The following is a 72,089-nucleotide window of genomic DNA, read 5'->3' as shown; positions in this document are numbered from 1 at the left end:
TCCCAGAGGCAAATAAAAGATGGGTTTCTGGTAATTTTTCACAGTGATCACCAAAAAAGTTCCTATATTTAAGGGTCAGGAATGTGATTTTGCCCTAGACCTAGACCTAAGTCGGGGCTGACTTAGTGGGCACCTCCCAGTACACGTGCTCGGAAAAGTCCAACACTTGATTTAAAGATCTGCTGTCAAGGTCTTGAAATTCTTAATAATTTTGAACAAGGATCCTGCATTTTCATTTTGCACCAGGTCTCACAAATTATAGTGCCACTCCTGCTGATAGTAATATGATAGCTGACATTTATTGCATTCTTACTATGTACCAGGCATTGTTTTAAATTTCTCATATATATCAGCGCATTTAATATTTATAAGAACCCTCTGAGTTAGGTGTTATGGTTCCCATATCACAGAGGAGAAACTGAACCCAGAGAGGCTAAACAGGTAATATTAGTCAGCAGTGGAGCAGAGATTCTGGCCCAAATTGCCTGTGTAGAGTGGGTGCCCCTAACCACTAACCCTACTGCATCTGCTCCACATATTTTCTCTTCCAGTCCTCATAAAAATTCTCATTGCCTGTGGTGTGCTGAAACACGCAACACCGATGGAACCCTGCGTAAAGTTTGCTTGCTGGGAATGCATGTGACGGATGCAACTTTGTGACCTGAAGAAGCCAAGCATAATTTGTTAATTTCATCTGAGTGAACTAGCTGTTACTGTGGGCAGGATTCTGAGGGAACGGAAGAAAGAAGGGAAATGAGTGAGGGAAAGAAGTTTAAAAAAAAAACCAAAAAAACAGTGAGGGCATGGACTACAGACACACAGGGGCCCAGGCAGCTAGCTTAGGAGGACTTGGGCAGGCTGCTAGAGAGAGTAAAACATGAAGAAGTGCAATCTGTGTTGCGTGTTTGGCAATTTAATTATGGTGGATGTTGGAGACAAACGCATATGGTTTTAGATTGTTTTAGGGGGACTGAGTGAGAACAACGTTTTTTGCAGGTAGCTGATGGGCGAGTGGCTGGAGGTGGCTAATGGAGACCAACTGCTGGGAAATGCAGTGAGATGCCTTCTTGCAGCTGAGGCTGGGCAGGGGATTTGCAGGCTAACTGGTTTCAGGCTACCCAATGGGACCCTCTTGCTGCCCCTCAGATCACACTATCCAGGAAGTGGCACCTAGTAGGCACTCAGTTAATATGTGAGCAACGAATGATGAATCTAGCCACTACCCACTGTGCTAGTGTTTAAGGCAGGCCCAGTGTAGAACAGGTTTTCTGACTGACTGGATCTACCAAGTTAACACTTCGTCATCCTTCTCCACCCCAGCCCTAATGTAATTCTTGGTGCACCCAGCAGGGCAGGGAGCAGGACCACTTATGTCTTGTTGGGTGTTGTTTTTCCAGTGCCCAGCCTAGTGCCTGGCACACACTAGGAGCTTAAATATTTCTTGAATAAATGATTGAATGTTGTTAATGTGGGATAAAAATCAAAGTCTATCTTTGAGGTCCTTGGTTCCAAATTTCCCTCCTAGGCTAACTGTAGTGACCCAGTGCACTGCGGTTTGATATCCTGAAGCAGCCTGTTCACTACTGATAGACTCAGATGAAGGCTCCTTGCTCTGAGTTAGCTAGAATGCTAACGGCTAATAAACTGGATGGATCCATTTGCTTTGAAGGGGAGTCAGCTATGATGAGGCTCTGAAGTATTTACCTTCCAGACAATGTCCTCCTTGGAAGATTTTTTTTTCTTTAATACCATCAAATGTAGAATTCAAAGAACTGACAGCCATGTGATTGTAGTTATTTATGTTAGATGTCTGTGCCATGCCTCAAATTTCCATTTTGAAGCTGGCTCCATAATATACATCACAGCACTCCTAAATCTGCATTTATAACAAGGCAATTCTGGATATGTGCCTTCTTTCTAGAGATTTTACCATCGTCTCATCTTTTTTTTTTTTCCAACCAGACCTGAATTTTTGATTCGAGAGGTTGAGGACTATTACTCATGTCATCTTTTCTTATTTTCATAGACAATTTCAGGGATATCCCATCACTAGATTGACCTAGTAATATTCTAGTGATAGAATATCTAGTGGGCCATCCTATCTAAATATTTTATCATTAAGAATGGCTCACTACTCATTTCTGGTAAAAAGGTGTTCTTTTAGCTTTCAGATATTGATCTGAATGGCTCACAGGATACATTAAATAAAAGGAAGTAAAGTATTCTCAAATGCTAGGCATTTTTGAATCTCAGTTATGTAAAAACTGAAGAAATTGCATGAGGTTTAATTTGTTTAAACATCTGCACACTCTGAAAATTTAGATATTTGGACCATGCGCTCTGTGTGAGCAGGGACTCTGACCATTTTGTTTATAGCTCACACCTGCCATTAGCACTGTGCCTGGAATATTCTAGGAACTCAGCCTTTGTTGACTTCTTGTCAGTGTTCTGAAATCATTTTTGTGTTAAAAAGCGTTGATCTTGATTTTTGAAGATAATAAAAATTATAAATGGATAATTAATAAACTGATATATTATTATCCACTTCCTACTGTGTGTACTTGGAGTGATGGATTATTCCCCTAGGTATTGTGAGCAGGGCTGCTGGATGCATCGAAGAAAGGTGAGAGGATAGAACTGAGAGGATAAGGATTGCTCTCACCTTTGGTTACCCACCTTTTCCCTGTTGAATATGGGGCTAGTGGAAGGTCTAGGGAGACGGCATTTTCAAGGGGAACATGTAGGATGACAGGGCATGTTCCGTTTAGGTGTGGTGTGACTTGTCTACCATCTAGTTATTTATCTCCTTCTCTGCTTAAGCAGCAGGGGAGAGTTGTCTGAAAGAACATCTTAGGAATGTAACGCAAACAAAGGATGTACATCTGGTCCACATGGGGATGTTCTCTGCAGATTAGTTTGGCAGATGGGAGTGCTTTGGAAAAACAGAATCCCGAGTCCTAGGAAATCATTTTCTCTTTCTGTAAGAAACCTTGAGAGGCTGTACACTTACCTCCCTGTTATTCAGTGGTATAATTCTAGGTGTCTATTAGAGGTTTAAAACCGATCAGGTGCAAAATATCCATATGGTTTCAGGGCACCAGGGAGCAAAGCACCCACAGCTTCTATCAGTTCTAACAGTGTTGGCATCTGCTGTCTCTATAGGTAGCAGAGACTTTTACAAGCAGTCCTTCACTTCTTCAAGCATGCTAGAAAGGTAGAAATCCTTAAGAGAAATTCTAGATTTAGGGCGAGTTTGAAATTATGTTATAAATCGCTTCTGCTAACTCCTTGTTGCCCGTGAGCCAGACTTTGAAATGGAACACACTTCACAGATTGGGCTTTCCCATCATTTCTTGCAGGGTAGCAGCTGTCCTATTTCCTCTAATAAGGTAATAAGCCTGAAAATGCAACGTAAACCTTCAGGGTATGCGATTAGAGAGGCTTGCCAATGTAGACTGAATGCCTGGGAGCAATGTGACAACTCCTCCCCTCAATCATACAGCTCCTTTTCTGTGGTAAAGGGGGCTCTGGCCAATTCTGTTGTTTTTATTTGGAGGAAAGAAACCAGCAGATAGGGGTGTGAGGAATGTTGACTTCCAAGAACAGAACCAGACTACTGCGAACCATTTTAGAATCTGCAGGAATGTCATACTAAAATACTTATTTCTGACCACACAGAGCAAATTCTAGAATGGAATTATAGAAGAGTTCTATACAGTCAACTATCTGTATCTATGGGTTCCACATCTGTGGATTCAGCCAACCTTGGATTCAAACCAAACAAGGATTGAAACTATGTGGGAAAAAAAGATTTCAGAAAGTTCTGAGAAGCAAAACTTAAATTTGCCGCATGCTGGCAACTATTTGCATCATATTTACACTGTATTTACAACTATTTGCATAGTGTTTATATTCTATTAGGTATTATAAGTAATCTAGAGATGATATAAAGTATGTAGGAGAATGTGCATAGGTTAAATGCAAATACTATGCCATTTTACATAAGGGACTTGAGAATCCTTGGGTTTTGGCATCTGAACCAATCCCTCGCATTTACCAAGGGGTGAGGTACAACTGTACTTGAAAACCAGACGGACTCGCTGCTTTTGTCTACTGGGATGGGGAAGGAATTCAGCCCTGAGAGCTTCTAAAAAGAGCAAAAATAAGGGAGGAGAAATGGCTCTAAGAGGAACTTGACTTTCCTTGGGCTCCTGACTTCTTTTCACATTCAGTGGTCATGAAGAGCCAGATATTCTGCAGATTACAAGTGACTGCTGACTCTTCTCACTTGCACCCCAGCAAACTTCATAGACAACCCAGGGTAGAAGATCTTTTGTGACTATGATTGCCAGGGAGGTTTGTCTTTAGTTAATGGGTATGGTAAAAACAATTTGCACAATATGATAAGAATAGTAATATTCAGTTAGCAAGAGTTCCCTTTGTGTCAGGTAATGTACTAAGTGCTTTAAAAAGAGGCGGTACCCCTTTTATAGTTTACCCTTGCCACGTGAGGGGGTAGGTATCATCGCTTTCATTTTATTTTATTTTATTTTATTTTATTTTATTTTAACATTTTTTATTGATTCATAATAATTTTACAATGTTGTGTCAAATTCCAGTGTAGAGCACAATTTTTCAGTTATACATGAACATGTATATATTCATTGTCACATTTTTTTCTCTGTGAGCTACCATAGATCTTGTGTATATTTCCCAGTGCTATACAGTATATGCTTTCATTTTAAAAATGAAAAAGTGGAGGCTTAGGGAGGTTGAGTATCTGGTCTAGGATCAAACATCTAGTAAGCTAGTAAGTGGTAGAACTGTGGTTTAAACTTAGATCAGTCTCACTCCAGAGCTTGTGCTTCTAACCATTGCCTCCAAGATGAAAATAAAAATGGGAATGTACTACATGATATTTATACAGTATAGTGGTTTCAATCTGAGGGAAAATATTCCTCAGTGATTCCAATTTTTCCGTCTCTCTTCCCTGCCATGACCCATTGAGAACTACTGGTATTACACTTTATAGAGTTATAAAGGGCTTTCTTGTATATTTTCTCATTCACAAATTAGGACTTTTCCAGCTTTTCTATCCCTGCAGCTCTCTTACTTCTTTTAATGATTGAGTAAGTTCTAAAATACAATGTAAATTGGAAGGGCATATAGAGCAGATAAAATACAGGGCAGCCAGTTAAATTTGAATTTCAAGTAAATAATGAATAATTCAAAAAATTTTTACATATGTACTAAATATTGAATGGGATATACTTATACTAAAATACTATTGCTTGTTTTTCAAAATTCAAATTTATCTAGGCATTCTGTATTTTTATTTGCTATATCCAGCAGCCCTAAATTAAATCAAGAGACTTGTGTATCAATAATGAAACTTAGGTTTGCTGTTTCCCGCCACTTTCTCAGCAGCCAAGGGAAAACTCATATGCAATGGGTAAAAAAGAAACTTTGGGGCAGCAATACTGAGTGCTTAGATTTACTTGCCTCATATAATTAGCCTTTTCATCAAAACTTGCTAATATCAAAAATAGTGTTTTCAGTCATTGATATTTTATGTAGCATGGAAATGATTAGAAGATTTATAAGGGTCATGTTCTCTTCATCAATAGTTCAGTTGAAGCTTTACCAAGGCAAGAGCCTCAATGCAAAACTTGTTTAATATTTTCCTGTTTTTCCTTTTACCTGAATGTACTGCAGGGCTCTTGAGGTTGGGAAAGAAGTCCTTCTATCAGTAGGGACATGAACGTGTTCAATTGGAAGCTGGCATTTGGAGAGCTAAGGTTGTCCCTTTATCCCCTGATCCTCAGTGGTTGACCAGAGACAGCTCCTAATTGCTTTGACTCTGATTCAGAAAAGCTGCCTCTTTTAAATGGAATGAAACCATCAGTGCCTCCGCAATGCCTGTCTTTCTGGGCAAAGGAAGCTGCTTTGGTAATAATGTCTCAGCAGAAATCATGGTGGTAGTAGCAGTGGTGGTGATGGCAGTGGTGGTGTGTGTGTCTGGAGGGGTGAACAAAATGGGTGTGTGTTTCTTTTCTAGTGTGACTTTGACAGAAAAACTACTTGATTCTGGATGTTTACTTGAAGAATATTTTAGAAATATATCTGTTTGTTGAGCACTACATATTTTAAGCAACAAACCAACTTGTAAAATTGCACTGCAGCAACATTTATTAAAAAAAAGTTGCACATGGTATAGTGGTGAACCATTAGTGGGACTTTGTGAAATGAAAGATATAAGGGAAAGCTTTATTTTCTGACAGTATTTATAGGTTTTTAAAGCCTTGATTGCCATTGCTTTCTTTCTGAGTTGCCTTCCCTCTGATTGATGATGTGTCCCAGATTTGGTTACTTTCCCCCACATGTTAATTTCAGATGTTTTTCACTGGGTGAATATGGATTGATAATACACAGGAAAGTAAAAACACACAGGAGAATTTCAATATATAATGAAAAGAAATTCTGTTGTAAGTGATCTGAGAGCTCAGTTCTTTTACCCACTCTCTGTTTTATTTAACAACTCCCAGTCTATTAAGACTTTGCTTCACTCAACGATTTCATGTTAATCATCTTTTGTTTTATAGCCCCTTATTTTCCTGCTGCAATCAATATCCCATCAACTTCACCGGCCATCTACTCTGTGATCTATGAGATGGCGCTGGTACAGGGCTGAATTTATACCAGAGCAATTTGCTTTAAATGTTACCAGCATTTTATCCAAAACATTTCTTCCAGTTTATTCTCATTATTTTACCACTTCTCACAAAGTTGCTTCCCGGCTTTTAGAGAATAGGGAGTGATAAATAACATGTAAAATGCCTATACAGAGGATATAGAAGTCAGGCTCAGAAACACAGAAGTTAAGTCCATAAAATGATGTAGGTTAAGTGTTGGCTCTGTGTTCACACTGCATGTCTGCGGCAACACAAACTTGATGGATTCATTTCCACCTTGCTGGCAAAACTGGATCTTTTCAGTGATACTATTTTAAAGCGTTTTTGGATCCTACTGATATATTCAGATTGCCTTGACTCAAGCAAAATCAATCAATTTTGGCACCCTGTAGATGCATCGTACTGCTAATCTCAGATCCCTTTCCTTCCCTACGCTTGCCTGCATTTGGCTGGTGGCAGCTGTCCTTTACATCATTAGTATAAACCCAAGTCGCACACCACAGGGGGCTCTGAGTTCTTTGTAAAGATTAATTTAGAAATTAAAAGTGCATTATCCTCCTCTAAAAATACATTATCTAGACTGTGATGCCAGCATTTTTAATAAAATAAATGATTAAGTTACCTCACTTAATCTTATCATCAAATGTAATTTTTTCTTTATCATTGAGAAGTGGGCAATTAATTCGTTCTTGATGTCTGCTAAGATGTTTTATCTCACAAAAGAATTTTTTTTAATTTAAGTATAGTCAGTTACAATGTGTAAATTTCTGGTGTACAGCACAATGTCCCAGGCATGCATATACATACATATATTTGTTTTCATATTCTTTTTCACTGAAGATTATTATAAGATATTGAACATAGTTCCCTGTGCTATACAGAAGAAGTTTTTTTTTTTTTAAATCTGTTTTTATATATAGTGGGTAACATTTGCAAATCTCAAACTCCCAAATTTATCCCTCCCCCATTCCCTTTCCCCGGTAACCATAAGATTGTTTACTGTGTCTGCGAGTCTGTTTCTGTTTTGTAGATGAGTTCATTAGTGTCCTCTTTTTTCTTTTTTCTTTGGATTCCACATTACCATATGATGTCACCCATATGTGGAATCTAAAAAAAAAAAAGAATTTTAATGGTAGTGATGACACCTTATACTTTTCAATGATTATTATATTTGTTTTAGAAGATACTACTTTCTTCTTAAATCTCAAATCTAATTCCCAGTGTCTACATGAGGCAAATACATGTTAATTTGTTCCAAGATATCTTTTTTGCATTCTGTTTTGAGTATATCATAAAACATAGCAAAAAAGCAAATTCAGTATGTGTGTAAATTCTCTATTGCTTAGATATGGCCCTTTTAGAGGCAGTTCCAACAGCGGCTTATTTTAGAGGCCTGATTCTAATTATTAATTCTTGATCTGATATCCTCTTGGGACTGTTTGAGGAAAATGGGAAAATGATTGAAAAATAAAATGAGTGCACAAAGTCAGACTTATTTTAAAGAGAGTAAGACATATGAGGATTAAACAAGATAGAGTCCTTGTCAATATACATAATGTCCTGTTTTGTTGTTGAAAATTATTTAAGAGTATGTTAATTATACTTTTACTGATGTCTTCTAAGTTCTCTCTCTCTCTCTCTATATATATATATATATATATAATTTTTTTTCTGTAACTCTTTTTACATTTTGTCTCTATATAATAAATTCCCTTTTGTAGTTGCTGTCACCACCTTGACTCTGGAATTCTGAGATCACCTTTTACAGCTTATTGTGTCTGGTGGTCCCAAGCAGATGTTGTCTGACGTAGTAAATGACATCGAATTTTTTGTGGGGCATCTGAGCACTCGAGGTGACCAGCATGGCCATACTGAGGGATAATCCCTTTCACCAGAAGTGAAGGTTGCTTCATAAGAGGTTTTCTTTTTCCTTGGTGCATCAAATGGAGCTAGGCCAGGCCCAGTCTACAGGGTCCCTGCCACACTAATTCAGTTCTGATCTTGCGCCAACCTGTGTTCTCACAGACTTATGCTGAGAATGACTACCATCTGCAAATGAATGTATTTGCTGAGGATTCTTCCCACACGAATAAGAAATGGAGAAAGTTAGAAGCATTTATTAGGCAGCAATGACTCAAAGGCAGTGTCATGCATTTATGGGAAAACTCTTGTAAATCTAAGGAAAAGTGATTTGCTCACAGTGGGAAGAGATTTAACACGTATTTAGAAACATCTTTCCCTCCTTTTCTGCTTTGTCTTTTGTATTTTAAAGGAGGTTATTACCCGCTCTGAAGTATTATTAATGTGCTTATTTTTACCAGCAAAAAGTAATTTTAGTCATGTAATGAAATGCCACCATTTGCTAACGATGTCAGTCTTTGAAGTAATAACTCTTTCCTTGCAGGCACAAATTATGTTATGGATGTGATACTGTGCTATATACGTGTGAGTTTTTGACATGCTAATTTATATTGACTGGCAGATGAGAAAACCTTAGAGGAAAGACAAGACTGGAACTTGGACAACTAAAACATGTAGGGGTGATGGATTCAAAGATCAGTTTTCAGGAAATAATTATTTTTAAAATATGTATTTAAATGTGAGTCAGCAGACCATGGTTCTTCTTTAGAGTTTATGGATGCAGAGTGCCAGGACTGCCAAAAAAATGAGGGTAAGGATCAGGTGATTTGGGAGTTTGGACTGAACCGGATTCCACTCTGAACCCAGCAAGAAAGGACAGAGTATCCCAGGAAATGGTTATTAGCGGGGCTTCCAGGTGTCGGGCTAATTTCCGCAGGTGGTCCCCCATGTTCCTCCTTTCTCTGCATGTGCTTGCCGCTCTTCATATCAAAAGACAGAAAATCAATCCCCTCTGCTTGAATCCAAGCTGGCCTTGTGACTGCTTTGACCCACAGAATGTGGTGAAAATGGCACTCTGGTACTTCTAAGCCCAAACCTTAAGAAGCTTCCACTTTCTTCCTCTTGGTGTACTTGCCCTTGAAACCCTCACTCTTAGAAACCAGTTGCCATGCTGTGTAAAGCCCAAGCTGCATGGGGAGGCTGAGGAGAAGAGAATCAAAATGCTCTGGTATTGCTGCAGATGAACTCACAGCATCAATGCCACTCATATGAGTGAGCCATTTTGGATACTCCAACCCTGAGCCCCAGATGAACTGTAGTCCCAGCTGCTATCATATGTGACAGAAAACCCCACCCGCTGAACCCAACAACCTACAGAGTCATGAAAGACTCTGCCCCAAAGGGTACCTTCTTCTATTCCCAGAGGGGCCCTTGTATGTTGGGCATGGCCCTGAATATTGGAGTGAACCAGTCACCGGATAAGTATTCTGTATACCTGCAATTTTCCTGCCCGCAGAGAACTCATGCCTCCATAGTCTTCATCCTGTAGTAAAGTAGATTTTGCATTTTAAATGGATGGTTGGAGTGTGCTGGGCTGATGCTAGTCTAGGGGAGATATGATGCCAGGAAGGCTCTTGAGGGTGAGGTTATAAGGTTGGAGAGAGGCACTTCCCCAGTTCCTGGAGGACGATTTTGGTTGGAAAGTGACCGTGGGTAAACACTGGCTTTTATTTGAGAAAGTCTCATGAGATTTTGTCACAGACTTCTAAAGGAACCTTGATCACTTAAGCAGAGATATAGTGCTTTCATGTTCTAATCCATGTGGCAGAGAAACGTAAGCTTTGTCCAAGAGCTGTTTACATATTTATGCTTTGTGTATTTTACTTTCTATGTGTATGTTATATTTTAGCTTTTTTGACATTATGTTTTAGCTTTTTCTCCCCTGATCAAATCAAGGCTCATGCTTTTATATATAAATCTGTGGTTTGTTTTTTAAATGTTTAATTTCCCCTTTAACTTGAATTTTTTTGGCTTCTTGTTAAAGATTATGTAAAAGCATTGTGAAGTTTATCTTATTTGTCCATGGAACAGTCTGATTTTTTTTTCAGAAAGTGTAGGTCATGATAAAGACCAAAAAAAAAAAGTATACAATTTATGTAAGGAGAGAAGATTCAAAACTATTAGAAAATAGTTTCAAGCTTATAGAAATGTTTTATGAATAGTACATAGGACATCTGATACCCTTTATCCAGATTAGCCTATTGTTTACATTTTGTTCCATTGCTTTCTCATTTGTTTTCTTTTCCCCCACTCTGTGTGTGTGTGTGTGTGTTGTGTGTATTTTAAATCATTTTTTCTCTTTTTTTGTCTTACACTTTTTTGAGAGTAAATTGCATTCATCAAGGCCCTAAAATCTTTGGTGTATATTTCCAAAGAGTAAGGATAATCTCTTAAAGACAGTAGTTGTCAAATTTATTATATTTAATATTGCTACAGTGAGTTTATCTTATCTACTCTTCATATTCCAATTTTGTCCATTGACCCAATAATGTCCTTCATAGCCCCCCTTTTCCCTCAAGTACATGATCCAATTTAGGAACAGGCTGTCATGTGTCTTTAGTCATGGAACATTTCCACAGCCTATTTTTGCCTTTTATGACATTTTGAAGAATACAGTCCTTTTTTAAAGAAGAGAATATTTCTCATTTTGGGTTTGCCCAATGATTCCTCATGGTTCCATTAAGGTATGCATTCCAGGTCAGAACTGATGTGTGTCCTTCTCTAGACATGATGGCCAACTGACCCCAATGTTGATGTTAATTTTGATCACCTGGTAAAGATATTTTCCAGTTTATCCCTATAATGTTTTTCCCTCACATTTGCAACTAATAAGCTGTCTGGGGAGACCACTGCACATGGAAATTTCCCTTGAGATTTGGCATCTCTTGGTGACTCATGTCTGAATTAAAGTTTAATAAGATGGCTGCAAAATGATGATTTTCTACATTCACCACTTCTTCCACATTTACCAGTCAACACTCAGCATTCTACCAAAAAGCAGGACACCTTTTTCCTTCCCACTAATTTAAAAAAATCTATTTATTATTTGTTTGGATTCATTAACTGTGTTTTCGATGGTCTGTAATTCATTACTGTCTTTAATTATTTTAGTGTTTAAATGATCCCAGATTAAGCCCATAAAAGCATCTTCCAGCTGCCTCCTGTGTCCTTGTGATATCCCCATTTTTAAAGCACATTCTTATTTTCTGACATAGAAGATATTCTTGGCTCATTTTGTATCCACTCTACCCTAGCCCTAAAATCAGCCATTTCTTTAAGGAGCCCTGGTTTCTTTTAGTGGGGGATGGTATTAGAGGCAAAGATCTCTGGGCACTAGTATGAGAGGAGAGTAACTTTTGTTTAAACTAGACTTAGAATACCTTTAACTCCAAATTTTGTTTAAACACTATGGCCAAAATGATGTCTATCTAACTTTAAAAAAGACAAATGACTAATTTTCTGCCTTACATTGAAAATTATATATAAATTCAAGTGACTGCATCAGAATGAGGTGCATATTTGAGGACATCAACTAGATAATTAAACCCTCAAATCTATCTGCTCTTAAGGACGCATTATCATTTTCTTTTCTCTAGAATCTTTTATTATTAGCACTTAAAGTGAAAAATGTAATATAATTAATACATTTGCTCTATTCAAAGGACACAAACTATATTACTGAGTACAGATAAAATTTTGGCTGCATTCTTTCTTGATGTTTTAGAAATACTCAGGGGTTTGGTATGAATTCCTGTAATTTCATCGTGTGAAAATGATTTGTTTGTTTTTATGCTATTTGGAAAATTCTGAAATTCAGAGCATTTGGTATGTTATGAAAAAAAGTGAAGAAAGCCTTAAGGTCCAATGCTAATGAGAATGTAACAGTTCAGGATCAGAGTGTAAAAAATTAGGACCATAAGAAATCAGAATTAGAGAACGAATGTATGTATGTTCCTCTGTGACTGAAGTATTGTGCTGTACACCAGAAATTGACACAACACTGTAAACTGGCTGTACTTCAATTTAAAAAAAAGTGTGTGTGTGTGTGTGTGTGTGTGTGTGTATATATATTTTATTTTCTTTATATATATAAAGAAATCAGAATTAGAATCAAATCAAGATTGAGTGTATGCCTGGGGGACATGTCATAAAACACCATGGCACAACACACTTATCAGTGATACCACGATATTGAATGGAATATGTAATAGCATCTCCCATTTCTGAAGAGCAGTTATACAATGTGGCTGAGAGCAGCTGAGTGTGTGTTTTATGTGTTGTGTGTGTGTGTGTGTGTGTGTGTGTGTTTGTGTGTTGTTTGCATGTGTGTATCTACATGTGTGGGGGAGTTATGATAGAGAGAAGGAATTTGCCAAGTTTTCCTGTGATTGTGTGTGAGGATGAAGTGGATTTGCCATGTTTTCTTTTGTTATCTTGTACTTTCTACCTGTAGTGGGGATAATATTTGGAAATCTACCACTCTGCTTTTCTTTTTTTGTTCAGAGAAAATATTTTGCTTCAGCGTGCATTAAGATTATTACAGAAGCAATGTTTTACTTTTGATATCCAAAACAGGGTTTCTGAGTCTACCATAAGCCCTCCAAACCAGGGATTGGAGAGATAGAATGGGTTTTCTAAATTTATTTTAAGATTCCATTAAGATTTCCATGATTTGACTTGATCAAAAGTTTTACTATAAGCTGTGGGGCAGAGAGAATCAGAATATCACGTCAGAGAAGTTCCTGCTGTAGAAAAAGTGAACCTTTGCCTCATAGCCTGGGGATCACAGCAGGGGAGGGAGAAGGAGGCAGGACAAACAGGAAGTGAGGCACAGGTGTTATGGCTCCCGGCCTGGGGTGAAATGTCACAGAAGAGCCATTAGCTAGTTGGAGGGGAAAGCTAAAGGCAGAGGGCTTTTCTCTTGCTTGCTATTTGAACTTTGATAGGGAGATCGAAGTGCAGGGCAACCCCCTAATAACATGGGGCTGCCACCACAGAGTCAAAGCAGCATGGTTGGGCAGAGGGAGCTGGAGCCAGCACTCTGGGTCCCTGTTTGCCATAAGGGGAAAGTAGATGGCCACTGGCTCTGTTGATAGCCAGGGCCTTGCTTCCAGGGGTCACCAATGTAAGTGGAGTAACCCTACTGCAAAGGCCATTAACAGTCCTTCAGGAGACAGATGGTGGCCACGGATGAGACTGAGGGGGTGGGAGAAGAATCAGAAGCCCTACCAGGCACTGACCAAAAGAGAACAAACCACAACCTCTCCAGGCGTATCTTAGCAGAAGCCATGTCAAGGGACCAGGGAACATGTCAGGCTGGTGGCTTTACAGCAGAAATCGGCAAAGATCCAAAGGGCCCGTGTGGACCCAAAGCCGCTTCCTTAAACTGCACATTCCCATCTCTACCAGCCACCACTGTGGATACTTGGAAGAATGAATATGTACTCCCAAAAGACAGACTCAGTTGCTGAGAGCTGTTACTTGAACTGTAAGAGACTGAGACACCACAAAATGGCACGTTGAAAGCATTTCTCTGCAACTCCCCCTTGGTAACCCAGGATGATGGAGGTTTGAGAGAAAGATTCAATTAATCATAGAAAATGAAAATTCTGCATTTTCTTTGCTTGAGTAGAAATGTATATGACTCTTGATTCCATGACACACTCTTTGTCTGAGGGAGGGCAGAGATCATTCCAGAATCCTGGCAGGCGGTTTTTCTGACTGGACAAACCCTCTCCACTTACTCTTATGGCTGCTCCCACTAATTTCACAAGCCTGCAAATTGAACTGCTATGCCTGTTGCCCACGCTGTGTTATGAGACTCCATAGAGAGTCCTGTGTATATATTTTGAGTTTTCCTGGGTAAGTTGTCCATAGTATTCAGTTATGTGTGAAATAGATTTGGTCCCAAGCCATTTGAACTCAGGAGAATTAACTGTAATTGATTCTGGGAGATAAACTATGTTTCCCCAGGAGTTGATGATTTTGAAAGGGTAGTTTTTCTTTGGGGCCAGATAGACATGAATCATCAAATAGGTGTACAATGCAGTATCTTTGTTTCTGACCACAGAATCCAGATGTAAGGCTCTGGCTAGTGGCTCCAGGTTTCTGGTCAGTCTCACTGGGTTAATAGTAATTACTAACATTTGGCTGGAGCTTTAAAGTGTTCACAGTGCCTTCATGTGCATATTTCACGTTACATGGTGCTGCTGCTGGTGCTTGATTTGTGTCTTTACTTTCTGACCCGCATACCCTGCTACAGGGTTTTGTCTCTTTTTAAGAGTTTCTTCATGAAGTTGATTCAGTTACTCAAAGCTGTTTTAGAATAAGATGAAAATAAATAAGTAGAGAAACCCTTAGCCTTCCCTGCTCTCAGGGATCCAAGTTCCCTGTTTGTGGTTATAGAAAATAAACTTTTGTTGGTACGGGGAGGTGTTTTTCCTCTAGTTTGACCAGTTGTGTTCTTTTCTGTGACATGAAAATGAAGGCAAATATTATTGTTCTGATTAAAGATGTAAATATCCATAAGCACAGAAGAGAGTAAATGACATATTTGAGGTCACTTTTCAAGAACGAGCAGTTAAGACTCTGGGGTTCACCTTACTTTTTCAAATTGCCGGGAAGGATGTCTTTGAAAGCCTTGTAATCCATAGACATTCTAAAAAGGGCTCAGTCTTAGTTGCTAGCCTTTATTTCCATAGGTAGCTAAAAATGATCAGAATTGGAAAGAGTCACAGTAATCAAATCTATTTTAGAAGCACATTAGCATGTGGTTTTGCAAACTTCCATTTCATTCCTATAAAAACTGGCAAGCGCTGTCATAAAAATACTGTCAAGATAGACTGCTTCTTCATGAGACCCAGAACTAAGCCAGAGGGACACCAGGCACCCTAGACCTACTTATAGCTGCTGCCTCGGAAACCCTACTCTGTAATTTGGTAAGTGTTTTAAAAAATTCAGCTAAATGGCTACCACATGGTGGAAAATTAGCAATCTGGGACTGAAACTTTTGTGTGGTATTAAATCCACATATGGAAAAAATTAAATATCATCCTCAATGCCCTCCATGTGTTCAGTTGTATTAAATTAAATGCTTAAAAAGTGTGACATTGTTTAACTTTTATAAGGTTTGTCACATCTAGTAAAATTATTACTGTTCCTTTGAAAAGCTTCGTGCAGGTACCTTCTGAGCCGACATCAGTCTGGCTGTCTGTAATATACAAGTAAGTTGTGACTGGATATAGCACGAGGCAGTCCACTGAACTCCAGCCAGGGCGACTTGTACAGCACAGAATGCAGTCACTGGCGACAGGCAATGCTGCGGGAGGTTAGCCCATGGTAATCTTCTTTTCTATAGAAAGGATTTTATAAAACATACACGGTGAAGTATTTACCATAAATTGTTTCAAGAAAGTTTGACACTTTAAAATAATGACTCCAGGTATCTTACATTTCTGTAGAGTTAAACGGTTGTGCCGTGTGACATTTTTAGTCTGCATCTGCTAATGTGCCTAGGTTGCTCAATAAACGCCATAATCCTATTCATAACACTGATAATAGGGATTTTTTTCAGGAAATTTGTCACCTTAACTCCATTTACTGTGGTGCAAGAAGATATTTCCTGAGCTTAAGGGCTAGCTGCTCTGTTTACTAGAGACTGACTAGTATGTTGGACGCTTAGAAACCCAGGTGTTCCCAGGAAACTACAGCTCTGTTTTGGCAGGTGTGGTTTACAGCCCATCAGTGTCAGAATCGCCTGGAGGATTTGTTCAGCACATGAGATCTGGCTTCATTCTAGGGATCTGCCACAACTGCATGCGTGTCAAGCTCTCCAGGTGATTCTTATTCATTCTAAAGTTGGAGACTGACAGTCCAAAGCCCTTTGGTTGTAGAGAGAAGACCACAGCTGAGAAGTTTATCAAATGTCCCAACCATATACAGCCGGTGTATGCAGCATATAATGGTGCATGATTATCTAGCAATCCTTGAGGTTTACAAATGTGCAGACGTGGTCCACATAGAATTGGTTCTCTGGGATAAGGTGAGTTGCTAAGGTGTACTGACTGACCTACCGCAAAGGCAGTCCATGTTGGAAGGAGCCTCAGTGCATTCAGATTCTTAACTTGGTGGACAGTGAACAGGGGAACTGTTTTTGCTGAAACTTGACACCTAGAGGCCTCAAACTCTCTATACAATTTATGCAGTGTCCTTATATTTCCTACATTTAGATTTTAGTCCTGGAGAGTTAAAAAGAGTTTTTTTTAAACCATGGGCCAAAAAAGTTTAACCTGCTCGAATTTGTAATACATTAAACTCCCAGACAGTTTAAAAGGTGTACTTGGTTTCAAATAAAGCATAGCAAAATTTATCAAATCCAGTTCCTCCTTGGAAAGAACAGGACTGAAGTCCGTTTTATGGCTTCATACTGTGAGGCAGCCTCTGCTGGGCGAACGCTCCAGGTTCTGGTTAAACAATCTTGCGTCCTAAGAAATACCTGGGCTCAAGTCGCATCTTAAGACAAGTCGGAGTCTATGACTATGTCTAAAGAAAAACAAATGAGGCGTTTTCAAAAGAGGATTTTGAGTTTTTCAGGCAAGATTATTCCTACCACCCCATGTTGCTGCTGTTCTCAGTGATAATGTCATCATGGCTTATGTTAACAATACCTTTGGCTGCCTGGCTCTAGATTTCCCCACGGAGCAGCAAACTGCTTGAGGCAGCTGGCATATGATCAAATGCTCAAAGAGCCGCTAAAAATGTAACTACCTGTAAATGTCAATGTTTTTCAAATAAGTGTTTTTTTCCTTTTATTCCAAATTCTGTGCTGTACATTAATGTCACTTGGGAGCCTGCATGATGGTGTCTGATGAGAGCACTCCTGCAGTTGCTTGTTCTCTGTTTCTATAGGGCTTCTTTACACAGCAATGGTGGAAGGCCATGCACTGTGTGGTTTCATCCCTTAAGTGTCCCCTTTTTTGTTGTTGTCCGGAATATTCCTTCCTCTTGGGTCATCTATGAGGAGTGATTGTTAACTTCTCATGTTTAACTGCCTTTGAAGTTCCAACAGAATCATCAGAATTGAGAGATGATCCTTTTCTTTCAGGCTGTTCAGTTCAGGCTGAGTCCTGTGGTACAAAAATATTGTCATTTTTTTTTGCCACTATTGACAAAAAATGAGCATTTACCCACCAGCAGCCAAGAGTCAATAGTTTTCAAAGAGATTAGTAAAATACATGATTCCTTTGTTTATTTATATTTCTGGTTGAGAGTGCAGATGGATAACTCATGGATTTTGGAGTCAACTGCACTTTCTAATGAAATACATGGTTGCGATTGCCAGGAATAGGAGAGTCAACCATCATCCAGTTTTGAATGTGACAGTCGGCCTCTCATTGCTTTGAGTCAATGAAGGGGAGATTATGGGGCTTGGGTCCTGTTGGAAAAGGGCTATGACTTCCTTCCCTTAACCAGGACTCTGGCATGATTGGGTCTTGGTTTTCACTTGCCAGGGCAGTGTGTGTATTGAGCAGAGGGGAGCTGTTGTATTAAATGAAGCTTCGCCCCATGGCAGGGCTGCCTTCTGTCTGGCTTAGGGCCCCACAGAAAGTCTCCCTGCCATCTGGCTCCAGTGAGGGCTGAAGAGCGGAGTGCTTCTGCTGCCTGAAACCCTAACTCCATAGCCCGGATGAGATCTGCATGGACCACTGATAGTTTGTGACACTTGAATGGAAGGGAAATCAAAAAACACAGACCTGCTTCTCCACCAATTTGAAGAGTATTGGTTAGGAGAACAATAAAATATTTCAGAAGTTATATGACAAGATTAAGATGGATCATTTGTTGATTAATTAATACAGTCAAAGTCAATTGACATGTAAAGTGTATGTGGTTGTGTGTGTATATATCTGTCTATATACATATGCATATTTATATTATAAATACATGTTATACACACATGTTATTTTAACTTAAAAAGTGCACTCATGTATTTGTCAATCTTTTGATATAGGTCTAAGGCCTTTTTGTTACTTGTTGGTTGGCTGATTGGAATCCTGATTGTCTTTCTTCTAGAAAGCACCACAAGTCATTTTCCATTTCTTTAAAATGGAGTGGGAACGTGCAGAGCAACCCGAAGGCAGAATCCTGATGGAGTTTTACCTAATTTGATGACTCTTTTAAAAAGATGACTCATCTCTATTAAGCTATTCCAAAACAATCATCTCCATTTTTTTTTAGGAACAATAATTCTCTTTTTGTACTTTTTGGCAATTTCAATAATAGTTCTTTAATTTAGGTAGTTAAAAATGTAACTAGTATAAAGGGTTTGGGTACAAACTATAGTCACCAAATAGCCCCTGGGGTGGGAGGAGAAGGAAGCAAGCACATTAGAGTGTCTGTAGCTAGAAGTGGCATCATTCAGCATGTTTTCCAGAGGACATGGAGAGTATTGATTAATAGATGGATTGTATTAAAGAAAAGTCATTTAAAAGAAATTCTATTGTATTTAAGTGGAGGAGGTGGATACTTTTCACCTATCTCTGTGATGGAGCCAAAACTTCGAAAAGTGGTGAGCTAAGGACCTTTCTTAGGAATACATAGCCATGCTTCTAATTCTAACTTAGAACTAACTGTAAGCCCTGAGTGTACACAAGCTGTTGTAACTTCTTTGGCCGACATAAGCTGTCCAGGTAGGAGAGCACTAGTGGGTGGACTGGGTCAGGCTTCCCTTCTTGGATTTTGTTTTGTCCAAGTCTTACTGGGAAAGTAGACCATAGAGTGCCATTGCCTTTCTACATATGAAAAAAATTGAGACTTGACAGCCACATTATAAAAGGATATTAGTTGAATAACAGAGCTGGGGAGAACAACATCTGGTTTTGGTAAAGTGTGGCCTTTGTGCCCAATTTTACAGCTAAGCTTACTGAAGTACCACAAGGACATGACTCGTCTAGGGTCAGTTCGTCGGTCAATAGCTCAGTTGCCATCTGATCCCCAAACTCTCATAACTTTCAGCCCCATATTTTAACTATTAAGCCACGTGGCCTGCTACAGAATATGCCACAAAACATCCCAGATGTGTGCTGAGAGAAATCCTTCCGTGACCCAGCTAACATCAAGTACCCTCAGGACTTTCTGGTTATTGAATGTTCTTGGAGACCTCTCCTGCAGTATTAAGCGCATTAACCTGAATGTTATGAGGATTTCCCCACATGACAGTGTTATAAGATTTTCTTATGAGGTCACTTCCTAGGAAGGCAGGGATTTAAAAGCTGCCACAACCGGCGGTGAAGCGAGCAACATGTGGTTTGGCTTTCTGTCTGTCGTTTTGAGCAAAGAAGAATTTATATAGATAAGATTTCTAAGACAGCTGATGTAGCTTTTTTTATTTGTTTAGAGGCTTTGGTTTCACCTTGAAAACATCCTTCCTGAACATCAGAAGTGCATTTTATCCCTGAACGGTATATTAACTTCTAACATTTCTGGCTTCCAGTCATGAGGATTTCAAAACCAATTGCATATAGCACTGAGGCTTTTCACTTTTAATGGTGCATTGAGAAGACCACCTTTTTCCATTTTCTATGCTATCTTCATCCCATTAACTACTATCAGCTCTGATAGAAACCATCCCTTCTCCTTGAAAAAAATGAACCGCATACTAAGTTACCTCTTGTCTCTTAAAGAAAATATTCAGATCATGTAGATAAACCATACTGAGACAGAATATGTTGACTGCGGGTGTGTATTTCCCCCCAAACCATCACTCAAACCAGTTTTTTAAAATTTCCATCAAGGTTGGCTGATGGATTTTAGCTTGGGCCCAAACAGTGAGACATAATACAGGGCATTTCTTCAGAAACATCATGAAACTTTTATGGGACATTCTATTGTTATAAAAAAAATTCCCACCTAATTTGTTAATTTTTTCAAAAAAATTTATGAACTTGCTGAGATTTTTTTAAAAAACACAGACTCACTTCCCTACACCTTCCAACCCTGTATGTGATTGTCTGAAACATATTTCACAGAGTTTATTTAACAAAGAACTGCCTAAACCAAACTCTGTCATACTTCTTTTTTTGTTTTCCACATGTATTTGCTAAATCTGTGTAATTTGGTAGTTTATTTCTCTAGAAGACTACCGATCTTGTGTAACCAGTAATCAGCAGCTGCAGGCCAAGTGGCACACAGAGACGAGGAACATGGCAGGAGGAATGTAGGAAGCCAGGCTGTAGGATGGAGTGGGCCAGCCCAGCAGGAGACCTCAGAACTAACAGCTTAAGCACATTCTTGCTCATGTGCTTCCCTTTTCCTGGGGTGGTTCTGAGAAAAGTCAGGGTGTCATGAACAGCCTCCATCTCCACATCTAACACAGGCTTCTTCATGGAGACCTAGTGGAGCCAAGGTGTGTCTGAGATTCCGTCTATAAACCTCGTTTGTCACTGCTTCACTCTGAGGCTTTGGAAAACCAGTTTCTGTTTCTGTTTTATCCTCTGGGTCATATTCTGGAAAAAACATGACATAAGCTGAAATGATAGAAGTCAAATCTGAACCTTTCATAGAAATGGTATAAGAGGGAATTATGCCATTTTAATAAGAAACACAGCTTTTAATCCTTTCTTCCTCCCTCCCATTCTTCATTCTTTCCTTAAATACTGAGAATCTGTTATGTGCAAGGCATGGAATACAGTGGGAAACAAGACATCAAATGTCTTATTTTAAGTCATGTGGTATAAATCTGTAAAACTCAGTCATTAGCAATAATTATATTTAATTAAATAGTTAATCCAAGTATGTAATGAGTTCTTTTCAATCTCCATCAGTCGTACCTTTTTACCATATAACAGTTTTACCATATAACAGTTAATATGGTAAAAGAACACATCCAAGCAGTAGCGCAACTTAATCCTCAAAACATGTTTATTGAGTTGAATGACGGCCATGGGATTCAGAAGGATTTATTCGGAGAGTTTTAAAAGAAAAATATCATTTGTGATTTTCCTGATTTCCAGAGTATTTTATTATAGAAAATTTGGAAAATTCCAGAAGACATGAGGAAGAAAATAAAAATCATTAATAATTCTGCTACCCAGAGCTAGCTAATACCATTGATATTTTAATATATTTCTTCTGGCTTTTGTATATGTGTGTTTATACACAAAGAAAAAATGTTGTTACATATTTATGTAAAATAAAGTTGAGATCATATGGTCTATATTGATTTTAAACTTGTTTTAAAAATTTGGTATATCAAGCATTTCCCTTGGTTAATAAAGTTTTATAAAATAGGACTTTTAATAGACTACAGAATATGGCATCATATGAAAATGAGTAAATTAGACTTTAAGATTATTTTAAAATTTTAGCTAGTATAAATAAATGGTGATTAAGTATCTTTATATGTAAATCTTAGTGTATGTCTTCAATCATTTCTAGGATAAATTCCTAGAAGAATTATGGAAGTTGCTAAGCAAAAGAGATAATTACTTTTTAAGACTCCAGGTTTCCTTCCACTGTATTTCAATTAGCAATGACTGAGAATAATTATATCCTACATATTCTTAAATATATATCAAAATTTTAAATTATTGTTTTTTGGAAATATTTACATAGAAACTGTATTTAGATTATGGAATTTTCAATAGATATAGTCTGAGAGAATGAATCTTGAAATATTTTTCAGTTAAATTTACGTGTTTTTCACTTTATTAGTTGTAGTGTGCAATTACACAGACTGATGAAACCAGCTAAGTCATTGAGTCATAGAGACTGACTCTGAAAGCCTTAAAGATTACGTAGGCCAATCTTCTACCAAAATAGGACTCTCTCCTGTAATATTTCTTGTAGAGGGTTATTTAGTTTCTGCTTGAACACTTCCAGGGACTAGGAGTTCACAATTTCACTAGGTAACTCTCACCTCACAGTCGTTTATGTAGATCAGGCTTGTGTGCACACATCCGCCTTTGGGTCCTTGGAGGTGATCCAGACAGACTTTACAGCCAGAGACCCATGTTGTTGGCTTACATTTCACAGAAGTTTTGTGTGGTACATATTATCTTCATCCCATATTTAAAAATTTACCATGAAGTAGGGACTGTCCTAAAGAACCTAGCAAAATAATGGCACTAGACATAGGTCAGTTTCAAGTTACCTAATTATGATGGTGTACATGGCTGTATTGGACTCTGTGCCTCTACCTCCTAGAATGATGAATTTGCTCGTAAGGGGAATGTGTTAGACCATACACATTCCCTGCAATATAACCCTGCAATATAGACACAGGGGATTGTACCATGGAAAGTTTCCTGGATTGTAGAATTCTTGGAGGAAACAGTACATTTGTGTGGTTGGCAAACATAATGACTTCTTATTTATTATTTAGTGTTACCATAATAACAGTAACATTTATAGATTACTTTTTATTTACACATTTACATATTTTGCACATTATTTTTTTCTTTGAATTCCCAAATAATCCTGTGAGGTAAATATAATAGTTATGTTATTGCCATTACTATTATTAGGTATAATTATATTTTCTTCATCCATTTATGGATGAAGTCAATGTTTTGCCAAAAGTCACGTGGGCTAGTTAACTTGAACTGAAATCAGTGCTCAAATTTAGGAACAGAATTTCTGATTCCATATCTTGAGCTCCCTTCACCTCTTAATTGACTAAGTACTTGGATGGTTTGTTCGTTCTTTCTTTCTTTCTTTCTTTCTTTCTTTCTTTCTTTCTTTCTTATCTCTCAGCTGAAGTATAGTCAGTTCACAATGTGTCAGTTTCTGGTGTACAGCATAATGTTTCAGTCATATATATACATACATATTCATTTTCATATTCTTTTCCACTGTAAGTTACTGCGTGGGTTCATTGTTTCTTAACGCTTATTGATTTTCGTGATTTTACTATGAAGTAAACACCTAAGAGTTCTCTGTGGGTCTTAGGATATCTTTAATTCAAGGATTATATTCAAAGCACCCTGTGGACTTGGGTCAGATAGAATATATATTTTTTATTTTTAATTTTTTTTAGAGAAGTTTGCCTTTCTGTACCATGACCACATGGCCAAAACTATCTTTTTTTTTTTTCGGATTAGTACAAATTTTATCAGAAAGGGTGAATAAAGGTCAAAATCTTTCTTGTTGGATTCGATTGCCTGTCACACTTATCGGAGAGGAAGTGAAAAACTAGAGAAGCCTGTGACTGGCAAGTGGTGAGTGTCTGGCTGATGTTGAGGAACAAAGAGTGGGTCAAGTTGAAGAGGGCAAAGATGACCTCTTTTGTGTCTAATTAGTATTTATTTATATCCATTTGCTGTACATTTATAAATATTGGCCTCTAGAAGATAGAAGAGAGAATTTAGACTTCCTGAGCCAGTTATGACCTTTTGCTCCTTGAATGAGAAGCACCGGAATGAAGATAAAGGTCATGCTGGAAGTGAAGTATCAAGACTTTCATCAGTCCATGAATCAGAATTTTATTTCAAACTAACTCTTCATGCTGGCACCCTCGGGTATAGTAAAACAGAGTTCTAATCAAAACAGCATAATGAAATATAATCTAAAAAGGAATAAGTTTATAGGTGAGCTTTCAAAACAGACAGGTGTTTTGTTACTTTAATAATAAAATTCTTTAACCGACAAGCTTCTTTTGCAGGTGAATTTGATCTGCAAGATGCACTTTTCTTCAGAGCTTCAAGCAATCCCATAATAAATAAGGCACTTAAAGGTCACATAAATAGAATGAAAATGGGGCTTTGAAAATCTTTCAGGTTGGAAGCATTGTAGGGCAGAGCTAATATTCACTTTCTTAGGCATCAGTATCAATTTTTTTCTACGTAGATGAACTGATTGAACTCAGTGAATTTGTTTATTCATTTAATCAGTAAATATTTATTGAGTGCTGGCTATGAGTCAAGAACATTATTAGATCTTGTACCTTACCTGGTCCTCTACTGCCAGAAGTGGAAAAGAATAGTTAGGGTATTTGTGAACTGAAGCAGAAATGCATCATATGATTGCATTAAGTTATCTGCATAATCCCGTGTTCTCAGCCCACTGCCTCCCAGGAAATATTTCAGCTGGGTTATAATTGTGGAGATTCAAGTCCCTAATTCAAGAATTATAAAGAAATTTGAGATTTAGATCCTATGTTTCTCAATCTTTGTTCATGTTACTCAGCTTTTGAAAGCAAAGAACTGTCAGCAGATGTAGTCACTGTATCAGTGGACATTGTCTTATGGAACTGGTGTTTTTATTTTTTAAAAATTCTGTGACACCAACATTTAAAAGATAAACTGCTTTCGTAGATTAAAAGTGCATTAAATGTTGATAATTTTAAAAACTGGCAATAACATACATTTATTTATGCAAATTTATTTTGTATCTTGCAGTTTGATTCTAAACCTTTGTCACATTCCAAGTCTAGGGTTTCTCTTGAATCATTTTTAGTATCTACAGTGATGCATAATATCCTGATGACACATGGCTTCCTATAACCCACATTCCTCGTCTGGACCTCCTTACCACTTGGAGAGTTACTGGCTACTATACCTTTGAGACACATTGAAGAATACTATGTCTAAATTTGTTGTTTCACTCTTTCCTTATGTGATTCATAAATCTCTGAAAGGTAAACAACTTGTCACTTCTGATAGGTGGGTGTTTGGAGCCTGAGAGGATCCTTCATGGATTCACAGTAACTTTTCCTAGCTCTGAAAATTCTGTCATCTTTTCTAAGAGGTTTGGTTACATTCATATAGGCAATAAAAAATTGTAACACTGGTTACAACAGTACCTTGCAGATGGCAAATTTCTTCGGACATAGATTGCAAAAGTAATCTTTATTTATGAAATGTTAAACTATGAAGGATGTATGATCTTACAAATAAGGAAATAGAGCAATTAAAATGGAGGTGGCTATGTTGCTTCCTAGGAACTTGGCTGTCTGGGCAGAAAAGCTGGTAAGTCTAGTTTGTTCCTGCATGGTATCTGATAACCTTTTAGCTACATTGATTCCTCTGAGGGTGTACTTGTGTTTGTGGTTGACTGCTTTGATATATTCCATTTTGATTTCAAAATACCACAAGCCAAGTGTGACTAAACTAATTTTAATCAATTGTTCACAAAAACACAGCAACCAAATGTGGGTCTAGCAAAAGAGTCAGATGTTTAAAGAAATTATGGTTTTCTGCTAACAATAATATTAAAATAACAGCTTTGGGGCAAAGCCAAAACACGGTTCTTTCTCTTCCTAGAGAAAATTCAGCACTCACACTCAGAAGTTTAAAAAAATATGATGTTTATTAAATTAAAAGTATATTTAACTTTTTTACAGCTAATGGTATATTTCCAAAAGATATATCTATATCTGTATCTATATCTATCTATATATATCTACCAAAATAAAAAGAAAGAAAATCAACAGTCTTAATTCTAATTCTGAGTACAAATAATGTGTACATAGAACCAAATGTGGGTGGCTGATATTTTAGCAAAGACTAATTATCAGCATCAAGGAGGAGTTTTTATATAAACACAGTTCTTATTGTTTGTACTCTAAAACTTAAAGAAAAGTTACAAGCATAATGGAAAGGATTTACCTGATCCTTTTGAGAGCAAATTACTAATATGATGCCTGATCACTTAAATACTTCATGGTATATTTCCTATAAATAAGAACATTTTTCTGCATGTCCATAATCAGAAATCATTTTCTACATGTCCAAAATCAGAAAATTAACATTGCTACATTACTACCATATAATTTGCAGACACCATTCAAATTTGTTAATGGTCCCAATAATACTATTCTTTATAACAAAAGGATCCAGTTCAGAATCTTATATTTGTCATACATTTTTTGCCTCCCTCAATTTGGGAAAGTTTCTCATTCTTGCCTTGACCTTCATTATGTTGACACTTTTGAAGATTCCAGGCCAGTTATTATGTAGAATTTCCATCAGTTTGGATTTGTCTGATATTTCCCCATGATTGCATTCAAGATATGCATTTTTGGCAGAAATATCAGACAAGTGACACTATTCTTCTCATTGCATCATATCAGGTGGTGCAAATTTCAATTTGTTCCTTATTTGGATCACTCGATTATGATAGTATCTGCCAGTCTTCACTTAAGTTGCTCATTTTTCCTTAAGAAATAACAAATACTTTGTGGGGAGGTACTTTGAGACTTTGAAAATATCACATTCCCAATCAAACTTTGATCAATGTATTTATTTATATCAGGATGGATTTATGATTTTTTAATTTTATTCAGTTGATGATCATCTGTTACTATCATTTATTTGATGTTCCATTTTCCCCCCTAGTTTTTGCTAGTGGGGAGCCCCTTTAAATTGGCGTTCTTTTAACACATCTCTGTGTGGATACCATTTTCCCCTCACTTGGGATCTGACACCTACATCAGGTTTCCCTCCTGCCCACCTCTTGGACACCTTCTTCCCCCTGCTCAGCTCCATCCCCACCCTCCTTGTCAGTGGTACAGACTTCTTTCTTGCCCAGCCCCACCTAATGACTTTTTTTTTTTTGCACACTCATTTATTCCAAATCTCTTAAAATTTCAATTGGAAATTTCAAAGAACCACAGAGTAAGAGATGGATAAATGTGATTAAGTCACAATATGTGTTCTTTGCCAAGATTCTTCCTTTTCAGCCCACACCTTGATGCTTTTCCTGTTCTTGTTGTATAGTTAGTCAATAGCTCCTATGTGACATTCGTGTTAGATTTTTCTGGGTGTGGGGAACACCCACCTCTGTGGCATCCACTTTTGGGCATTTTGACTTGGCCATTCAACAGAATCATCATATCACCCTTTTTTTAATCACCTAATGACTTTCTGATTGAATAGTTCCGGAAGGGACGAGGAAGGTGAACTTCTGTTCTTAATTTTGTCCTTCGGTGCCTCTTCTAGATCTCCATGAATTCATCTAAAAATGCCTTTTGATCAACTATATAGTGCTGGGTACTGTCTTGGGTCTATTATGGATGGAGATGACCATAGTTGTCCCATTTAGGGAGCACAGAATCTAGCAGGGAGGCTAAAACGTGAGTACAACTGTCTGAGATCCGTAGTGCTGGTGTTCCAGTAGAGGCAGGAGAGAAGAGACACAACAGGGTCCTTCTGCCCGCAGTGATGAGGGAGGCTTCAGAAAAGAGGTTGCATTCAAACTAGTTGAGGACATTCTATGCTAGTGTGAGGCAGAATAGATTGAAAACCTAATTAGCTTCTCCAGAAAAAATAAAAGTTCCGACTTGCAACATCTGCTGAATTTCTGAGGTGTAAATAAATATGCCCACATTCAAGCTCCCAACACCTCATGGCTGAACAGATTTTGGAAAAGATTAGCACAATCTGCTGTCCCTGGGCAGTGCAAGCCAGTTCTCACACAGTCCTCCGGAAGGTGAAGAGGCTTTCTCTAAGGGAAAATGAAGCTAGAGTGTCTTATTTTGTTCAGGCTGCTCTAACAAAATACCATAGACTGAGTGGCTTAGACAACCTTTATTTCTCACAGTTCTGGAAGTTGGGATGACTGAGATCGAGGCATCAGCAGATCCAGGTCTGGTGAGGGTCCGCCTCCTGATTCACGGGTAGCTCTCTTCTCGCTGTGTCCTCACGTGGCAGAAGGGGATGGGATTTCTCTAGTCTTTATAAATATAAGGGCATTAATACCATTCATGAGGGTTCTACCCTCATGACCTAATCAGCGACTAAAAGCCCCACCTCATCCTAATACTATCACTTTGGGGGGTAGGATTTTAACATATGAATTTTAGGGAGGCATAAACATTTAGTCCACTGCAGTGATACTACAGGAAATGAGTCAAAACAACTGTGATTTTTATGGAACAAATCAAACACCTACTGTGCACCAGAAGTAGCTGAGGCCACCAAGTAACGGATGGCATAGGAGAACCTGACCCAGGGAGGAGGAGGACAGAGTCCTGGTTCTGGTTACCTGGAGAGGAGATGGCATGAATGATAAGTTGTGCCCTTGAGGGAGGGCTTCCCTGAGAGCAGGTGGACAAAAATCAGGAGCATGCAGTATTGCCCCGGAGGTATTTAGGGCAGCTGTGCTGAGCAAGGGTAGAGCCCTGGTCAGGAGCTGCTACTGGGACAGGTTCACAGGTTCAGATCCACCAGCAAGCTAAGCACACAGAGCCTCGCCGCTGGAGTGCTGAGCTTTTGATCGCCTAAGGCCCTCAGAGAGATTTTTTTTTTAAACATTTATACTTGTTTCTCTGAGGTAAGGAAGGGCTACCAGCTTGAATTTGGGTTAAGGGAATAATAACAGCAAATCATAATGGGTAAAAATGAACCCTCATTATCTTACAGACTGTTCTAAATACTTGACATGTATTAACTCTTACACTGTCACTCATTCTATAGATGAGGAAATTTAAGCACAGAGAGATTAAGTAACTTGTTGAAGTCGCCTAGCTTGTGAAGGTACAGCAGCAGCCTGACTCCAGAGCCCGTGTTCTGTAGCACACCCACGATGCTACACTGGGAAGAGGGGGAAATGCAGGGAGGACAAAATACCTAATGCTCTCCCCACATGGAATCCACCTGCATAACTTAGGTCAGTTCAAAACTGGCATTTAAGTGAAAACCTCTCTCACACCACTTAATCATTTTGGAATGAGTGTTTTATAGTAGTATACTTCTGTCTTGCTTTTTAATTTTATGTATTTTAGAATTAAGATCGTCTTTGAGCAGTGTATTTTCCCAAGCAAGAATTTGAAATACCCCAGAAAAAATGCATTTCTTCATTTTGTCAAACCTTGTGCCAAATATGCTCCTGGACCAAGGAGCTCTTCTTTATCAATAGATTTAATTAGCTCAATTATTCATTTAGAATAGCTCTTTCTCTCTTGACTTATTTTGCCCTGAAGAATTTCTTATGAGGCTGGCCTGGCTATTACCATGGAGGGTTTCATGAGGCGACAGTCGGTGTTCCAAAAGTCTGCCTTGATCTATGTGCCATGTCCATATATCCTGCCTGACACAAGTGCTCTGGAATCTGTCTTTAATTTCCTCTGAGCTTATTGTATTAAAAAAGCCTCAAAAGTCTGCTTTATTGGGAGAAGTCAAGAATGTATTACCATTGATGAAGGAAATTAAAGAAGACTTTAAAAAATGGAAAGATATTCCATGCTCTTGGATTGGAAGAATCAATATTGTTAAAATGGTCACACTGCCCAAGGCAATCTACAGATTTAATGCAATCCCTATCTAATTACCCAGGACATATTTCACAGAACTAGAACAAATCATAATAAAATTTATATGGAACCATCAAAGACCTAGAATTGCTAAAGCATTACTGAAGAGAAAGAAAGAGGCTGGAGGAATAACTCTCCCAGGCTTCAGACAATACTATAGAGCTACAGTCATCAAGACAGCATGGTATTGGTACCAAAACAGACATATAGACCAATGGAACAGAATAGAGAGCCCAGAAATGAACCCACAAACTTTTGGTCAACTCATCTTCGACAAAGGAGGCAAGAATATACAATGGAATAAAGACAGTCTCTTCAGCAAATGGTGTTGGGAAAACTGGACAGCAGCATGTAAAACAATGAAGCTAGAACACACCCTTACACCATATACAAAAATCAACTCAAAATGGATTAAAGACTTAAACATAAGACAAGATACAATAAACCTCCTAGAGGAAAACATAGGCAAAACATTATCTGACATACATTTCAAAAATTTTCTCCTAGAAGAAATAAAAGCAAGAATAAACAAATGGGACCTAATGAAACTTACAAGCTTCTGCAGAGCAAAGGAAACCAGAAATAAAACAAGAAGAAAACCTACGGAATGGGAGAAAATTTTTGCAAGTGAAACCAACAAAGGCTTGATCTCCAGAATATATAAGCAGCTCATACGACTCAATAAGGAAAAAATAAACAACCCAATCCAAAAATGGGCAGAAGACCTAAACAAGCAACTCTCCAAGGAAGACATACAAATGATCAAAAAGCACATGAAAAAATGTTCAATATCACTAATTATCAGAGAAATGCAAATCAAAACTACAATGAGGTATCACCTCACACCAGTCAGAATGGCCGTCATTCAAAAATCCAAAAATGACAAATGCTGGAGAGGCTGTGGAGAAAGGGGAACCCTCCTACACTGCTGGTGGGAATGCAGTTTGGTGCAGCCACTATGGAAGACAGTGTGGAGATTCCTCAAAAGACTAGGAATAGACTTACCATATGACCCAGGAATCCCACTCCTGGGCTTGTACCCAGAAGGAAATCTACTTCAGGATGACACCTGCACCCCAATGTTCATTGCAGCACTATTTACAATAGCCAAAACATGGAAACAACCTAAATGTCCATCAACAGGTGACTGGATAAAGAAGATGTGGTATATTTATACAATGGAATACTATTCAGCCATAAAAACCGACAACATAATGCCATTTGCAGCAACATGGATGATCCTAGAGAATGTCATTCTAAGTGAAGTAAGCCAGAAAGAGAAAGAAAAATACCATATGAGATCGCTCATATGTGGAATCTAAAAAACAAAAACAAACAAAAACAAAGCATAAAAACAGGACAGAAATAGACTCATGGACAGAGAATACAGACTGTGGTTACCGGGGGGGAGTAGAGGGTGGGAAGGGATAGACTGGGATTTCAAAATTGTAGAATAGATAAACAAGATTACACTGTATAGCACAGGGAAATATACACAAAATGTTATGATAAATCACAGAGAAAAAAATGTGACAATGAGTGTGTATATGTCCATGAATGACTGAAAAATTGTGTTGAACACTGGAATTTGACACAGCACTGTAAAATGATTATGAATCAATAAAAAATGTAAAAAAAATTTTAAATCACAGGAATTTACTAATTTATATCTATGAACAGTGATAAACATTTGGTAGAAAAAATATATATAATTCTTTTAGTTCAATGCAAGGGACATAACTTTACTAACGAAAATGATTTTAATGGTGTTTAATTTTTAATGTAATTCTTATGCTATGTGTTTACATAAGTATAAATTGGTTCATCTTATTTACATTTCTTGGCCTGAAACTGCTTTTAATATGTTTACAAGACCATTAAAAAGAATTTGTCAAACCACGTAGTTTCTGCATGATTGGCATTAAAGCTTTTCCTGCTGGTTTTAATGAGAGCTTTGGATCAAATGTGTTAGAAGCACCTTCTAATTAAACAACGAAAATTAAGAGTTTGTAGCAGAATGAACTTTGTTAAGACTTAAGATTATGTTTTCTAAAGACTTATCTGAAAACGTATACAATTTAGTGACGGTAGTTCTAGTACAAAGTAGAAAGGAGCCAGAACAGAAAAGCAGCTTCTTACCTTCGCAGGCTCTCGCGTCCTCCCCGACGGGCCGTCTGAGTTTCGGCTCCTTTCGAACGTCCGGGCCTTCTCTTCCACGCTCCTCCTGCGCGGTGTTTCTTCACGGAAGGAAAGTGCATTCTCTCCCCGACTCCTTCAGGACATTTCATTAAAGCCATAATGGACTCAGTTCTCTGCTGAGACATTTTCAAAAGGGAAGAGGGCCCTGTCCGTTCCGGCCCTCCACACTGTCGGGGCGGGTTCTCCTCAATTCCGCCCGGAGTCGCTTCCTCGGCAGCTGAGAGGGAACTTGCGAGAAGCTGTGGCTGCGACTGCGCAGGCGGGATGGCGGGGGGGGGGGACGTCTGCACGCATTCGCACAGGCCACCCAAGCCGCCGCCCAAGCCGCTTCCCCCGCCGCCTCCCAAGCCGCTGCTGCCCCGAGATTGGGGCGCCAAATTCAGCGGAAAAACGGAGCCCGAAAGTAGCACAGACAAGGTAGCTGTTGGTTTACATACATAACCTGATTTAATTACACAACTGAGGAAGAAAGTATTTTCTTGTGGATCTGTGTATTCTCAAATTCTTAGGGCAATTAAAAAAAATGAAAGATTACTTCTCTAGTCTTTATCTAGTTCCGATAGTAGACTTGGATGGCCTTCTATTTACTTATTCATTCATTTAACAAAGCCCGCATCATCTCCCTAAAACCAATAATCTCCCCAAGCCCACATAATCTCCCCAAGCCTAATCACTTCCCAAGCCCAATCATCTCCCCAAGCCTGCATCATCTCCCCAAGCCCACAACATGTTCCCCAAGCCCAATCGTCTCCCCAAGACTGCATCATCTCCCTACCCCGATCATATCCCCAACCCCACATCATCTCCCCAAGTCCCCATCATCTCCCCAAGACAAATTGTCTCCCCAATCACACATCATCTCCCCAAGCCCGCATCATCTCCCTAAGCCCAGTCGTCTCCCCAAGCCCATATCATCTCCCGAAGCCCACATCATCAACCCAAGACCACATAGTCTCCCCAAGCCCACATTATCTCCCCAAGTCCGCATAGACTCCCCGAGCCCACATTATGTTTCGAGGCCCACATGTCCCCTAGCCGACCTCACCACCCTAAGCCCGCTTCATTTAATTAAGCCCACATGATCACCCCAAGTCCAATCATCTCCCCAAGCCCACATCACCTCCCGAAGCCCACATCATCTCCCCAAGTCCAATAATCTCCCGAAGCTCACATCATCTCCCGGAGCCCACATAGTCTCTGCATGCCCACATCATATCCCAAAGCCCAATCATCTCCCGAAGTCCAAGTTCCCAAAGCTCCCATTATCTACCTACCCGCATCATTTACCCAGGTTGCATCATCTCCACAAGGCAACTTGTTTTCCCCAAGCACAAATCATCTCCCCAAGGCTGCATCATCTCCGTGAGCTCACAGCATATCTGGAAGACCGCTTCATCACCACAAACCCAATTCATCTCCCACAGTCCAATCACCTCCCTAAGCCCACATCATGTCTCCAACTCACATTTCCCCAAACCCGAATCATCTCCCCAAGACAAGTCATCTCCCCAAACCCACATCATCTTCCCAAGCCCGCATCATCTCCCTAAGCCTAAATATCTCCCGAAACCCACATCATCTCACAAAGCCCGCAGCATCTCCCGAAGTCCAATCATCTCCTAAACCCACATCAACTCCCCAACCCGCATCATCTCCCCAAGTCCGCATCTACTGCCCAAGCCCACATCATCTACCCAAGAACAATCATCTCCCCGAGCCCGCATCATCTAGCCCAGGCCCTGATCATCTCCCCATGCCTGCATCATCTCCCCAAGCCTGCATCATCTCCCTAAGCCCAATCATCTCCCCTAGCCCACATCATCTCCACAAGCCCGCATCATCTCCCTAAGCCCAATCATCTCCTCAAGACCAAATCTCCCGAAAGGCACATTGTCTCCCCAAGCCTGCTTCATTTCCCAAGCCCGCATCATCTAGCCGAGCCTGTGTCATGTCCCCAAGCCGGCGTAATATCTACAAGCACACGTCATCTCCCCGACACCAAACATCTCCCAAAGCCCACACCATCTCCCCTAGCCTGCTTCATCTCTCCAAGCACAAATTATCTCCACAAACCTGCATGATCTCTCAAGCCCACGTCATCTACCAAAGCCTGCGTCATCTCCCTGAGCCCACAGCAAATCTGCAAGAACGCTTCATCACCCCAAGCATGAGTCACCTCCCACAGTCAAATCATATCCCCAAGCCTGCATCATCTCCCTAAGCCCAATCATCTCCCCAAGCACACATCATCTCCCCAACCAACGTAATCTCCCCAACCCGCATCATCTCCCCAAGTCTGCATCTACTGCCCAAGCCCACATCATCTCCCCAACACCAATCATCTCCCCAAGCCCAAATCTCCCAAAAGGCACATAGTCTCCCCAAGCCCGCATCGTTTCCCACATCAGCATCATCTAGCCGAGCCTGTGTTATGTCCCCAAGCTGGCGTACTATCTGCAAGCCCACATTATTTACACAGTCCTGCATCATCTCCCCAAGCCAACATGATCTACCCAGCACAGATCATCTCTCACAAACCACATAGTCTCCCCAAGCCCGCATCATCTCCCTACCCCGATCATATCCCCAACCCCGCACCATCTCCCCAAGTCCCCATCATCTCCCCAAGACAAATTGTCTCCCCAATCACACATCATCTCCCCAAGCCTGCATCATCTCCCTAAGCCGGGTCGTCTCCCCAAGCCCACATCATATGCCGAAGCCTACATCATCAACCCAAAACCACATAGTCTCCAGAAGCCCGCATTATCTCCCCAAGCCCAGATAGACTCCCTGAGCCCACATTGTTTCGAGGCCCACATGTCCCCTAACCGAACTCACCACCCTAACCCCGCTTCATTTCCGCAAGCCCACATGATCACCCCAAGTCCAATCATCTCCCCAAGCCCACATCACCTCCTGAAGCCCACGTCATCTCCCCAAGCCCAATCATCTCCCCAAGCTCACGTCATCTCCCCGAGCCCACATAGTCTCCGCATGCCCGCATCATATCGCTAAGCCCAATCATCTCCCGAAGTCCAAGTTACCAAAGCTCACATTATCTCCCCAAGCCCGCATCATTTACCCAGGCCTGCGTCATTTCCACAAGCCAACATGATTTCCCCAAGCACAAATCATCTCCCCAAGGCTGCATCATCTCCCTGATCTCACACCATATCTGCAAGACCACTTCATCACCCCAAACCCGATTCATCTCCCACAGTCCAATCACTTCCCTAAGCCCACATCATGTCTCCAACTCACAACTCCCCAAACCCGAATCATCTCTCTAAGACAAATCATCTCCCGAAACCCACATCATCTTCCCAAGCCCGCATCATCTCCCTAAGCCTAAATATCTCCCCAAACCCACATCATCTCCCCAACCCACATCATCTCCCCATGTCCGCATCTACTGCCCAAGCCCACATCATCTCCCCAAGACCAATCACCTCCCCGAGCCCGCATCATCTAACCCAGGCCCTGATCATCTCCCCATGCCTGCACATCTCCCCAAGACCACATCTTCTCCCTAAGCCCAATCATCTCCCCAAGCCCACGTCATCTCCCTAAGCCCAATCATCTCCTCAAGCCCAAATCTCCCAAAAGGCACATTGTCTCCCCAAGCCCACTACATTTCCCAAGCCCACGTCATATAGCTGAGCCTGTGTCATGTCCCCAAGCCAGAGTAATGTCTGCAGGCCCGCATCATTTACCCAAGCCTGCATCATCTCCCCAAACCCAATCATCTCCCCAAGCCCGCATTATCTCAACAAGCCAACATGATTTTCCCAAGCTCACATCATCTCCCCGATTCCACATAGTCTCCCCAATTCGTATCATCTCCCCAGCCCGCATCGAATCCCCGAGCCCACATCACGTTTCCCTGCCCACATGTCCCAAAGCTGATCTCACCACACTAAACCCGCATCATGTCCCAAAGTACAAATCATCTCCCGAAGTCCGCATGCCCTCCCAAGCCGACGTCATCTCCCAACGTCTGCATCATCTCCCTGAGCCCGCCGCATATCTGTAAGACCGCTTCGTTACAAGCCGGAGTCATCTCCCACAGACCAATCATCTCCCCAAGACACCATGTTTCAAACCTTCATCTCCCCAAGCCCAATCATCTCCCCAAGCCCACATCTCCCAAAATGCACATCATTTCACCAAGTCTGCATTATTGCCCAAGGCCGCATCATATAGCCGAGCCCGGATCATGCTCCCAAGTCAGCGTAGAACCTGCGAGCATGCATCAATTACAAACGCGTGTGTCATCTCCCGGAGTCGCATCATTTCCCTAAGCCCGCATTATCTCCTCAAGCAAACATCTCCCCAAGCCCACATCATCTCCAAAGCCCGCATCATATACTCAAGCCCACATCACCACCCCAAGCCTGAGTCATCTCCCACAGTCCAATCACCTCCCCAAAACCAATTATCTCCGCAAGCCAACATCATCTCCCCACCTAATCATCTCCCAAAGCCCACATCATCTCCCCAAGCCCAATCATCTCCCAAAGCCGCATCATCTCCCTAAGACCAATAATCTCCACAAGACCAATCATCTCCCCGAGCACACATCATCTACCCAAACAACTTAATCACCCCAACACGCATCATCTCCCCAAGTCCGCATCTACTGCCCAAGCCCACATCATCTCCCCGAGAACAAACATCTCCCCAAGCCCACATAATCTCCCCAAGCCTAATCACCTCCCAAGCCCAATCAACTCCCGAAGCCCACATCATCTCCCCAAGCCTAAATAACCCAAAAGGCACATATTCTCCCCAAGCCAGCATCATTTCCCAAGTGAGCATCATCTACCCGATCCTGTGTTATGTCGCAAAGCCAGCGTAATATCTGCAACCCACATTATTTACACAGTGCTGCATCATCTCCCCAAGCCAACATGATCTCCACAGCTCACATCATCTCTCAGAAATCACAGTCACCCAAAGCCCGCATCATCTCCCCAAGCCCGCATCGAATGCCCAAGTCCACATCATTTATCCAGGCCCATATGTCCCCAAGCCGACTTCAACGCCCTAAGCCCGCATGATGCCCCTAAGCCCGCATGATGCCCCCAAGCCAGCATCATCTCCCCTAGCCCACATCATCTCCTCAAGCCCGCATCATCTCCCCAAGCCGCATCACCTCCCCAAGCCGCATCATCTCCCCAAGACCAATCACCACCCCAAGACCAATCACCTCCCCAAGCCCAATCACCTCCCCAAGGCTAATCATCTCCCCAATCCAGAATCATCTCCCTAAGCCCAAATCTCCCAAAAGGCACATATTCTCCCCAAGCCCGCATCGTTTCCCACATCAGCATGATCTAGCCGAGCGTGTGTTATGTCCCCAAGCCGGCGTACTATCTGCAAGCCCACATTATTTACATAGTCCTGCATCATCTCCAAAGGCAACATGGTCTACCCAGCTCACATCATCAATCACAAACCACACAGTCTCCCCAAGCCCGCATCATCTCCCTACACCAATCATATCCCCAACCCCGCACCATCTCACCAAGTCCCCATCATCTCTTCAAGACAAATTGTCTCCCCAAACACACATCATCTCCCCAAGCCCGCATCATCTCCCTAAGCCCAGATGTCTCCCCAAGCCCACATCGTCTCCCCAAGCCCACATCATTTCCCGAAGCATACATCATCAACCCAAAACAACATAGTCTCCCCAAGCCCGCATTATCTCCCCAAGCCCACATAGACTCCCGAGCCCACATTATGTTTCGAGGCCCAAATGTCCCCTAGCCGACCTAACCAACCTAACCCCGCTTCATTTCGGCAAGCTCACATGATCACCCAAGTCCAATCATCTCCCCAAGCCCACATCACCTCCCGAAGACCTCATCATCTCCCCAAGTCCAACCATCTCCCCAAGCTCACATCATCTCCCCGAGCCCACATAGTCTCTGCATGCCCGCATCATATCCCTAAGCCAAATCATCTCCCGAAGTCCAAGTTCCCAAAGCTCACATTATCTCCCCAAGCCCGCATCATTTACCCGGGCCTGCGTCATTTCCACAAGCCAACATAATTTCCCCAAGCACAAATCATCTACCCAAGGCTGCATCATCTGCGTGATCTCACACCATATCTGCGAGACCGCTTCATGACCCCAAAACCGATTCATCTCCCACAGTCCGATCACCTCCCTAAGCCCACATCATGTTTGCAACTCACATCTCCCCAAACCCGAATCATCTCTCCAAGACAAGTCATCTCCCCAAATCCACATCATCTTCCGAAGCCCGCATCATCTCCCTAAGCCTAAATATCTCCCGAAACCCACATCATCTCACAAAGCCCGCAGCATCTCCCGAAGTCCAATCATCTCCTAAAGCCCACATCATCTCCTCAACACGCATCATCTCCCCAAGCCCGCATTATCTCCCCAAGCAAACATCTCCCCAAGCCCACATCATCTCCAAAGCCCGCATCATATACTCAAGCCCACATCATCACCCCAAGACTGAGTCATCTCCCACAGTCCAATCACCTCCCCAAATCCAATTATCTCCGCAAGCCATCATCTCCCCAAGCCTAATCATCTCCCAAAGCCCGCATCATCTCCACAAGCCCAATCATCTCCCAAAGCCGCATCACCTCCCTAAGACCAATAATCTCCCCAAGCCCACATCATGTCCCCAAGCCCAATCATCTCCCCAAGCCCAATCACCTCCCCAATGCCAATATTCCCCCCAATCCAGAATCATCTACCTAATCCCTAATCTCCTAAAAAGCACATATTCTCCCCAAGCCCGCATCATTTCCCACATCAGCATCATCTAGCCGAGCCCTTGTTATGTCCTCACGCTGGAGAAATATCTGCAAGCCCAAATTATTTACACAGGCCTGCATCAAGATCCCAAGCCAACATGATCTCCCCAGCTCACATCATCACTGAGAACCCACATAGTTTCCCCAGGCCCGTATCATCTTCCCAAGCCCGCATCGACTCTCCGAATCCACATCATGTATCAGGCCGACATGACACAAACTGACCACGCCACCCTTAGCCCGCATCATGTCCCCAAGAAAAAATCATCTCCCCAAGCCCGCATGATCTCCCAAGCCTACTTCATCTCCCAAAGCCTTCATCATCTCCCTGAGCTCACAGCATATCTGCAAGACCGCTTCAACACCCCAAACCCGATTCATCAACCACAGTCCAATCATCTCCCCAAACCCACATCATGTCTACAATCCACATCTCCCCGTCCAAATCATCTCCCTAAGCCCAATCATCTCCCCAAGCCCACATTATCTCCCAAAGCCGCATCATCTCCCCAAGCCGACATCATCTCCTCAAGCCCGCATCATCTCCCCAAGCCGCATCACTTCCCCAAGTTGCATCATCTCTCCAAGCCGCATCACCTCCCCAAAACCAATCATATTCCCAAGCCCAATCACCTCCCCAAGGCCAATATTCTCCCCAATCCAGAATCATCTCCCTAAGCCCTAATCTCCCAAAAAGCACATATTCTCCCCAATCCCGCATCATTTCCCACATCAGCATCATCTAGCCGAGCCCTTGTTATGTCCTCAAGCTGGAGAAATATCTGCAAGCCTACATTATTTACACAGTCCTGCATAAAGTTCCCAAGCCAACATGATCTCCCCAGCTCACATCATCACTGAGAACCCACATAGTTTCCCCAGGCCCGCATCATCTTCCCAAGCCTGCATAGACTCCCCGAGCCGACATTATGTTTGGAGGCCCACACGTCCCCTAGCCGACCTCACCACCCTAAGCCAGCTTCATTTCCACAAGCCCACATAATCACCCCAAGTCCAATCATTTCCCGAAGCCCACATCACCTCCCGAAGCCCACATCATCTCCCCAAGCCCGCATCATCTCCCCAAGCCTAAATATCCCAAAACGCACATATTCTTCCCAAGCCAGCATCATTTCCCAAGAGAGCATCATCTACCCGATCCTGTGTTATGTTGCAAAGCCGGCGTAATATCTGCAACCCACATTATTTACACAGTGCTGCATCAACTCCCCAAGCCAACATGATCTCCCCAGCTCACATCATCTCTCAGAAATCACATAGTCTCCCAAAGCCCACATCGTCTCCCTGAGCCCGCATCAAATGCCCAAGTCCACATCATCTACCCAGGCCCATATGTCCCCAAGCCGACCTCAACGCCCTAAGCCCGCATGATGCCCCTAAGCCCGCATGATGCCCCCAAGCCCGCATCATCTCCCCAAGCCCACATCATCTCCTCAAGCCCGCATCATCTCCCCAAGCCGCATCATCTCCCCAAGCCACATCTCCTCCCCAAGTTGCATCATCTCCCCAAGCCGCATCACCTCCCCAAGACCAATCATCTCCCCCAGCCCAATCACCTCCCCAAGTCCAATCATCTCCCCAATCCAGAATCATCTCCCTAAGCCCAAATCTCCCAAAAGGCACATATTCTCCCCAAGCCTGCATCATTTCCCACATCAGCATCATCTAGACGAGCCTCTGTTATGTCCCCAAGACGGTGTGATATCTGCAAGCCCACATTATTTACACAGTCCTGCATCATGTCCCCAGGACAACATGATCTCCCCAGCTCACATAATGTCTCAGAAACCACATAGTCTCCCTAGGCCCGCATCATCTCCCCAAGCCCGCATTGACTCCCCGAGTCCACATCATGTATCCAGGCCAACATGTCCCCAAGTCGACCTCACCACAGTAAGCCTGCATGATGTCCCCAAGCACAAATCATCTCCCCAATCCCACATCATCTCCCCAAGCCCACATCATCTCCCCAAGGCCAATCATCTCCCCAATCCAGAATCATCTCCCTAAGCCCAAATCTCCCAAAAGGCACATATTCTCCCCAAGCCTGCATCATTTCCCACATCAGAATCATCTAGCTGAGCCTGTGTTATGTCCCCAAGCCGGCGTAATATCTGCAAGCCCACATTATTTACAAAGTCCTGCATCATCTCCCCAAGCCAACATGATGTACCCAGCTCACATCATCTCTCACAAACCACATAGTCTCCCCAAGCCGCATCATCTCCCCAAGCCCGCATCGACTCTCCGAATCCACATCATGTATCAGGCCGACATGACACAAGCCGACCACGCCACCCTTAGCCCGCATCATGTCCCCAAGAAAAAATCATCTCCCCAAGCCCGCATGATCTCCCAAGCCTACTTCATCTCCCAAAGCCTACATCATCTCCCTGAGCTCACAGTATATCTGCAAGACTGCTTCAACACCCCAAACCCGATTCATCAACCACAGTCCAATCATCTCCCCAAACCCACATCATGTCTACAATCCACATCTCCCCAGTCCACATCATCTCCCTAAGCCCAATCGTCTCCCCAAGCCCACATTATCTCCCAAAGCCGCATCATCTCCCCAAGACCAACCATCTCCCCGAGCCCACATAGTCTCTGCATGCCCACATCATATCCCTAAGCCCAATCATCTCCCGAAGACCAAGATCCCAAAGCTCCCATTATCTACCCACCCTCATCATTTACCCAGGCCTGCATCATCTCCACAAGCCAACACGATTTCCCCAGGCAAAAATCATCTCCCCAAGGCTGCATCATCTCCGTGATCTCACAGCATATCTGCAAGACCGCTTCATCACCCCAGACCCGATTCATCTCCCACAGTCCAATCACCTCCCTAAGCCCACATCATGTCTTCAACTCACATTTCCCCAAACCCGAATCATCTCCCCAAGACAAGTCATCTCCCCAAACCCACATCATCTTCCCAAGCCCTGATCATCTCCCTAAGCCTAAATATCTCCCCAAACCCACATCATCTCACAAAGCCCGCAGCATCTCCCGAAGTCCAATCATCTCCTAAACCCACATCATCTCCCAAAGCCCGCATCATCTCCCTAAGACCAATAATTTCCCCAAGCCCACATTATCTCCCCAAGCCCAATCATCTCCCCAAGCACACATCTACCCAATCAACTTAATCACCCCAACCCGCATCATCTCCCCAAGTCCGCATCTACTGCCCAAGCCCACATCATCTCCCCGAGAACAATCATCTCCCCAAGCCCACATAATCTCCCCAAGCCTAATCACCTCCCAAGCCCAATCACCACCCTAAGCCCACATCATCTCCCTATGCCCAATTTGATGAAAAGCAGAATCTTTTCTCTTTGGCAGCAATACCAATACCATGAAGCACGTCTCTTTTGGAGCTTTCCAAACCACTTCAAAAGCAAGTTTGCTGGCGTAGATCAAGAAAGCCGGGCAAACTGCCCCCAGCTGCATGGCTACGAGCCCAGATATTGATGAGGGAAGGCAGCCCGGGACCCATGCTCAGACCGTGGAGCGGTCCTTCTCAGAGCTCTGTTAACTCCAACAGGCGTGGGCAGCATCCAAAGAAAGCAGAGCTGGTTTTTGTGATCTTCCGCCAACTCAGAGGGGGCCAGTTCCCTGGACTCCTGGTGCCACCCTCCTCCATCCCCTGCCCAGGTTCACTGTTCCCAGACTTCTCTTTTGTCCCCATCAAAACTGAGTAGTCCTGTGTCTGTTTGCCTTTGGACCACACAAACTAACTTGAGTAAATCTGTCAAGTGAATGTTCACTCATGGTTTAGTGAACACTGCACACAGATGGGTTTGTTAGATTTCCAAACTCAGTTCTGCCTTCTTCAGATTGAACCAAGGCCTGTTTAGGATGAACAAAACTCTGAGACCTAAGCATGAGCTCTGAATCAGCTTTTTATCTCTCTCAGTCCTTTTTTTTTTTTTAACTTTTCATAGAAATTTTCCTCAATTTAACCCAAAAGACTCACATGACATTTGAAAAACCAATAGGACAGAGAATTTGGAGGCAGTATTTCACAGCCCCACAAATTACATGAAGTTTCTCAACAAAACCCTCCCCTGCACCTCTCCCCCAAATTCCAAATCTGCACTTTCAGCCACAAAGCTTAAAGCAGCAGCTCCTCCCTGTGAAACCTACAGTTGAAGATTAATTCCTAAAGACTAATGACTTTGAGGAATCAAAGAAAGAACTCTCTAGTGAAGAGACCGCAGAAATGTGGTGGTCCAGAGTTTGAACTGCTGCAAATCTCAGCGCCATCTCTTTCTAGCTGCAAGATTCTTAGTCTCACTGACCCTCAGGGGTTTGTTTATTTTTAATTGAAATATAGTTGATTTACAATGTTGTTAGATTGTGGCGTATAGAAAAGTGATTCATTTATACGTATATATTCTTTTTCATATTCTTTTTCACTGTAGGTTATTACAAGATGTGGACTATAGTTCCCTGTGCTATACAGTAGGACCTTGTTTATCTATTTTATATATAGTAGTTTGTATCTGCTAATCCCAAACTTCTAATTTATCCCTCCCACCCCCCTTTTATAGAAGTTTGTTTTCTATATCTGTGAGTCTGCTTCTGTTTTATAAGTAAGTTCAGTTGTATCATATTTTAGATTCCACATGTAAGTGATATTATATTTGTTTTTCTCTGTCTGACTTACTTTATGTAGTATGATAATCTCTAGGTCCATCTGACCGTCGGTTTTATCAACTCTAAAATGGGAGTATTATTGCAAAGGTTGAATGTGAAGACATTCAAAATTATTTAATACATCCAGTGCTTCACATAGTGCTGAGCACAAAGCAGTACTCAATAAATATTAATAGCTTTCTATGTTCACGTCTCCAAATAGTGGAATTTTGATTGAGACAAGAGATAGTTCCCAGCAGTCCTAAGAGTAGTGGTCAAATTTACTTCTAACCACTCAGGAAGTTTGCCTCAGACCAAAACATCACTTTTATGCAAGTCTGGAACTTGATTAATATGGGGGAAAACAATGTCCCTAAGAAGACAATAAAGGATTTACCTCATAACATAATTCTCTCACTATACTTCTTTGCTGAGTCTCCACTTAGATTTCACTTCCACAGGGGAAATGCAATTTGCTATAATGGAAGTGATTAAGATGGTGTTTGGCCAGGGGAAAAAAAAAATCTCACAATGTCCCTAAGAAAGATATATATGTACAGACAACAAAGCACAGGAAAATAACACTTTATTACTACCTGGAGATTTTCCCCAAACACAGAGAGAGGTCTACTGAGCTGAGCTTAAAGCAGGAAAGGACTCTGCTACTAACTCGGTCTAATGCCAAAGCAAGCCAGAGACCCCTCCCGCCTACTTCTCCCGAAGCCCTGACCCAAGTCTTAGATCTGGCCACTGCCTTCTAAGGGATAGAACCCTTGTCTGGAGAGGAGGACCAGGGAAGCAGCCAGAAAGAGCGCGGGCTCAAGGATGCCAGGGAAGCTTGTCTAGGATTTGTCTTATGTTTTATTTGGTTTTGGTTGTGGGTTTGGTGGAAGAGAACAGATATCCTCTGCTGTCAAAGAATTAGAATGCAGGCATGTCTTACCCAGCATTTGGGGGAACAAAGGTGGTTCCAAAAAAAGAAATGATTAGACTTTCTCCCAAAAGGAGTAGTCACAAACCACCTTAGCTCTCTAGCTTGCCCACAAATCTTAACCTAGAGTTAGGAAAGTTCTACCTCTAGCTGAGGCTCATAAGAGATCCCGAAACTTGACCAGCCATAGAAGTCCATCTCCTTGGAGATGAAGTAAAAGGGAAGGTATGATATAAGCTGTGGGCTCTCTGTCCTCCACAGGCTAACAGAAATGTCTCTACTTCTTACAGAGCTGGTATACGGAGAGCCTTCAGATGATGCTTACCCACTGACAATACCATAGAACTCTTCCTCATCTCACCAAAACATTAAAGGGTTTAAAGAATTTTTTTGTCTGCATTATGGTGCCCTTTACACAGATTAATAAAGCTGCTACTTGGAAAGAAGTCAGATTTCAAAAGAAAGAATGTTAACATTCTCAGGAGCTTAAAAAGCATTGTAGGAGAGCAGTAAACAGGTCCCGGATTTGGGTAGACTTAGATTCAAACCCCAGCTATATCACTTACAATTCTGTGACCTTGGGCAAGTCTCTCAAATTTAGTACCTCAGCAAAATTCAAACAGTTAAGAGTAGCCAACAATAGGGTTTTGTGTGCGTTTGTTCATAAATTCTACTGTATGATTTCAAAGCACATGCTTTTACCTGCAATGTTATAAAGCCTCCTACTGTAGATTAAGCTGTTTAAAGTCTTCTGTATGTAATTGTGTAAAAATTCTGTAATAGGGTAAGAAGGAATAAATCTTCAGAGAATAATCAAGTATGCTTTGTTTTTAACAAACGTCTGTTGGGCCTCTGAGACTACTTAATCCTGCCCATCAGACTAAGGTCTCAGATTCAGCTGCAAAGTCGAGATTCTGGTGTCAGCTCTGCCCTCAGGATGTACATTAACGCCCTGCTTAGCTTTGAGCACTGAACACTGAACATTTGGCCATTACCCCTGGCCAGTGGCTTCTCTCCTTGTTCCAATGCCAGTCAGCCTGACTCCCAGTCAGCCTTGGTCTTCACTGAATGCCAGGCCTGCTGGGGCCACCAAAGACAGTCAAAGTCAGTACATGATCTGCTGGCTCCCAATCTAGGGTTTTCCCTCAACTCTATCAGTATGCATATTAAACAACCAGGCTTGCTTTATTTTTCATTTTCTCATTTTGCCACTTCTTAGAATTCTCCTCTTCAAGATTCCTGACCTCCCAACATTCCATAATCCTTTTGAAAGGGTCACAGCAAATATGCTGCATGCACAGTGCAAACAGAAGCTGATTTCATTTTTCCATCATCTAAAAGCACATAAGGTAATTTCTAAACCAGCAGTAAAATCTATTTATAAAGAATGCTGATTTGTTTTCTGCACTTTCCAGCACAGAGGGTTCAATTTACTTCCTTACCATAAAAAGAACCATTACTTTTTTTTTAAACAATCATAGTTAGTACATTTTAGAAATGTTTTAATTTCAAAAAAAAGAACACAACTTGCAAATTACAGTGTAAATAGCTTTCTTAAAATGGTCCCATTTCAGACCCAGTTTGCTGATTAATGATTTCACTATGCTTCAAGGCAGATGATTTCACAGTCATTGGATATATAATATAATGATATTTTTATGAAACCATCAGTATCACTAAAAAATATAATTATTATAAATGAAATCATAAAGAAAGAAGAAAAATCTTCACTCTGACAGTGCCAAACTTTGAACTCATTGCTAAAAGTTATGTTTTTACAAGAAAAACTCTACACAGTTCTTCTATGGGACAAACCTAATTGCACCCTGAAAACTTAATAATTATGGAATAAGAACTATGATAATTTTTTAAGAGTACCTTGTGTTCTTGGAATAAGCTGCCCTGTGTTATTAGAAGGGAAACAGCAGCACCTTGTGGACAACCAAGAAAGTGGATACATTTTGCTCAAGTATCAGGTTATATTAAAAATACCATTTTTTTTAGGTTTGTTGTAGCCCTTTCTACAAGAGACATAGTGTCATATTTGTATTTAAAGGACAGAATAGCACTGCTTATAGAGATCTATAAATAATCCCAAAATGTATTCAGGGAGACAAATCATCTAAATATAGCTACAAGAATGCTTATCAAATTCCAAATTCAGGTGGGGAAAAAATGAGACAGAAGACTTCTTTGAATGTACCAAAAACTTAGAAGACAGACAAAAAACGTCTTTAATTAGGCAGTATCAATGATATCTATTCACATAATTCCTAATTTATGGCAATATCATAATCTAAAAGTAAATTCCAGCAACAAGAGCAGAAAGGAAAAGAAAGAAGAGCACGACCTTTATCTCCACACTCCCAAACCCCTCACCCCCCAAAACAGCTGCTTTCTCACCTGCACTTACCCTCTACCCTGTGCACATGTGACCCTGGGAGGTCTTGAGTTCCTTTCAGGAAGGCTGCAAGGTCAAAACCCTTTCTGTAATAATACTTAGGTGTTATTTCCCTCTCCCACCCCTATTCTCTCCCGAGTATACACTGGAAGCTACCTGGCCAGCATGTGATATCACAAGAAATTGAACGTGGAAGCAAATAAGAGACCAAGATCTCTTTTATTAAGCCAGACACTAAAGACATATGCAAAAATATAAAATGATGCCACTCTTCTCATCATCAATTTTAATAAAGTATGTTATTTACATGAACACAATAGGTCTATTTTCTAATAATTTGTTAAAATTTCTCAGTTTTCATTTTTAATATGGTAAATATAGATGGGTATAATCCACATAAGCAAAAGCTCTTTAGGGTCCTCAATAATTTTTAAGAGTATAAGTGAGTCCTGACACCAAAGTCTGAGAACTGATGCTCTGAAGCATACTCTCTGAAGTAGCTTCCACCCACTCTATTTCTTAAAGACAATGCTTGATCAATGATCTCCTATTCTCCTCATCCAACCTGTGTTGCAAAATCGAGAAGCTATTTCCCTACTCCAGGACTCCTTGGTAGGGGTAAGTTCTCCAGATTGTGGGCATGATTTATTAACATCTTTTATGAAGAGTTCCCTTCATGTCATTAGCCTATTTGAAACTACTTCCTTCACATCCCCTCTCTCTAAGACATTTTTGTAAATGTTCTCTTTCCAGGCACAAGTAAATAGGGCTTTGCTTGGAAATGTGCCAGTAGGAAAAGAAAAAGAAAAAGAAAATGCTTTGAGGCTTTGATAAGTGAGAAAATGATAGAATGTGGTAGAATGTCATATATCCCAACTGAAGTCCTGTCATCTTGTACTCTATGTGATATATGTTCTGTGTATATTCGTCAATGTAACATGCTGCAGTGGTAAATCCATAGAGCACAGTCCAGAATGTCCCAGTTTAGGTCCTTAGAAGATATGCTCATGATAGACTTCATAACACTCCTGAAATGTTAAGTATTTCTCTTGGCAATGATTTAAGACTCAAACATAAGACCTGAAAACATAAAACTCCTAAAAGGAAACAGAGAGAAAAAGTTCCTAGACATTCATCTTGGTGATAATTTTTTGGATATGACACCAAAAGCACAAGCGACAAAAGCAAAATACCTAAATGGGACTACAACAAACTAAAAAGCTTCTGCACAGCAAAAGACACAATCAATAAAATTAAAAGGCAATCTATAGAGTTGGAGACAATATTTGCAAATCATATTAATATCCCAAGTATATAAGAAACTCATTCAATAGCCAAAAAAACCCCCACAAATAATTAAAAATAAACAAAGGAAATGAATGGATATTCTTCCAAAGGAGACATATAAATGGCTAACAGGTACATGAAACGATGCTCAATGTCACTAACCATCAGGGAAACGAAAATCAAAACCACAATGAGATGGGGGGAGGGTATAGCTCAGTAGTAGAGTGCACACTTAGCATGCATGAGGTCCTGGGTTCAATCCCCAGCATCTTCATTAAAATAAACAAATAAACCTAATTCCCACCCCACCCCCCAAAAAAACCACAATGCAGTATCACCTCACACCTGTTAGAATGACGATTATCAAGAAGACAAGATAAGGATATGGAGAAAAGGGAACCCTTGTAGCTGAATAAACATAGTTATTGAGAGGTTAAATAACTGATAAAGTCATCTAACTTATAAAGACAGCAAGGTCTGTCCACCCAAGCAGTCTCTCTCCAGAAGCTCCACCCTTAACTATATGCTATACTGCCTCTCACTGCACGTGACTTAGATGAAGGCCCTTAAGATCAGGCCCTGAGTGGAAGCATCTTTTGTATCCTCTTATCACCAAGCATGGTATCTTTGCTGAGATGTCTGATAAATAAGAAACTGACTTCCCAAGGCCTGCTATTCTTTACCCACCCAATTTTCTCCTTCTTTTTTTCTACCACAACCCCTTCCATCTAGTCGTCACACTCTAACTGTTCCACTCTGTTTATTATCCCACACCAGGCTTCAGAATCCTAATAATAATTTAGCAGACACTTACACAGGGTCTACTGTGAAGCAGGCATTAGGTAAGATGTAGGTGAAATAAGCTATGGTTCCTGCCCTTAAAAAGCACACAATTAAGCAATAGGACGAGAAATGAAGGATAGTTGGGGAAATACAGGAAGTCATTCAAAGATGGCTTTTTGGAGGAAGTGAGGCCTGAGTTTGTCTCAAAGGCTGAAAAATGGGGGCCACATGAAGAGGGTAGATAAGAAGACAGGGAAGCATTTTAGGCAGCAGAAACAAACACAGAGCATTCAAACATTTCCAGTCATCTTGTGGGACTGAAACAGGTGGCAAGGGTTCAGTGGTGAAGAATCAGAGGACAGTCATCAGTCGATTAAGTTATATTAGGATGTTTCCTCCCGAAGGCAAAAAGCAGCATTTAATAGATTTTTGGTAAAAGGGAACAATGATCAGCCATTTTTTAGAACGATCACTCAGCACTATAGAAGATGGTTTGGAAGGGGTATAGAATGGAATCAGTGAGGTGGGTTATAAAACTATTGAAGAGACTGGAGCAGGCAGGAGAGATATTCAGGTGACTGAAGCTGTCAAAATCCCTCTCAAGATCCACCCTGTACAGAAAGACCTCTCTACAATAGTTTTCACTACCACCCTCCCACCCCAACTCCACTCAAATTCCTACAGGACTAGTGAAATCTGCCCAGATGCTGATACGTCATTGTCTTTTACTATTCCTTATTTGATGCTGTAATAGGGAAGAACAAATCTGGCTCTATATTAGATCTCTTTCTTTCACTTTAACCTTTCTTTGTATTCTATTGCTTGTTAATCACTAAAGGGGTGTTGCCTATAAACTTAAATTATACCTAAGGCCCATTTCTAGGGATCCTGCCTCCCAGGTAAAGAGTGTTAAGCTAAATTACCTTTGTTTAGCTCACAGAAAACACCCTGACCAGGCCCGCCTGTGAATGGCTGCAGGCAGTAAGAAATCAACACCACCCCTTCCGAGTCTGGCTAGAACCAGTACTTTACACCTCAATTCAAACTCGGGAGATGGTCCTCTAGGACATTAGTTGGCTATTTTCTCCGTCAGCTGGCTTTACAAATAAATTCATTATTCCTCGTCCCAACACCTCCTCTCTTGCTTTATTGGCTTCTCCCAGGGCAAGCAGAATGAGCTTGGACTTACTACGACATTTCTTCTCCATTACTAGAGTCTCCCTAGTTAAAATAATACAATAAACGTTTATGGACTTGAGCTGGCTTGTGGAGTCGTCCAAGGTCAGGTAACGCCGTCGCCTCGCCCCCGCTGCGGGGGACCGTCAGGACCAGTCCGCTGCGAAGAACCTGGAGGGCGGGCTAAGTCATTCCACCCTCTAACCATATTATCGTCTCCTCCCCAGACCCGGCAGGTGGTTCTCTCCAGTGACTCACCAGGCCAAGCTCGGCTGTGAGATCCGCCTGCTCAGCAGAGGGCGCGTCTCCTCCGCGTTCCTCCTTCCGACGAGCCCCTTCAGTTCTCCTGACGCGGCAAAAGAACGCCGCTCTGGTTAGGCCCTCTGCGGCTGCCGTAGCCCCAGGCTGTAAACAGGAAGTCGGGCTCTACTTGGGACGGGGGGGGATCCTTGCGTGAAAAAAAGCCAGGGATCCGGGAGAGTCAGGTCCGCTCCGCTGCTGCTTACATCTGAAGGAGTCAGCCCTCAGTTTTTTGCGTCCCTCGCCCGGCCCTGCTCCGGTCGACGTATTTTGCCCTGAACCAGCTCCCAGCTCTTACTACCGGAGCGTCAGGGGAGCCATGGCCGAATACTCCTACGTGAAGTCCACCAAACTCGTGCTCAAGGGAACCAAGGCCAAGAGGTAAGACGGCAAGTTTGTGCGGCGGACTCTTCCCGTCTCTTTCGACAGCGCTCCGCCCTCCCTCCACGCGGCCAGCCCCGTGGAAGACGTGGGGCGCTCGGGTTCAGGCTCCCAGCCCGGCCTCTTGCCGGAATGGACAGAAGCTGCGACTCGGTTCCCGGGGTCCGTGCAAGGACAGGCCGCAGAGCTGGGCGGACCAGCAGCCCAGGAGGCACAAGTCCTCCGCTTGGTGGATATGTGTTAGTCTGAATGCGTAGGTTACAACAATAACTTCCTTTATTAGGGATAATTATTTTCAACATTGTCTCCCTCCCCCTTAAGATTTTTAATCAATTTTTTAATGCAGATGTGGATTTTGAAAAGGATATAAGCTCGAGCCTGGACTCCACCAATTACTAATTTTATGATTTGTGGCAGGTTCGTTAATACCTTTCAGCTTCCATTTATTAATGTATTGGGAGGGGTTAGTGATACTTTAAAAGGCTTATGAGGATTAAATAAGATAACATCGACAGTAAATAAGTAGAGCCAAATGCAAGGAAGTGGCGTTTTATGATGATTAGATCTTTCAAGAAAAGGAATCTGCCCACTAATATCTCCACCTCTGTTTTAACTGATAAATTTGCTCGGGTTTGATTATTAATGCAAGTGTTGAGCAGTTCATCCTGGTCTCAATGATAGAGGTTTTGGAACTTTTAGGTGAGTTAGAAAGCCTCAAGGAGCAAGCTGAAGCCACTACCCTTGAGAACTCTGCCTAGGGGTCTGGCATCATGAAGAATTTATCCTGAATACATCTGAAACTGTTACTGTCTGAATTTATAGGATGGAGGGGAGAGTTAGCTTCTGAAAGCTTATGATGAAAATGCAAACAAGTGTGTCTTATAATCATTGTAACTGTCAACATAATTAACACGTACGTAGCACTTTCTATGTGCCAAGGACTGTTCTAACCACTTTGCATATTAACTTTTTAAAAAATCATTCTTGAGGTTTTTTATTATTATTGAGGTATAGCACATATACTATAAAATTCATCCCTTTAAGGTGGAATTCAGTCGTTTTTACTATATTCACAAAGTTCACCACTGTTGAGTTGCTGAACATTCTCATCATCTCAAAAGGAAACCCCGTAATCATTAGCAGTCACTTCCCATTTTGCCCTTCCTCTAGTTCCTGACTACCACTAACCCTCTGTTTTGTTTCAGTTTGCCTATTCTAAATATTTCATATAAACAGAATCTATAATATACGACGTTCTTAGGATAACATTCTCAGGGTTCATCGATGTTGTAGCATGTATCAGTCACTACTCATTCCTTTTATGGGTGAATAATATTCTGTTGTATAGATATAACATACGGTTTATCTGTTCATCAGTTGATAAGCATTTGGGTTGTTTGCATTTTTTGGCAGCAGAATAATTCTATCACTATTCTTATACAAGCTTCTGTGAGGACATATGTTTTCATTTCTTTGGGTATATACCTAAGAGGAGAGTTGTAAGGTGATATAGTAACTGTTTAACTTTTTGAGGAACCCAAAACTATTTTCCAAAGCAGCTACACCATTTTACATTCTCAGCAGCAGCATATCAAGTTACACATTAACTCTTAATCTTCACAATAACCTTAAGAGTTGGATTTAATTATTATCCTCATTGTATAGGTGGGGAAACTAACTAAAAGGGGGTGAAGTAAATTTTCCAAAAATCACAGAGCTAAGAAATGACAGAATCAGGATTTTAAAAGGCAGCCTGGCTCCAGGGTCTGTTCTCTTAACTGTAACACAGTACGTACAGGATCAGAAGTGACTTCTCAGTATTAGAAGTTAGAGTGTATATAACTTTAAATCAATTTGTATATCAATGTTCAGCTTCAAAGATTGTTCTCAGATTCCATCTTATGATATTTAACATGCAAATCAACATATCTAAACTCATCTATGAAAATTATCTCCTGTAGTAAGAAGAAAAAGAGCAAAGAGAAGAAGAGAAAAAGAGACGAAGATGAAGAAACTCAACTTGATATTGTTGGTGAGTCAGTTCCCCGTACTTTATTCGGAGAGCATTAGTTGAGATCCCTTTAAAAATATTTTCCTAGTTAGGGATAATCAGTGAAAAGAAAGTGGAAGGAATTTATAACTAACCGCTATTTGTCTTAAAGAGCCCAACTATTACTTACAGTTGTAGATTGCTTTTATGCTCTAGCACAATGGATGTCACTGATGTCTTTTTCATTATTAGAACAAAGCATAGGAGAGAGGACACACAGCTCTCTGATTTAAAAGGTACCATCATTAGACTTTGTAATAATCCAGCGATTCTGATACATCATTTTAAAGGGCTGATATAGATAAATATTATTTAACCAAATATAGGTTACAAATTTTTTTTTCATATTGCAATCCAGTTGTTCCAACATCGCTGTAGAATAGACTTTCTTACTTCATTAAAGTGCTTTGGTATCTTTGTCAAAAATCAATTGACTTTATATGTGTTGGTCTGTTTCTGGACTCTGTCCTATCGATTTCTCTATTCTTTTGATATATTCGTCTTGTTTACTGTCATTTCATAAAGTCTTGAAATCAAGTGGTGTGAGTCTTGCTTTGACCCTTCTAGATCCTTGCATTTCCATACAAATTTTACAATCAATATATTACCTTCCACAGTAAATCATCTTGGATTGTCTGGGTGAACTGTATTGAATGTAGGTCATTTGGGGAGAAACAACCTCTTAATAACATTGACTCTCAATAATTTGCAGTTTTCATTATACACATCTTTTTAAAATTATAAATTATTTTATAATTTTACATTACTTGTAAAGAGAATTTTTAAATCTTATTTTCCAATTGTTTGCTGTTAAAACATAGATGTATAATTGATTTTTGTATATGGACTCTGTAGTCTGAGATACAAGTAAATTCATTAGTTTTAGTATTTTTGTTTGTTTATATAAAAAACTAAGAAATCTGCAGTCATATTTACTGCAGATAGTTTTACTTCTTCCTTTCCAATCTTTGTTTCTTTATTTCTTTTTATTACCTTATTGCACTACCAGGACTTCTACCATGTTAATCAAAGTGTTAAGAGTGGACTTAATGGCCTTGTTCCCAGTCTTAAGCAGAAAGCTTTCAATAGTCCACCATATAGTATGATGTTAGTTGTAGGATTTTCACAGATACCCTTTATCAAAATGTAGAAGTTTCCTTTTAAACTTTTTTTTCAGGAATTTTTAATCATAAAGGTGTCTAATTCTAACTTTTTTTCCTACATCTGTAGAGATGATTATATGGCTTTCTTCTTTTAGTACACCAATGAATTACATTTGATTCATTTTCAACTTTTAAACCAATCTCACATTCCTAAGATAAACCCCACTTGGTTGCAATGTGTTATTCTTTGTATATTGCTGGATTTGATTCCTAACAGTTTTAAGAATTTCTGCATCTGTGTTGATGAGGACATTGAACTTGTGTATCCTTTTCTTGTAATGTCTTTATTTGGTTTTGGTATCAGGGTAATACTGGCCTCGTAAAATGAGCTGGGAAGTACTCTCTCCTCCCTTACTTTTGGAAATAGCTATTTAAGATTGGTATTATTTCTTCTTCAACATATTTCACCAGTGAAATAATCTGAGCCTAGGTTTTTGTGTTGGCTTGTTGTTTTTTGTGGGAATATTTTTAATTACAAATTAAATTTCTTTAAGATATATTTTCAGATTTTCTTTTGTGTCAGTTTTGGTAATTTATGTCTCTTTAGAAAATTTTCATTTCATCTAAGCTGTTGAATTTATTGGCATAATGTGCAGAATATCCTCTTATTCCCCTCATGATGTCTATAGAATCTGTATTGCAATCTTGTCATTCATGCCTCATATTGATAACTTGCGTTTTGGGGTTTTTTTCCTGCACCAATCAGTCTAGCTAAAGGTTTACCAGTTTGTTAATCTTTTTAAGACCCATCTATTGATATCATTTATGTTCTCTATTGGTTTTCATTTTCTATTTCATTTCTTTCCTGTTATTATCATTTCCTTCCTTTAACTTACTTTCAATTTACTTTGCTCTTATTTTATAGCTCCTTAAGGTGGACATTTAGATATCCTTCACACCACTTTACCTATATTCCAGATTTTGATGTCTTATTTTCATTTTCATTCGGTTCAAAGTAGTTTGTTTCCCTTGTGATTTCTTCCTCGGTCCATTGGTTTTATCTTTTTGGGGTTTTTCTTTTTTTGACCCATGGGTTATTCAAAAGGGTGCTATTTAATTTCCTTTGCTTGGAGATACTGTGGATATCTCACTGTTACTAATTCCTATGGTCAGAGAACATACGTTACTTTCTTGGTGAACTTCCATCTACACTTGAAAAGAACGTGTATTCTGCAGGCATTGATTTGCTGCTCTCGAAATGTCAGTTAAGTCATTTGGTGGACAGAGTAGACTTTCAAATCTTCTGTGTCTTTACTGACTTTACTAATACTACCATTTATTAGAGGATTGTGTTAAAGCATATCTAACTATTATTCTGGATTTGTTTACATCTTATTTTCTGTTTAAAGTATATTGAAGCTTTGTTATGAGGTACATGCACATTTAGGACTTTAATGTCTTCCTTTCAGTTTAATGAAATGTCCATTTTTATTTCTGACAGTAGTCATTATCTTGAAGTCTAGTTAAATCATTTGAAGAGCCTTTTGCTCCTATCAGACTTGTTTTTTGTTTGTTTTTTATCTTTAATGATTAGAGGTATTTGGTTTTGCCCTTAGATGTAGATTGTGGCCCTTATTCTAGGAAGGGGTCCTCAAGGGGCCTCAACCAAATGCCCAGGGTACTCTGCGCTCTCTCCACACCAGTGTCTCCCAGCTCTCATGATCTCTGGCGTCTTCAGTCTGCTCTCAGCAGCCACAGCCCCACTGCTTGGCCTTGTGAAGTCTTCCCAGCACACATACTGCCCAGCCCACAGCCAAGGCCCTGCAGAGAGTCCCCACGTATACTTCTGGGGCCCCAGCCCCTGTGCAGTTCCCTCCTGTCTAGAACCTTACTCAGCAGATTCTGATCACATCAGGACGCCAGATCTGAGGTCAGTGAGACTGCCTTGCTCTTCTTGGGCTTCACTTCCCTGCACGGTGGTTGAGACGCTGCCATTCGGCAGAAGGCTAACATGAATGTGATGTTCACCTCATGTGTTTCCCTTTTGTCAACAGCCATAATCCTGTTAACCTGTGTTCCAGTACCAGAGAGTGGTTTTCTCACATACTCTGCCCAGTTTCCTAGTTGTTCACAGTGGGAGGGCAAGTCCAATACTGATCACTCTGTCTTGGCTAGGAAAGGAAGTCACTCTGTCCTCTTCTCCTTGTCCTCCCACCTTCTCATACATTCACAGTTTCCCAAGGTTCCTACACAAATAACAATATATTTTGGGGGAGGGGGGAAATCTTTTTTAATTTTGTGAAGCTGTTCTGTTGATTCCATGCAAGGATCTGAAAGTAAGCTAAAATTTCTACTAATTTTTATTAGTTATGAAACAGAAGGAAGAAGAGAGAAAGAACTCTTTTAAAATATAATAATATATTATTATCAGACCCAACAAAAATTAGATACAGTTTAAGTTCATACTTAACAGTGAAAAGCTGAAAGCTTTTCCGCTAAGATGGGGAACAAGACAAGGATGCCTACACTTGCCACTTTTATTCAGCATAGTGTTAGAAGTCCTAGGCAGAGCAATGAGGCAAAGAAAAGAAATAAAAGACGTCCAAATGAGAAAAGAAGTAAAAATGTCACTATTTACAGGTGACATGATATTATATATAGAAAACCCTAAAGAGTCCACCAAAAAACTGTTAGAACTGATTGACGAGTTCAATAAAGTTGCAGAATACAAAATGAATATACAGAAATCTGTTGCATTGCTATACATTAATACTGAACCACCAGAAAGTGAAATTAAGAAAATAATCCCATTTACAACTGCATCAATAAGAATAAAATACCTAGGAATAAATTTAACCAAGGAGGTGAAAGACCTGTACACTGAAAACTGTAAGACATTAATGACAGAAATTGAAGAAGACACACAGAAAAGATACTCCATACTAGTGAATTGGAAGAATTAATATTATTAAAATGTCTGTACTACCCCAAAGCAATCTACACATTCAGTGCAACGCCTATCAAAATTCCAATGGCATTTTTCATAGAAGTAGAACAAACAATTGTAAAATTTGTATGGAACCACAAAATATCCCAAATAAAGCAATATACAGAAAGAAGAATAAGGCTGGAGGCATCACACTTCCTGATTTAAATTATATTATAAAGCTATAGTAATCAAAACAGTGGTGGTATTGGCATAAACACAGATACATAGATCAATGGAACACAATAGAGAGCCCAGAAATAAACCCATGCATATATAGTCAATTAATTTACAATAGAGGAGCTAGGAGTATACAGTAAAGAAGGGACATCCTCTTCAATAAATGATGTTGGGAAAACTGGACAGCCACATGCAAAAGAATGAAAGTGGACCGCTATCTTGTACCATACACAAAAATCAACTCAAAATGAATTAGACTTAAATGTAAGGTCTGAAACCTAGAAGGAAAATATAGGCAATATGCCCCTTGACATCAGTCTTGGCAATTGTAATTATAATCTGGAAGGATACATAAGAAACAGGTTATAGTCATTGCCTTTGGAAAGCAGTCATGGATGGCTGGAGGCTGAAATGAGAGACTGTTCTCTGTAAATCATTCTGTGCCTTCCCGTGTTCTGCTGTTTTATATTTTAAAAGACCCTAATCTTGACTATGGTGGTAGTCACCTACATCTACACACACACACATACAAACATACAAATGAGTGCATGTAAAACTGATGAAAGCTGAATAAGTTTCATGAATTGTATCAGTGTCAGTTTCCTGGTCTTGATACTGTACTACAGTTATGCAAGATGTTACCATTGGGAGAAAGTGAGTAAAGGGTATATGAGATCTCCCTGTATTATTACAAATGCAAACTAAACAAATTTTAAGTAAGTTACAACAACAGCAACAACTAAGGACCTTCTATCAAATCCAAAATATAAATTTAAATTACTGATTTTATTTTTTAGGAATCTGGTGGACAGTAACAAACTTTGGTGAAATTTCAGGAACCATAGCTATTGAAATGGATAAAGGAACCTACATACATGCACTTGACAATGGACTTTTTACACTGGGAGCGCCACATAAAAAAGGTTTGTGTCTGGTAGAAGCAATGGAATGGAAAAGGCCACTTAAAGTATATATCTTATGATATTCATTCACTTACGCCACATTCTGACTAATCTCAAATATATTCCAAAGGAAAGAATCCATTTATTTTGACTCTTCCACTTTTTTCCTTCCTCACTACTTACCAATGATTGCCAACTCCCTCTCCAGTGTAAGCATTTGAAAACATTCTGAATAGTTCCAGAAGAGTATCTATGGGAATCAAAAACAATACGAGTCATTGAAATAATAAGTGGAAAGAAAAAGGAAACCTGTTTGAGCAAAGGTTTGAATTCCTTTGTTCTTTAGACTTTTTGCCAAAACTAACCTGGAGCATAGTTAGTACTTTGAGGTTCTCTCATCACTTTTAGCCCAACAGAAGAAGCACTAATGAGATAAAAGTAATTGAAAGATTCAAAAGCAGAAGCTTCTGGTCTGAATGGCCATCCCTTGAATAAATTAAAGCATTTAGTTTTTTAAATATTAAGTGCTTATTTGTCTATGTGCTGACTGCATTTTAAAACACAGATAGTGTGTTGGAAGTGACCAAATAAATAAGAATCATGCTGACCTATCTTATTAAGTATGTGAAACTAGCACTTTAGTTATCTAGGAGATAAAGTAGCTCTTGATACTGTGAATACTGTATTACAAATATGTCATAATCTTATATTTGATTTTAAAAGAGAAAAAGCTACTTTTTTAAAGCTAAAGAATATCTTTATATGTGTATTTATAAGAAACATCAAATTTATTTTAAAATGATTTTTTCTCCTATAGTTGATGAGGGTCCTAGTCCTCCAGAGCAGTTTACAGCTGTCAAATTGTCTGACTCCAGGTAAGCTTGAATTGAACTATAATTAACACATTATAATGCATTACTTAAAATATTATATATCCATTAAAAGTAGTGTATTTGAAGAATAATGAATTTGGAAAATGTTTCCTATATAATATAAGGTATTATATAACACTATTTAAAGGAAATAGAATTTTAAATTGTATGTATAGAACTACAGTGTCCAATGTGGTAGCCACTAGCCACACATGGCTTTTGAACACATGAACTATGGTTAATCTGAATTTTTATACACACACATTTTTTTATGTTGCATATTTAATTTTCTTTCAGTTTTTAACATTTACCTGTTTTATTACTCTGAAGAATTGCTCTGAAATCTGGCTATGGAAAATATCTTGGTATAAATTCAGATGGACTTGTTGTTGGGCGTTCAGATGCAATTGGACCAAGAGAACAATGGGAACCAGTGTTTCAAGATGTAAGTACTATTTTGTCTTTAAAAGCTTCTTGTCAATATAAGAGAAAGTCTCTAACAGTCAATGAGAGCATATATTCTAAAAAAATGTAGAATGCAATAATATAAATCACTAAATTGGGAAAACTCCACATGAATTCATAACCTTAAAAAGATCTCAAAAAAATAGTACAGCACAGCAAAAAAAAAAAAAAAAAAAACAAAGTGAAAAAATAAGCTACAGAATGCGAAAAAGTATCTGCAAACCATATATCTGATAAGGAGTTAATATCCAAAATGTAGGAAGAACTCATACAACTCAGTAGCAAGAAAAGCCAAATAATCCAGTTTAAAAATGGGCAAACAACGTGTGTGATTTAGATTCCACCTATAAGTGAGATCAGTTTTTCTCTGTCTGACTTAATTTCACTTAGCATAATGTCCTCAGGGTCCATCCACGTTGCCACAAATGGCAGGATGTCCTCATTTTTTAATGGCTGAATAATATTCCCGTGTGTGTGTGTATGTATGTAGATACAACTTCTTTATCTTTTCATCTGTTGATCCACACTAAGGTTGCTTCTATATTTTGGCTACTGTAAATAATACTGCCATGGACAGGTATCTTTTTGAGTTAGTGTTTTTGTTTACTTTGGATATAATCCCAGAGATGGAATAGCTGAATCACTGCTAGTTCTATTTTTAATTTTTAGGATCCTCCATACTACTTTTCATAGTGGCCGTACAAGTTTGCAATGCCACTGAGAGTGTACAAAGATTCCCTTTTCTCCACATCCCTGCCAGGATTTGTTATCTCTTGTCTTTTTGATGATGGCATGAGGTGGTATCTCACTATGGTTCTGATTTTAATTACCTTAATGGCTAGTGATGTTGAACATCTTTTCATGTACTCATTGGCCATTTGTATGTCTTTTGGAAAAATGTCTATTCAGGCCTTTTTGCCTAATCCAATGAGAAAAACATTTCATACTGCAGCCCGGTACACACGTATGTATAACAGAAGCAAGAGTTGTGCTTAACAATACTTACTTATCTATGTGTTGAACACTCTGATATTTTATATTCTTTAACTTCTTTTGCTGTGTCTTTCCCCTTCCCCCCAGTACTGGTCAGGACCCACTAGACTGATTTCAGAAACCATTGCAACCAGGAGGGGTTACAGCCCCTTCTAGATGATTCTACAAATATAATGAGATACTTATAATAAAAATTATATCAACAGAAGAGGCCAGCATATCATAAGGCCAGTATAATGAGTCAGATACTTCGACTCACACAGAACTTTAGGGACATTCATTTCACTTATTTTTGGGAAAGACACTAAGTTTAAAAATGTTATATTTAAATGAAAAAGAAACTTAAAACTCCCTGATATAATAAGTAAAAACTGTTACAAAAAGGGTCCCAGCCAAAAGATCAGCAGCATAGATTTAAATCACCTTGGACTATGTAGCCACATACAGGTTTACCAGAAGTCATCCAGAAGACAGAAAACCCAGTCCTTGCCACCTTGAATAAGAAATTAAATCAATTCTATGTTATTAGCACTTTTGTAACTGGATATGATAGGTTACTAATACATTTTGTAATGATTAGATTTATAAATATAGTGTCTGATGTTTAAGTTATTCAGAGTTTTCCAAAAGAATCAACCATATACAAGTTATAATTAAATCTTATGTTTGTTAAGGAAATTTAATTAATCAAATTTATAATCTAGGTTTAGATACATAGGAAAACTAGTTTTCACAGTTTTGTTTATTAGAGTCAATACAATACATTGAGCATTAAACAACTAAGTTTGACTATTTCTTCCCAAAAGTCCCTCAGATATTGATTCTTAAAAGTTTTGAGCAGTAAATTAAAAGGCATCAAAGGCTAGCTTTTATATTATGTATTTTTATATTTTCCAATTATGGAGAAATTTTACTTAAAACACTACTATTTGAGCAAAATATTATATATTACAATTGTTTTGTCTTTATAGCTTTTTTTTTTAACTGAACTAAATCCATTACATCCTCAATAGATCTTTGAGGCCAAATGAAATAATTCTATTCCATCTAGTTAGAATTTAGTCCTATAACTAGAATATACTAAAAATATTTAATGTGGTTATCTTTGAGTAGTAAGATTATATGTGATTTTAGTTTTCTGTATTTTTTTTCCCCAAGTTGTCTTCAAATTCTTTTTCCTGATTACTTCTATAATCAGGGGGAAAAATAATTTAGTCTTGAGAATTTTTTGCAGATATTCTTATAACTCATTTTTTTGTTATTATTGTTTTATTTAGGGGAAAATGGCTCTACTGGCCTCAAATAGCTGCTTTATTAGATGCAATGAAGCAGGTGATATAGAAGCAAAAAGTAAAACAGCAGGAGAAGAAGAAATGATAAAGGTAATCATGACATTTTTCTATGGAATAATACATGGCACATATGATGTGACTACATCTCTTAAATGTTGCATCACTTATTATCACTTTAAAGGTTTAAATTCATAGCTTTTTATACTGTCTCCAAATAAACTTTAATTATAAATCCCGTAACTGACTGTTTGCACCATGTGGTAGAGAAATACATCTAAGAGCTACCTTGTTATTCTCTCCATTTATTAGTGTCTTTTTCTGAGTAGTTAGTTCCACATGCTTCTTAGGCCTATGTCTTCTTTCTTTCTTGCCTGCCTTTTAAGTTATAATTTTTTAAATAGATGATGTGTTCACATGGTTCAAAATTGTTTAAATACAAGCATGGAAAGCATGTCCCCCATCTTTCTGTAGCCTTCTTGAGTTCCTATATAAAAAATGAGTTTTTGTAATTTTCTACTCTCCTGAAGTTAGCCTGCTGTACATACTCTTTTAGACCTTGATATTTTTTCCTTTACATTGTATGCTAGAGATTTTTTGTTATCATTATTTAGAAAGTTTTCTCTCTTTTTAATAGCTATATAAGACTCCATTTTAGGTGTGCTCCATAATTTAATCAGTTCCTTATAAATCGAAATTTAGATGATTTCAGTCTCTTATCCTTATAAGCAGTGCTGCAGGACTTAACTTTGAATACACCTCATTTTGTAGGTGTGCAAGTATATGTGAGGATAAACTTCCAGAGGCAGGATTACAGGGTCAAGGGTACATGCATTTGTAATTGTTAGATACTGCCAAATTGTCCTCCCTAGGAGTTATACTAATTTAAACTCCCACTGGCATGTATGAGAAGGTTATGAGTTTAATACTTGAGCATCCATGTTGCTAGTCACTATATAAAATATATAAACGTCATAGCAGAACTTTCAGAGCCTTAGCCCTCAAATTCTGGATCTCTTAATGAATAAGTAAGTCTTCCTTACATGAACAGAAACACAAAGCACCTAAAACGTGTGTGTGTGTTTTAATTTTTTTTAAACATTTTTTATTGTGTTATAGTCATTTTACAATGTTGTGTCAAATTCCAGTGTAGAGCACAATTTTTCAATTATACATGAACATACCATATATTCATTGTCACATTTTTTTTTCTCTGTGAGCTACCACAAGATCTTGTATATCTTTCCCTGTGATATACAGTATAATCTTGTTTATCTGTTCTGCATATGTCTGTCAGTATCTACAATAAACTAGAAATTTCTTTCTCCCAGACTTAACTTCCCTAATCCTTTTCTTTATTTCATTGTAAGAGTTGTACAGGCATCTTCATATCAAGGTGAAAGTCCTATTAAATAAAACTGTAAAGTAGATAATCAGGTAGTTATAGTAACTGGACTTTGATGAAGGCCTTTAAGGCTTAATTTTTTAGCCTTACTAAAATCACCAGATCTTTAATGAAAAACATAACAGCAAGATGAGTCTAAAGAATAACTACCCTTGTTGATGCATTGTTTTCCTTTTTCTTGGCATTCCATCCCAGTACTGAGCATTCTGAACTTTGCCTAATTTGTGTCTGTTGGCAAGTCATTACAGCTAGTCTGATCCAAATTCACTGTGTGTAATACATCAGTGAGGGCCAGAGTGGAAGGCTCAAAGAAATGGGGGGGGGGGGGCTTAAGTTTTACAAATAAAGCATAAAAATTCCCATTACATTTTCTCTACTATCAGCATAATTTAAAAGCATCAAGTATCTGAATATGCTTTATGTTAAATTCCGTGTCATGTATTTGATTTTATTTTTAAAATGTTCTCAGTTTTCAAAATACTTTTTACTCTTACAGTATTCTTTTTACCTTGAAAAATATTGCTAATCTTTCTAAACAAGAATGCTAATACCAGTAACTTTATTCATCATTTGTAGTTGATTAATGGAGAAAGAAATGCCATTCTAGACAGCTTAGGAATTAGAAATTTCTGTATATTTTCATAGTTTTCTCAGAAATCATTTTCACTGCCAAAGTCTCAAATAATTTAAGTATAAAACCTAGATATTCTTTTGTTGTAATTTGAAGTGTCAGTCATAATATTTTTCAATTACATGAACAAAACTAAAGCAAGTAGCTGCAGGTACTCTGCTGAATGTAGCATATGCATTGTTGTCTTTAATCTTCATAATATTCTGGTGAGGTGGTTATTATTAACTTTACAGAACAGGAAACAGCCTTTTACCCTCCTTACATCTCACTGTTTGGATCAGTCACTTCATGAAAGTCACATAGCTCGATAAGGCAGAGACAGAGTGTGTACCCAGGCCCAACTGACTATAGAAATTACATTCCACATCACACCGCTTCTCAGGAAGCAGGTCATAAGAAAAATGCTGATGGATTTCTGACTCATCTATTTTTAATTTTATTTATTTAATTTTATCTTATCATGTTTAAATTATTTTTTATCTGGATTACATTATAAAAGCATGATTATTGAAGACAAACAGTGCAGATATGTGCTGTACTTTGCACATCTATAGGAAAAAAACACTATGCTAATTTATCATTAATTATAACCATTTTTATATGAAGTACCTGTCAGATTTCCCTGGGTCTGTTTTGTTAGTCAGGTACCTGGGAGCTCTGATAATCCTGAAGTCTTTCCACCTTGCCTTTTGCACTGCAGGCTCTGCTAGTCTGTGTCAACATCCACCTTTATGGCATGGCTTTATCTACCAGAATACATTCCCTCCTGCTAAAAGCAGTATTGTGTCACAGACCTAGTCAGGAATTTCCCCAGGTCTTTTAGGACCCCTCTAACCACACATATTACTGGCACATGCTTTATTGGTCACCACTTTCTAAGCAATCTAAGCAATCTTTCTTATGCTCTGAGCCACAGAGATCACTTTGGAGATGTGGGTCCTTTGGGTTGCAAACTGCCAGTTCCACAGCCCTGAATTCTATTCCTCTCCCCTTCTTGCCACACTCAGTTGGTCCGAGTTGCTGTGTCTGTGTCAGTTAATTTATGCCATATGATAGTAAATATCTTGTCAAAACTTTTGAGGATATAAGGAGGATTTAAAAGGGGTGGGTTCCAATTAGGTAAAAACATTGTATTATGTGAAAAGTTTTAATGTATTTGGTATATCCTATGCAAAGTAAAACAGCTATCATCTTAAACATTCAGTGTTATAAAATGAACACTAAATAGCAGGATAATTTGATCCTATTGTATTTCTTTTGAGGCCAAATAACGTTAAACTTTGCCTAATTTACTTAGTGGGATCTGACCTGTAAAACGCTTTTCAAATTTTTTCTTTAGTGTTTCTGATGTAAGGGCTCTTTAGAGAAATATGTAATAACAATTATTTAGATAAATTACAGTTATAAATAAAAACACTTATCTAGAACCTGTCTTTTTCTGAATCTAATTGTTCAGTTAATTGTTTCCTTCTTTCATGTAAGGAATCACCTAGAATGCTATTGTGTAGTAAGTAAAGTGGAGAAGGGGGACGATAAATGTATAACCTGTTGGGGTCTCATCTCCAAAATCCAGATTAGATCCTGTGCTGAAAGAGAGACTAAGAAAAAAGATGATATTCCAGAAGAAGACAAAGGAAATGTTAAGCAGTGTGAAATCAATTATGTGTATGTATTTTTTTTCTTTTTGAAACTATAGATTTGGCAGTGAGAAGTGCTTCTCAATGCAACTAAAATAAAATACCTGAAGGACAAAACGAGGCAGCATAATCTAGATTCTAGGACAGAGCACTAAGCAGAAGAAGCCTTCTCTTAAGGCTTCAGTTTTCCTAGTTATCCTGTTAGCTTTCAAAGCTCAAGTCCCCTGGGTTGGTCTGTTCTCCCTACTCAATGGAGTGGCTCTAATTATCAGTACATGATGCTAACCAAATGCTGTCCCACAGCTGGGATACAAGAGACTCCAGCCAACATTCCCAAATGTTGCGTCTGTAGGGCTTCCCAAACAACTGCCCTATTGATGGTGTGGTATGAAGGTCATTTTTGTAGTTGGAAAGCTATATGTTAAATATTTAAGAAATACAATTCGTTTTTCTTTTAAATAAATGAAAAACCTGTAAAATATCTGTAAGCCCATCAGTGAGTATGGTATAGCCAAATTTGAGATGCTTTTCAGGAAAGATATTTTCTTCCTAACAGAAAGAAATTCCAGAGCTTCCAAGACCACAAACTTAAAATAAGTAAAGAAGACAGTAAAATTCTTAAAAAGGCCCGGAAAGATGGATTTTTGCATGAAACACTTCTGGACAGGTAGGTATATTTTTATTCGTACTGTTTTCAGTAGCCAATAGAAGTGGTGTATATAAACCCATGTTCTTTTCTTAATTACTGTAATTTTAAATTTTTGAATGTTGTAGTATTACCGAAAAAGGACATTATAAGTCGGGGAAAAGATCACGAAGAAAGAGTACCTGAAAATAGCCGGATTCCAAGTTTTTATTTTTGTTGTGAGAAATTCAGATTCGACTGAAATAAAATTGAAGCACTTTTATTAAGCTGCATTCAGAAGTGTGCAGGATATTTGTCTTAGTACATTATTACTATTTACTTATTACTGTTCCTGTTTAGGTAAGTAATGTCCTAGATTTACAACAAAAATAGGGTTAGAGAGGTTTAGCTATGAGCTTACAAGTATAAATCAAGTAAGTGCCAGATCAAAAGAGAATTTGGTAATCTCCTGCCACTCATTCAAGTCATATGTTGCAAAATTAGCCTTAAGATGTGTCTTTACACTACTTAATAAAAGACAATGCTTTATCTTGTATTTGCTATCAGCCAGCTGATCAAGTGGGTTACCTAAAGTCAGAAATAACGCAGTAATTTTCTCCAGCTGAGAAAAATTAGCATGTGCCTATTTTTAAGAAATCAAGAATGAAATATGAAAAATAGTCAGGATGTAGACTCAAAAGAAGAATACAGTCTATGTCCTATGACTTTTATCACTTATGAAAATACAGCATTGCCACCTTATTAAATAAACGTTTAGGGCATGCTTAAATTCAGAGGCAATTAAAATTGCTTATGATGGATTAAAAAAGCTCTTAGGCAACATGTATTAAAGATTAGGAAAAGATTTTTGTAAGAGTAAAATCCATTTAGTATGAAACATAAAATTGAAGAGTAAAATTTTAATTAAAATATTTTACTATAAGCGGTGTGGTAACATAATAACCAAAATTGAAAACACAATTTCTAAGCATGAGTTTATGTTTAGCAGCAGTTGACTATATGACATATTTCATGTAGATTAACTTTTATTATTTGTTTTGTTTAAACAGGAGAGCCAAATTGAAAGCTGATAGATACTGCAAATGACCGCAACTTTTGTTTCTGTCTTCTGTTTTTTCTGAATAAAAAAAAAATCAGTGGAAATGTTTTTACAGAATTATTGTACTGTTATGGAATTACTGCTGAACCAGTAGCTAGATTTAATCAAGTTTAATTGAGTTCATCGATAAACATGTATAATCAAAATTTGAGATGTTTTTCAAGAAAGGTTTTTTTTTTAACAGAAAGAAATTCCAGAGCTTCCAAGACCACAAACCTAACATATTCCACGGATGTACTTTTTAGCTAATTGCAGTATTTCACATGGAAATGAAGCACAACTTAAAGTGCCACAGAATTTTTTTCTGGACTTCCTGTCATAAAGCATGAGATGCTACTCGAAGAAACAGGTGATGCCACACCCTGTCTAGTTCTCAGCGTTTATGTTCCATCTGTCACCAACTCTAGAGTCACGTGGCCTGTCTACAGCAAGGTAGCTAAGCTACCAGCATTGACCTTAAAAAGGAGCTCCCGCTCTAGATCTGGCCCTAACTTGGCATTCCGTTTCCAATAGCTGGATGTTCTCCCATATTGTGTTCTCTTTCTTCTGATCCTTGGGTACTTAGTACCCTGATCCCCCAAAGTAGTGGTTCTCAACCAAAGGCTATTTTCTCTCCCAGGGGACATTTTGGAATGTCTGGAGACATTTTTGGTTGTGACAGCTGGGAGGAGGGGGTGCTCTGGTCTCTAGAGCGTTAGGGACTAGGGATGCTGCTAAACATCCGACAATGCACAGGACAGCAGCCTCCAACAACAAAGAATTATCCAGCCAAAATGCCAACAATGCCAAGGTTGTGAAACCTGCCCCAGGTCTTAGACTATTCCTTGCTTTCATCAGCTCCCCAACCCCTAAACATAAATAGTTCAAATTTACATACATAAGAATTGCCTAGGGTACCTATACATTTCTAAGACCCACCCTTAGAGATGCAAGCTTAGCAAATTTAGGATTGGTCCCCAAAACTGACATTTTAACAGGTACTCCCGGTAAATCGAGAGTAAGTGATCAGAACCACACTTTGGGAAACACTACCCTCACGAGATTGAAGCTTCCAACAGTAGCTTAGTACTGGAGATCACCTGCCAAAAGACTGATTTCCCCGGAACACACATTCCATCTGCCTGAATTTCTGAACATAGTACGTTCCAGATTTCTTGTCACTATACCCACCCTCTTGTTTACCCAATTCCTGTCCCCATTCCAGGGAGCAGGACTACTTACAGGTCCTGGCAACCAAGAAGATACAGATTAAAAATAGGCATTGCCTGCCCTCATGAAGTTGATACACTAGTGAAGGAGGACAACAAATGAATAAGATACAGGTAAGATGGGCAACAGACACATGAAAAGATGCTCACTAATCAGCAGGGAAATGCAATCAAAACCACAATGAGATACCACTTCACACCTGTCAGAATGGCTCTTATCATAAAACAAATAAAAATGATGAAGAGAAAAGGAAACCTTTATGTACTGTTGGTGGAAATGTAAATTGGTGCAATCACTGTGGAAAACAGTATGGAGATTTCTCAAAAAACTTTAAAGACTATGATATGACCCTGCAATTCCACTCCTGGGTATGTATCCAAAAAAAAACAAAAACACTAATTTGAAAGGATACATGCACCCCAATGTTTATAATAGCATTATTTACAATTGCCAAGACATGGAAACAACCTAAGGATCCATCAATAGATGAATGGATAAAGAAGATGTGATTATATGTGCAATGGAGTACTACTCAGCCATAAAAAATGAAATTTTGCCATTTGCAGCAATATAGATGGACTTGGAGGGCATTATGCTGCTCAATGAAATAAGTGAGAAAGATAAATGCTGTATGATATGTGGAATCTAAGAAATACTACAAAAAAAGAAGCAGATTCACAGATTTAGAGACCAAACTAGTTACCAATGGGAAGGGAAGGGAAGGGCAATATAGGGGTGGGGGAGTGGGAGGTACAAACTGTTAGAGTGTACGATTGACTCAAGGATGTATTGTACAGCACAGGAAGATAGCCAACATTTTGTAATAACTAAATGGAAAGTAACCTTTTAAAGATTAAAAAATTCAGGTAATATGTAAATCTTCCTTCCCTATTTCTAGCATTGCATTTTATTACAACCCCCATGAAAGCTCTGAAGTTAATCTGAGAGTGGCAGAGGTCAAGAATGAATGCATCTAAATACAGTCTTGTGTTCCACGTTTTTCCATCTTGTACATAAGCATATTGAGAATTTGTGTTTAAAGCACTATCAAAATCAAGATACATTCCGGCTGAGCATTTCCCTGATTTACTAGTCTAATAACCTTATCAAAAGGAAGGTTTTATACAATAAAAGCACACCAAAAAAGCTCCCCACACCCAGTTTTGTGTGCTCATATTTTTCAGATTAGATATTTAAAATTTTTCTGTCTCCTAGTTCACTAACTGTTTTATCATCTCCAAACTGTTAAACACATCTGGTTGTTTTTTAATCTCAGACAGTATTTTTCACTTCTAGAATCAATTTGATCCTGTTGTAATTGCTATTGTTATAATTTCTTTTTCTCTGCTGAAATATCCTGTCCATTCATTACAAGTGTACTGGGGAGCAGTTTATTTTTAGGCAGTTATAAATAGCTACCTTAAAAATCCTTGTCTACTAATTCCAACATCCGGGTCATCTTGGAATCAGTCTCCACTGATTGCCTTTTTTTTTTTTTTAGTATGTTTCTTGATATGTCTGATATAATTAGATTGTATCTGGACATTGTGAATAATGCATTGGAGACACTGTGGATGCTGTTTTGACTAACTGAAATTTAGAAAATTGAAGAATTACTATTTTTTCATTTAGTATGCAGTTAATTGGTTGATCACTAGCTCCAAATTCTCTCCCCACAGCAGGCAACAGCTGAAATCTCACATTCGGTTTTAGTTTTAGCTGGGCTGCTTGAATTCTGCCCCAAGAATGTGGAGCTTCCAGATCAGTGAGAGATTTGGGTAGTGTGGCTCTACCTTCTGTGGCTTTTTCCTTTTTCAGCATTTCCTCCCTACTTTCCAGATTCTTAGGTTACTCTGAATCCTGTCTCAGATTCCTAAACTAATAGGACTTAAGGTTTCTATAGGAGTTTTAATTACTCTTAGTGGCACTGCCTGGGGCCTGCCCTAAGTCAAAAAGATGTTAAAAATATGGTTCCTTTCTTACTAGAATTAACTCCATTCAAGTTGCTCCATATTTTTGGTCACTATCCATTACCTTTAGATAATTTTTAATATTTTGTCCAAAGTTTAAGTTGAATGTGTGTGAGAGGGTCAGTCTAGTACAAGCTACTCCACCATGACCTGCTCAAGCTCTTACCAGTTCCTTGTCTTCTCTTCCCCAGATTAAGGACCTGCCTGGACTTGCCTAGGTACAGGTAGAAAACTCTTAACATCCTATAGAAAGAAGTTAATAAAGAAATCATTAAAATAAAGGAATACATTCATACATCTTAAAATAGGCCTGAGTTCCTAAAATGGACTCAGAATACCAGGTGAACCACTACCCACCCGAATGCTATGGAGTTCCTGGGTCATCTCTAGTGTAGACACTAATGAGTCCACAGCCTCAATTCCCTATTGCAGGACTTAACATTTACTCGGTTATTCTAAACTCTTACGACACAGAAGAATATATTAAAATACGCTAGCTCAATATCATTTTATTCACTAAATTATTATGACATGATACCTTTCATAACAGGGATAAAAACATCAAAAATGAATCTTCAAGATACTGTTCTTTTATGGTGTTGTCATAATCAGTATTAGCCTAAGGGGCTTAATTCAGGTAATCTCCATGATAATTTTTTGCAGCTCACTCGCCTTGAAAGTCATTTCATTTAATAAAAAGATTAGAAACAAAATAAGAAAATAATTTCATACCTTTATTTTCCATTTCCTCAACCACCTACTACTGGTGTTTTTTTTTTAAAGTGCATATTTCATTAAGGAAACTTGATTTTTTTTAAGTGCATATTTCATAAGACAGGTTATGACATTCCCTGTATACTTTACCCCAGGAAAATCTCTGGCCCTATTTGGTGTATTTCTGTTTAATTTTTTGCCACTGGACTACTTCTCTTAAAGCATTACTAAAATTTATTTTCCATGACAGAGAAACAAAAAGCCTTCTTTCTATTTGGCCTTGTGTTTCAACCCCGCCTTTGTATTTCATAAAAAATATTTTCTTTTCAGAGTGCATAGCAAGGACTTGCAAATGAAAATCTGCAGGTGTTCACTTTCCTTACAGTGTTCCACAAACCTAATGAGGTTTTGCAATGCTGTTCTGAGTGCTGCTAGTAGAGAAAACAGGGTGTAGCACTACTTACTGGTGTTTATTTTTCCATCATGCTATTTCCTAATTCTGGTCCTTAGATACAAAGTGGAATCATGAGGAAGAGAACAAAGAAAACAAAGCATGTCTCTTTACTCCTTTAGAAAGGTGGAAACAAATATAAGTAGACTCCAAGGTAAGGAAGCTAGTCATGAGTTCTAATTTGAGTTCTGGAACTGCCACCTGACAAAATTAAGTTGGACAGCTGCAGTCAATCACTTGTGGGGGCAGGGGGGAGTAGGCAACGCTTCAAGCTTCTAATGTCATTCTTTTTCTGTATTATTTTTCATGCATGTGTAAGTATTACTCCCTGTTTTTTTATCCTGCTGCTACATATATTCCCCCGAAAGTTTTTTTTTTTCCTCCAACTAATACCAGAAAAAACCCAGGGAGAACTTAGGATAATAGTTTAGCAGACCATCAACATTCATTCAGCATGATGTTACCTGTGTATGTAAAATGGCCTTCTAAAGTGTGGTGACTTGTTTGGAAATGGCCAGTAGACCTCAGGCCATCCTAGGCTGTTGTATAGCTCCTGAGCCCTAAGTCCTAGTTTAGATCAATTTTAAAGTACAGCAGCACAGAAATTGTTTAAATGTATCCCTTCCTGTTGTTGTTTAGGAAAAGAATTTCTTCCCCAATTGCCTACAGAAACAGAACCTTCTCATATGCATCCTTGT

The 72,089-nt window shown here is 39.5% G+C and overlaps 1 protein-coding gene and 1 long non-coding RNA gene across 5 annotated transcripts; both read left to right on the top strand.

The window, feature by feature from the left end:
• The first annotated feature begins 50,493 nt into the window (after positions 1-50,493).
• Positions 50,494-68,612, top strand: LOC102527098 (protein FRG1). Of its 4 annotated transcripts, XR_012064332.1 has the most exons (10): positions 50,494-50,789; positions 52,751-52,821; positions 57,906-58,031; positions 58,828-58,885; positions 59,213-59,327; positions 61,618-61,722; positions 65,239-65,330; positions 65,859-65,969; positions 67,232-67,396; positions 68,252-68,612. XR_012064332.1 is itself a non-coding variant. In XM_072950127.1 (9 exons), exons 1-9 carry the CDS (start codon positions 50,728-50,730, stop codon positions 67,290-67,292), a joined length of 801 nt encoding a protein of 266 aa, XP_072806228.1. In that variant the 5' UTR covers positions 50,494-50,727; the 3' UTR covers positions 67,293-68,612. The 4 variants fall into 4 exon arrangements, 3 of the variants coding, with proteins under 3 accessions (XP_072806228.1, XP_072806229.1, XP_072806230.1); XM_072950127.1 differs by having other exon boundaries at positions 67,232-68,612; XM_072950128.1 differs by lacking the exons at positions 67,232-67,396; positions 68,252-68,612 and adding an exon at positions 66,077-67,091.
• LOC140689413 (uncharacterized) lies at positions 50,809-52,733 on the top strand. The gene is made up of 3 exons (XR_012064337.1): positions 50,809-51,042; positions 51,136-51,206; positions 52,662-52,733. It is a non-coding gene; the product is annotated as an uncharacterized lncRNA (long non-coding RNA).
• Positions 68,613-72,089: the final 3,477 nt, after the last annotated feature.

This window comes from Vicugna pacos, chromosome 26, assembly GCF_048564905.1.
Source record: "Vicugna pacos chromosome 26, VicPac4, whole genome shotgun sequence".
In the NCBI taxonomy this organism is placed as follows: Eukaryota; Metazoa; Chordata; class Mammalia; order Artiodactyla; family Camelidae; genus Vicugna; species Vicugna pacos.
The sequence above is the reverse complement of the archived record's forward strand: the minus strand, read 5'-3'. Positions and strand labels throughout refer to the sequence as shown.

Excerpts from the sequence above, each read along its gene's own strand:
- LOC102527098 (XM_072950127.1), top strand. The coding sequence starts at position 50,728 with ATGGCCGAATACTCCTACGTGAAGTCCACCAAACTCGTGCTCAAGGGA. Across the intron at positions 50,790-52,750 it reads AAGGGAACCAAGGCCAAGAG|TAAGAAGAAAAAGAGCAAAG; the intron begins GTAAGACGGCAA and ends TATCTCCTGTAG. Across the intron at positions 65,970-67,231 it reads CATGAAACACTTCTGGACAG|AAAGAAATTCCAGAGCTTCC; the intron begins GTAGGTATATTT and ends TTTTTTTAACAG.